The sequence below is a fragment of the Anomaloglossus baeobatrachus genome, chromosome 5 (genome assembly GCF_048569485.1).
Source record: "Anomaloglossus baeobatrachus isolate aAnoBae1 chromosome 5, aAnoBae1.hap1, whole genome shotgun sequence".
In the NCBI taxonomy this organism is placed as follows: domain Eukaryota; kingdom Metazoa; phylum Chordata; class Amphibia; order Anura; family Aromobatidae; genus Anomaloglossus; species Anomaloglossus baeobatrachus.
Window position 1 is genome coordinate 53270234 of NC_134357.1, and position 72089 is coordinate 53342322.

At 46.3% G+C, this 72089-nt stretch overlaps 1 protein-coding gene and 1 non-coding gene across 2 annotated transcripts; both read left to right on the plus strand.

Moving 5' to 3' along the window:
- The first annotated feature begins 3000 nt into the window (after window positions 1–3000).
- On the plus strand, window positions 3001–57028 carry CHST15 (carbohydrate sulfotransferase 15). Its single transcript, XM_075352264.1, has 8 exons — window positions 3001–3151; window positions 43281–43843; window positions 45175–45514; window positions 46924–47070; window positions 47145–47301; window positions 49097–49253; window positions 52656–52803; window positions 56395–57028. The coding sequence occupies exons 2-8, from the start codon at window positions 43496–43498 to the stop codon at window positions 56580–56582; spliced, it is 1485 nt and encodes a 494-aa protein (XP_075208379.1). The 5' UTR covers window positions 3001–3151; window positions 43281–43495; the 3' UTR covers window positions 56583–57028.
- Window positions 48207–48336, plus strand: LOC142313596 (small nucleolar RNA SNORA35). Its single transcript, XR_012754583.1, has one exon. It is a non-coding gene; the product is annotated as a small nucleolar RNA SNORA35 (small nucleolar RNA).
- Window positions 57029–72089: the final 15061 nt, after the last annotated feature.

The following is a 72089-nucleotide window of genomic DNA, read 5'->3' on the forward strand; positions in this document are numbered from 1 at the left end:
AAGCAAATGTTCTCAAAGGTAGATTCATCGAGAAGGATTACCGATTAATGTAGCGCCCCAGTACCACTCAGGGCACTACTAGGTACTGCATCCTCACAAGGATGCAGGGACTACCCTATGGGACCTGAAACACCAGTGCTAGTCACACCTGCACACATTAACATCCTAGTTCCCACAACACACCAGGGGGCATGGGTTAGCCAGACACTGGGGGATGGCCACCTATAGGTGGTGGAGCTAGATCAGGGGACTAGACAGCCTGGTGGGAGTGGACAGTAGTCTGTCAGAGAGAGACAGTAGTAGTGAAAGAGGAAAGACGTGCTTGAGTTGGATCTTGTTACAGTGACCCGGGGGCACAGGAGAGAGGTGGCCAGGGCAGGTACACCCGAGTACTGCTGGGACCAGAGCACACACGGGGCACAGGGCCCTAGGTCAGGCGTCAGTTTCATACGGCCTGGCAAATACCTGCACAGTGAGGGGACCTGCATGGACTTCACTGCCCCACAGATCTGGGGGCATTAGCAATAAAGGATCAGGGACCCGGGATACAGACCGGTCCTACAGGGTCCACACTGCCTGCCGTAAGGACGAGGAGACTGCTACCTAACGAGACAGACTGGGTCCCCAAACCGCTTCAAGCTACGGGGACCCAAACTACACTGAGAGTGCTGGCGACAGAGTAACCGAGTCATCAAACTGGCACTGGAATACAGGGACCTGAACCAGCCGTTCACAGGGTGAAAGTGAGTAGGGACTGTTCATTACAACCCTGGTGTGGTCTCCTTCATTATAAAGTGCAAAGCTCCCATCTCACAAGTCCCCCTGGCTCAGCCCTACCTGCGGAGGGCCTACCACCATAGCTGCCATCACCACCAGCCCAGGGGAAATCCCACTCAGCAGCAGCAGTTCCATTCTATTAACCCAACCCACACTAATGACTTTAATCTCCCCTGTAAAAACTCCCTTTTCAAAAAGCCCCCAGGGCACGGGACCGGGCAACGGCCACCAAAGTGACATTCCCCGGTAGTAAACTGCCCGGGATCGTGTACCTCATTCCCTGGGCGACACAAATATGCATCGTCACACGATCTCACTCACCTCTCAGCTGCCATTGTGACGCCCTGGGCAAGCCAGGGGTCACAGGTCATAACACCACCACACCCTACACCCCAGTTAGGAACACCAAGGCTAACCTAAAATCCTTGTTGCCTTCCTCCAGGGGCTGATGTTCACACCAGGGGGTGGACCAGGCGGTTGGCTCCGCCCACCAAGGAGTTCACAGACCTGGAGGCGGGAAAACCAGGCAGTCAAGCTAGGGAGGAGGAAGTAGAAGGAAGTGAAGTGGTAGAGGAGCTTGAGAGAAGGAGTAAAAAGTGACAGTTAGTAAAGCCTGAAGCTGGTCCGGGTGTGTGCCCCGGACTGAGACAGCAAGGTCAGCAGATGGCGGTGACTGTCCGCAGGAGCGGCTGACCGGAGGTTGCCGAAAGGACCGCGGACGGGTGGTGGCCCGGCGGTACCGGAGCGGTATACAAAGTGAAGCCAGCACCAGTGGCAGGGGCCTTTCGGATCCCGGCAAGGCTAGGAGCCGCCGTGAATTTGCCAAATCCGTTAGTGAAGGGGACCTCTGAGTCTCCCAACAACCAAGTCCTGATTGAAGGCAACAGTCCAACCGTTGGAGAGAGACACCGCCACCGCCAGGGCACCAGTTTCTCAGGGCCAGCGCCTGCGGGCAAAGTAGGGCTCCTCCGGCCCATATCCAAGCCGGGGAGCGGGTTACCGGTGGGAACCCATCGTTACCATCATCATCTCAGGTGCAGGAAAAGGGACCGTTACCGTCAACTACTGGGGAAAAGCAAGTGCAGCCGTCCGTGGGAACCGTCTTTCCAGCCGTGTGTTTTACCGAGAACTGTGTCATCGTCTCAGGCTGAGTGAGTACCACAGTGCCGCAAGGCACAGCGCTGCCCCCGCGTCCCTGCACCCCGTCAAGCCCTGCACCGGCCCCACCATCCCTCATCACCCACCTCATCACTGGGCCCCGGGACAACTACCCCCCTACCCACGGAGGGGAGAACAAACAACTTTGCTGCTCCCTACCATCACTCCCGGGATCCCCACACAGAGCAGCGGTGGTGTCAACAAATCACCACAACCGTGGGTGGCGTCACGGACAATAAACTATCCCAAAAACCAATCCCCTTTCACTCACGGGCGAGGAGCGCCGCTCGAGTCCCCGGGATCCGACCCATTGCTCGAGCCACCGAGCAGCGGCAGGCCGCAGCAGCCGCGGCAGCCGGACCCGAGCAGTGGGAGAGCGCAGCGTCCCCTCCTCCGCCCGCGACACCATCGTGTCCGACACTGGATTTCGGCTCAATGTGCATCACCCCGGAGTCAAAACTTAGCCAAAACCCAGCGTCGGTCGGCAGAGAGGTGAGTGAGATTATCCTCCGACGCTGCACATTCATTAGAATGTTAGTACACCCATAGGGGCGTGCAACATGCTAATGGCGCCGATAAGCAAGGGAAGCAACGCCCAGGGGACTAGTCCCCATGCTCATTAGCATATGATAAAAGATCTTTAGAAATACTTTCTATCTACTAAATGCTTATCTATGCTACTAAATGCTGGAAGGTTAGGCAGGGATTAGCAATATGCACCCAGAACTGCTCATGGTTCTGGGTACATATTGGGTTAAAGAGTATTTTAGGTGTTTTTTTTGCAATGGATTTTGGAGCTGAATCTGCTCTACAATGCATGTAGAAGTATCTGTGTGACATATTAGCCAGGCTGCTTGGTCAGCACTGTGGTTGTGGCTCTTCCTGCAGTTTAGCATCAGACTTTCTAAACTTCCTGCAGATAAGCAGCTTCCCCTCTGCTCGCTGCCTGCATCCCCCCTTCTGCGCGGCTACTGCGCACATTACGGTAGGACTTGCGTGCATTACGGTAGCAGTTGTAGCTGGGAGGGCCGGTTTTGATTGACGTGCGGTGGGCGTGGTCTTCTGCTTTATTCCAGGCGGCCAGGGCATCTATAGCCGGGCAGATGCCGGGGCTGCAGCTGCTGCTCTGTCCCCTGCTCTGTGCCCTCCTCTGTCCCCTCCAACAGGCTGTGCAGGCATCTATCATCCACAGGAAGCAGGGGAGATGCTCTCACAGGTAACTTGTGTGTGTGGTTGGGGGGATCAGGGGGTGGGCTGTTGTATATTCTATGCTCTCAACTTCACAGAGCATTGCTGCGGTGTAATGTGGTCAGAGCAGGGCTCTGCTACACTGTGCACTGTACAAACACAGCTCAGCTGTATGCCCAGCACCCAGCCTGCAGAATCCCCTCCAGTCCTGTCATCCGGCATCCAATAGTGCAGAATAATCTGGACCGGTCCAGCAGACTGATTCTGTCACCATTGTCTGCATGTTTTGGCAGTATTTACATGTTGCATGTTTTCTTTTGCCTGCTCCGCTTTGTTGCAATTTTTGGAAATGGCGCTAATAATGCGCCAATTACATTGTGACGGTGGCAAAAAAATTAAAATAATGCCCCGCAGCATGTGACAGTAGCCTCTATGTATGTATTTTATTAGTGTTTTTGCTGTTTTTTAGTTTTTACAGAGCCCCATCGCTCAACAAACTTCATCAATGGTGTTTTAATATGCATCGAATAATCCAGATTGTTTGATAATCTGACAGGTGTCGGGGCCTGTACATTCTAGATTAATTTGATTATAGTTGTGTAATTTTAAATGCCGTCACGGTTATGTGGGGATGGCTTTCCATTATCAGTTCTGGACCCTCGGCTCCAGCCCCGGACCCCCAGCTCCAGCCCCAGACCCTCGGCTCCAGCCCCAGACCCTCGGCTCCTGCCCTGAACCCTCGGCTCCAGCCCCAGACCCTCGGCTCCTGCCCTGAACCCTCGGCTCCAGCCCCAGACCCTCGGCTCCTGCCCTGAACCCTCGGCTCCAGCCCCAGACCCTCGGCTCCAGCTCCAGACCCTCGGCTCCTGCCCTGAACCCTCGGCTCCAGCTCCAGACCCTCGGCTCCTGCCCTGAACCCTTGGCTCCAGCCCCCAGACCCCTCGGCTCCTGCCCTGAACCCTCGGCTCCTGCCCTGAACCCTCGGCTCCAGCCCCAGACCCTCGGTTCCTGCCCTGAACCCGCGGCTCCAGCCCCAGACCCTCGGCTTCAGCCCCAGACCCTCGGCTCCTGCCCTGAACCCTCGGCTCCTGCCCTGAACCCTCGGCTCCTGCCCTGAACCCTCAGCTCCTGCCCTGAACCCTCGGCTCCAGCCCCAGACCCTCGGCTCCAGACCCAGACCCTCGGCTCCAGACCCAGACCCTCGGCTCCAGCCCCAGACCCTCGGCTCCTGCCCTGAACCCTCAGCTCCAGCCCCAGACCTTCAGCTCCTGCCCTGAACCCTCAGCTCCAGCCCCAGACCCTCGGCTCCTGCCCTGTTTCAGGGTTAGATTCCCAAATACCATGCAGTCTTACGGTATATGTGTCATGTGGTGTATGGAGGACAGCTGCGTCCGATCTCACAGAAGTCATTTTTGGGGTTGTCGGTGCCAGGTGAGTGGCAGTAGTCATCATGGCTCCCTGAGGATCAGTGCCGGCTGGAAGCTCTCGCTGCAGACTCTAATGAATTTTTACAAGATCTATTTCTATTTCCAATTATTGTGGCAGTGGTAGAAATTTTTGCAATAGACTAGATATATGAATTACCCCTTCTCTAGGGGCGACGTATTACTCCGTGCTGAACCCCTTGCAGTGAGTAGTGTTCTGCTGGGTGATTAGCGACCCCTCATTATGATGACCGTATACCTAGATCTTTTATTGAGGTTGTCAATGTCACTTTGTTATAAGCAGGTATTGGCATGTAGGGCCCTATGTTCAGTTACGACAGGGATTCGCAACCTGTGGATCGTGGCTGTCTGCCAGGTCTGGAAAACAGCTATGAAGAGGCGGTCTCCAGTTGGAGACTTTTGTGAGTAGCTCCGCAAAGAAAAGCAGCTCTGAATGGGGGTAAGATAGGAACCCCTGGATCTCGGTATACTGCCTCGTTGTGATTTCTGTGGAAAAGGTTTGTCTGTCACTATAAAAGTAATAAGGGCTCTGGTTGGCCCTACTGTGAGGAGGGTGGTAGCTGGATTTGGCTCCTAACCCTCAGAGATGGATGTGGCTCACGACCATCTCGTAGAGCTGGATGTTGCTTGCGATCCTCTCTCAGAGTTGAATGTGGCTCTCGACCCTCTCCGAGTTGATTGTTGCTTGCAACCCTCTCTTAGAGCTGGATCTAGCTTGTGACCCTCTCTCAGAGCTCGATGTGGCTCGCGACCCTCTCACAGATCTGGATGTGGCTCACGACCCTCTTTCAGAGTTGGATGTGGCTCGCAACCCTCTCTCAGAGCTGGATGTGGCTCTCGACCCTCTCTTAGAGCTGAATGTGGCTTGCGACCCTCTCTTAGAGCTGAATGTGGCTTGCGACCCTCTTAGAGCTGGATGTGGCTCGAGACCCTCTCTTAGAGCTGGATGTGGCTCGAGACCCTCTCATAGAGCTGGATGTGGCTCGAGATCCTCTCTTAGAGCTGGATGTGGCTCGAGACCCTCTCTTAGAGCCGGATGTAGCTCGAGACCCTCTCTTAGAGCCTGATGTGGCTCGAGACCCTCTCTTAGAGCTGGATGTGGCTCGAGACCCTCTCTTAGAGCTGGATGTGGCTCGAGACCCTCTCTTAGAGCTGGATGTTGCTCGAGACCCTCTCTTAGAGCTGGATGTGGCTCGAGACCCTCTCTTAGAGCTGGATGTGGCTCGAGACCCTCTCTTAGAGCTGGATGTGGCTTGCGACCCTCTCTCAGAGTTGGATGTGGCTTGCGACCCTCTCTGAGTTGAATGTTGCTTGCGACCCTCTCTTAGAGCTGGATGTAGCTCATGACCCTTTCTCAGAGTTGGATGTGGCTCGCGACCCTGTCTCAGAGCTGGAATTGGCTCACGACCCTCTCTTAGAGCTGGATGTGGCTCACAACCCTCTTTCAGAGCTGAATGTGACTCGTGACTCTCTCTAAAAGCTGAATGTGGCTCGCGGCCATCTCTCAGAGCTGAATGTGGCTTGTGACCGTCTCTCAGAGCTGGTTGTGGCTCGCGACCCTTTCTTAGAGCTGGATGTGGCTCGCGACCCTTTCTTAGAGCTGGATGTTGCTCACAACTCTCTCTTAGAGCTGAATGTGGCTCGTGTCCTGCTCTGGAAGTGGCTTAGATCTGGAAGTGGCTCTCCAGGTCAGAAAAGTTGGGGACCACTGCTCTAGAACAACGTTATATGTATCCACAGGGCTTTGTATTTTACTTTGGCATGTATCTGTTGCTATGCATTGATTTATCTTTTATGTGCTTAGGAAAGTCTGTTGTTTTGCACTTTCTTATATGCAGGGTCAGTTCCAAAAATGTTTTGTTTCTTTTTAATAATTAGAGTAATTGAGCCACATATAGCACAATCCTTCGATAGTACGCAGAAAGTCATATCACCTATCCATGGTAAAGATGAAGGTCTGACAATGACCACCAAGATCGCTCCTGGGTCCCCTATGTGAATGCAATGATGGTCGTGCACAATACCTTAGACTCAGAGGATGTGTGACTGTCAGAGATAGCGGCGTACAACAGGCAGTGGTCATATATGTGCACTACCACTCTATTCACACAGAGGACAAGGGGAGTCTAAACTGTGGTGGGACCCCACCAATCCTCCATCTGTGTAAATAGGTATTTTTGTGTGATTATTACTAGTGATGAGCGAGGACTTCCATGCTCACGTGCTCGATACTTGTTAAGAGCAGTTGGATGCTCCGTTGGGCGCTACTTGAGTATCCGAGTATAAGTCAATGGTGGACTTGAGCATTTTTTACAGAAGATTTCCCGGGAAATATGCTTGAGGTCCCCGTTGACTTCCATTATACTTGGGTACTCGAGTATCGCCCATCCGAGCATCCAACTGCTCTTAACGAGTACCAAGCACCCAAGTATGGTAGTGTTCGCTCATGTTTTTTGGGGAGTCCGGAGCTTGCAGCAATCTGAAGTGTTTGATAATTTTTAGTCTATGGCTACCTGCGGGTCTGTGGCATCACTATGCTCCGTTCTATAAGGCCTTGTTCAGATTACAGAGTACTCCTGGATTCAGATCTCCCGTCCAAACCACAACCACAGAGAGTACTGCAGAGGGTCTCATGCCTTGGCATTGGTTAATGGATAATCAGTTTGATGAAAGTAGACCCCCGCCCTGCACACTTGTACCTTCGCCACCTACATCTTCTATTTTGCAGCCCGGTGGTGGGTGATAATGTGAACAGTCCCATATGAGCCTCTAATTTGTTCCAATCTGCTCTGCTCTGATACATCTGATATGTGAATGTAATAATGTGTTCCTCCAGGTGGGACATCAATAGAATAATAAGATATTACAGCGGAAATTAACCCCTGCAGTACCAGAGCAGTAGGAACTCATCTACCATAAATAAGGCAACCTGTAGATATCCGAGTGCTGGTAGGAGAGGTAGTCAGTGCACATAGGGTCGGACTGGGGTGTCTGGGGCCCACAGGAGGAATTGACTCCAGGGGCCCACCCTACAGCAATATATAAATACCTGTTAGCCATTATCCCCGCTATAGTGGAGCATTGACTGTGAAATACAGGCGGTTCCTGCACATCTCCTGTGCACCATAACTGGGTGTACAATTACAGTAGATTGCAGTAAGGGGGATCTTAGGTGGAAACAAGTGATCACCGATCCACAGGTTAGTTAGGTGATCAGTTATTGATCAGTGGAATACTATCAGTGGATCAGTGGAAACTTGAAGAATTGGGAACTTTTATCCCCATTATAAAAGGCAGCGGCGGGTGAGATGTGTGACCTCAGCTCCATTCATTCTCTTTGGGGCTTCTAAAAAAAGCCAAGTACAGCGTTCGCAGCCATTGAGGGAATGAATGGATTAGGGGTCGAGTCGGCCACGAGCTCCAATGGGGATAAAAGTTGCTTTGCCGATCAGCGTGGGTCCCAGCAATCAGACCCCCACTGATGAGTAAGTTACCACTTATCCTTAGGCCACGTTCACACTTTCAGTATTTGGTCCGTACATTACATCAGTATTTGTAGCCAAAACCAGAGGTGGGTGATAGATAAATACAGAAGAGGGGCCCGTGTTTCTATTATACTTTTCCTCTAATTTTACCACTCCTTGTTTTGGCTGCAGATACTGATGTAAAATACTGACCAAATACTCAACGTGTGCATGTGGACTTAGAAAAGGTGATTACTTTGTTTTCAGCAGAGAATCTCTGTAAGTACATATTTGCTACAGAAAGCTCTGATTTGGACACTGTAATATATGCTGCATGTCACTGGATTGAAATTTTAAGAATTTATAACAATAAAGACAAAGGTTTTATGACAATTACAAGACTGCACTGGAATCCTTTGCATTTTTCTATATTACTGGTGACTTCAACCATCCGTGCGCTAGGCTTGGAACCTATGACGACTGCAGCAAGTTGGTGAGCTAAATGTGTATATATTTTTTCATACATATTTGCTACAGCGTAATAACTACAGGACAGGAAGCGGTTAAACGTTAAAGTATTTAATCTCTATTGTAAATGATGTCCCCTTTATTGACAGAGAAAAAGTGCGCTCCATACATAGCACAATACACTATACTAAGACTAATAATACCACATACAAGGGAGAAATACCGCTACACCATGACCAGATAACATATTACCACCACACAGTGACCGAATACAACCACATACAAGAGAGAAATACAGTCACACTCTTACCAGACCACATATTACTGCGACATAGTGACCGAATAAATACCTCCACACCGTGACCATATAACATAACATATTACCAACACATGATGATTAAATACAACCACATACAAGAGAGCAATACCACCACACCTTAATTAGACCACATAGAAACCAAATATTACCACATACAAGGGAGAAATACCACAACACTATGAGCAGACCACATAATGACCAAATAATACCACATACAAGAGACAAATACCACCAAGCCATGACCAGACCACATATTTTTACCACACAGTGACCAATAATACTAATATAATGATCATGAATAAAAACCACAATACTAATAACACTAATATTATCATCAGTGCCATTATAAATAGGAGCTCTGTATATAGTGTCTGTGTACAGGTAATACAGTGATCACCAATGCCATTATACACAAGACCTCTGAATATAGTGTCAGTGTACAGGTAATACAGTGATCACCAGTGCCATTATACACAGGAGCTCTGTATATCGTGTCAGTGTACAGGTTATACAGTGATCACCAATGTCATTATACACAGGAGCTCTGTATATAGTGTCAGTGTACAGGTTATACAGTGATCACCAATGTCATTATACACAGGAGCTCTGTATATAGTATCAGTGTACAGGTTATACAGTGATCACCAATGCCATTATACACAGAAGCTCTGTATATAGTGTCAGTGTACAGGTAATACAGTGCTCACCGGTGACTTTATAAACAGGAGATCTGTATATAGATAATGCAGTGATCACCAGTGACATTATACACAGGAGCTCTGTATATAGTGTATAGTGTGTGTACATGTAGTACACTGACTCACCAGTGATGTCTCTAGCTGAAGTTATTCATCTTCATTTTCCTCTTTATCCAGTGCTGACCGCCATCACTTCTTCCTGCCATGAAACGACTCTACAGAAAATAACACACAGTCACCTATAGCTGATCAATCCCGCAGCATATTTCCCACTATTTCCCCAATTTCTACACTACATCAGACTTTTGTTCCCCCATTTAATACAGTATCCACAAAATTAACCTATATTTAATCAGTAAGAATATATCCTAATTTGCCCCTTCAGTAATTATGCCCCACTTGCCACCAAAAACCATTAAGGTATGTCCCTCATTCTGGCCCCATATACCAATTATGTCAGCCTTCCTGAATCCTTTTATTTAATAATGTCTCCCCTTCTGGCCCCCTGTATTTAATAATGTCTCCCATCTTGGCCCCCTTATTTAATAATGTCTGGGGAAACAAGTGGTTTGGAAGGGGTTGTTAATTTCTTAATAATAACAAGTGGAAGAAGGGGTTGTTAATTTCTTCCTGCACAAAATATCCCCCCATACACTGTTCCTCTCCAAAATAGCCCCACAAAGTGCCCCTTTCCATAATGTGCCCTCAAAACTTGCCCTTTCTACAATATCTCCCTCATACTACATCTATGCATAAAGTCCCCCCCCACTCCTCATTATACTATGCTGTATTTCACAGTCCCTTCTTAATTGCCTCATAATGACCCTCATTTCCCCATAAAGTCCCCCACTGCCCCATAATGTCACTTGTAAAGTAATACCGCTCCTCCCCCATCAAAGCCTCCTCATCTCAAATTATTCTAAATGTCATCTTCTCCTCATGCTCCTCATGCAGCGCTTACCTCTTCTTCTCTGCAGCCCTGTGCGTCCTCTTTTTCTCTGCATCCGCGGCCCCGGCAGCAGTGGGATGATGGCCGCTGCATGTCGGTACAGAGCTGACTGAAGAGAAAAATCTGCACCAATAAAGTGCGTCAAAAGTGTGGCAAAAATGTGCATTTTTGCCGCTTTGTTTTTTCTTGCCAAGAGATGCAGAAATGTCTATCACAAAAACGAAACATGTGCACTTACCCATACTATACTCAAAGACACCCCGACGCACGTTTCGCCTGGCTTCAGCACAGATTTTCTTTGTGCTCTTCTTCCAAATTTTATGTAACTGTTTTATTAGGATAAGATCAGTTTGTATATATTTTTGATGACTGAATTCTTTATGGTATAATTTTTAACATGTGTAAACTCTTCCCTTCCTGGCATTTCCCACACTTGAGCCCTGCTGTGTCCCACAAATGTCACATCGAGAAGGAAGCACGAATGACACAGAATACAGTATTCAGATATTTGCCATCATTCCTTATATTAACCCTTTGTCCCCATCTAAGGGCTCTTTGACACAGGCAGACTCTCATTACATCGCACATTCCCAATCACCGCCTGTGTAAACATGTCTTGCGTTCAGCTGACAAGTAGGCACGCGGGCATGAAAGGCATTGATTGTTGGCAGCACATCCCCTTGTATAAACAGGAATATGCTGCCGGCAATAATGCAGACTGTATAGGGACCAGATACCGTAGCATTGATTGGTCACTCCATATGGATTGCACAGTCATAATGATGCATGTCTGACTGGCATCCTTCAGTCTGGATCTACTCTTGCTTAACTTTGTAAGGACCCCCGAGTCTCCGGTGAATTATAGGATGTCGCTGGTGAATAGCAGATAATGTGTGACTGATACTAAAAAATATATATGATATATAATAGTAAATAAATACAGTGCCTACAAGTAGTATTCAACCCCCTGCAGATTTAGCAGGTTTACACATTCGGAATTAACTTGGCATTGTGACATTTGGACTGTAGATCAGCCTGGAAGTGTGAAATGCAGCAAAAAAGAATGTTATTTCTTTTTTTATTTTTTTTTTAAATTGTGAAAAGTTTATTCAGAGGGTCATTTATTATTCAACCCCTCAAACCACAAGAATTCTGTTTGGTTCCCCTAAAGTATTAAGAAGTATTTCAGGCACAAAGAACAATGAGCGTCACATGTTTGGATTAATTATCTCTTTTTCCAGCCTTTTCTGACTAATTAAGACCCTCCCCAAACTTGTGAACAGCACTCATACTTGGTCAACATGGGAAAGACAAAGAAGCATTCCAAGGCCATCAGAGACAAGATCGTAGAGGGTCACAAGGCTGGCAAGGGGTACAAAACCCTTTCCAAGGAGTTGGGCCTACCTGTCTCCACTGTTGGGAGCATCATCCGGAAGTGGAAGGCTTATGGAACTACTGTTAGCCATCCACGGCCTGGACAGCCTTTGAAAGTTTCCACCCGTGCCGAGGCCAGGCTTGTCCGAAGAGTCAAGGCTAACCCAAGGACAACAAGGAAGGAGCTCCGGGAAGATCTCATGGCAGTGGGGACATTGGTTTCAGTCAATACCATAAGTAACGTACTCCACCGCAATGGTCTCTGTTCCAGACGAGCCCGTAAGGTACCTTTACTTTCAAAGCGTCATGTCAAGGCTCGTCTACAGTTTGCTCATGATCACTTGGAGGACTCTGAGACAGACTGGTTCAAGGTTCTCTGGTCTGATAAGACCAAGATCGAGATCTTTGGTGCCAACCACACACGTGACGTTTGGAGACTGGATGGCACTGCATACGACCCCAAGAATACCATCCCTACAGTCAAGCATGGTGGTGGCAGCATCATGCTGTGGGGCTGTTTCTCAGCCAAGGGGCCTGGCCATCTGGTCCGCATCCATGGGAAGATGGATAGCACGGCCTACCTGGAGATTTTGGCCAAGAACCTGCGCTCCTGCATCAAGGATCTTAATATGGGTCGTCATTTCATCTTCCAACAAGACAACGACCCAAAGCACACAGCCAAGAAAACCAAGGCCTGGTTCAAGAGGGAAAAAATCAAGGTGTTGCAGTGGCCTAGTCAGTCTCCTGACCTTAACCCAATTGAAAACTTGTGGAAGGAGCTCAAGATTAAAGTCCACATGAGACACCCAAAGAACCTAGATAACTTGGAGAAGATCTGCATGGAGGAGTGGGCCAAGATAACTCCAGAGACCTGTGCCGGCCTGATCAGGTCTTATAAAAGACGATTATTAGCTGTAATTGCAAACAAGGGTTATTCCACAAAATATTAAACCTAGGGGTTGAATAATAATTAACCCACACTTTTATGTTGAAAATTTATTAAAATTTAACTGAGCAACGTAACTTGTTGGTTTGTAAGATTTATGCATCTGTTAATAAATCCTGCTCTTGTTTGAAGTTTGCAGGCTCTAACTTATTTGCATCTTATCAAACCTGCTAAATCTGCAGGGGGTTGAATACTACTTGTAGGCACTGTATATATGTACACTGATGTATATATACACCCTTTGGGTGACAACGTGGGGCTTTGCCTTCCTAGCCCGTCACCTGCCCAGACATCTGTACCGATAACCGCAGTCACATCCTGTGGATTCTATATGTTACTCTGTTATGACCTCAGACAGATGTTGTTATTTTACGATCATGTAGCACGGTCTATTGATGCGCTCTTGTAACCGTGTAATTGATGGGAGCCTTACTAATCAAACTTTTTTACTTTCCATGCAAAGGTACCTGTCTAACTCGCCGTCACTTTCCTTCCTACGTTTGGCTTCTTGCACACTCTACACTGGAGATCAAAATTAGAGAACAATGTCTGATCACTTGCTTTTTTCAGAAATAATGTAATCTACATTGATCAACATTTGCAGGTTTATTTGTAAGGGGTGCACCATGCCACTAGAACAGGGTTTTACAGAAGATCCAAAGTTTATCAACATAAAACCTTTACTTTGCCCAAAACGTGATGATGATAATTAGAGAACAGCAATAACTGTAGCCCAGAGAAAGATTATAACTAAATGTTCAGCAGGTAACAACAATCACCAATCAGTAAGACGTGGACCGGCCGTCACTGTACATGACTTCAGCACATATGCGGCCACAGGACATCACTAGTCCCTCACACTGCTCTGGTGGGATTTTGGTCCACTCTTCTTCCAGTCTCTTCCATGGTTCTTTGACTGTTGTGGGTTTCTTGGCCATAACTTTGTCACCAAGGATTTTCCAGAGGTTTTCTATTGGGTTTAGATCAGGACTCTGGGCGGCCATTTCATTGTTTCAGTGTTTTCTGTTTCAAGGAACTGCTGTATCCGTTTTGCTGTGTGACAGGGGGCATTGTCCTGCATGAAAATTGCTGGCTGATTGAGTGATGAATGCAAGTAAGGAACCACGTGTTGTGAAGAAGGTTCTGATCCACACTTGAATTCACTCTGCCATGTAGCTGTATGAGAGGTCCAACTTCTGCTGCAGAAAACATTCCCCAAACCATGACACTTCCTCCACTTCCTTTCACTGATTTCTTAACACACTTTGGGTTCAGTCTTTCCCAGTTTGTCGACGAACATAATATTTCCCATCAGACCCAAATACATTAAACTTGCTTTTATCACTAAAATGATCTGTGGAGCACTCCTCCTCTGTCCTCACAACATGTTCCTCACCAAAGGTGAGTCTAGCCTTTTGATTCTTTCTACTAATGAGTGGTTTGGTCACTGCAGAGTGGGCTTTCAGTTCAAATGCTCTTAAACGTTGTGACAGTGTACAACGAGATAGATCTTTACCTTGTTCGTTGCTGCACTGGTGACCAATTCCAGCTGCAGTGTTGAAATGATTACCCATGGGGATTCCCCGCATTATCCTGTTCTGTCTTGCATTTGTCTTAAAAGGGTGACCAGCCTTCTTAGGGGACTTGAAAGAATTTGTGATGTTGTAAATAAGCAATAGTCTCGAAATCACAGACTTGGAACAACCAACTTCTCTTGCTATGACTGATAGGGCCACCCCTTTGGCATTCATCTGGACAACCTGCTGCCGGAGGGTTTCAGTCACTTTGGAATGACACACCATTTTTGCAAAATCAGTGGAAACTGGAAAGTTAAGCTGCCAGTTACATAGGCTTTGTAAGATAATGAAGGAAATTAGCACCAGGTGCCGGATTAACACCAATAACTTGCAGGTATCTGAAAGTGTTCTCTAATTTTGATCCGTGTTCTTTTCCATTTGTCTCATTTAAAAAATTTTATTCTGCGTTTTTGAAAAGTTCAATTTATGAAATAAGCTTGAAATACTGTGAGTTTACTCATGTTAGGATATAATTATACAGGACGACACAATGGACTTAACAATTAGGAAATTGTGTATTGTTCTATAATTTCGATCTCCAGTGTATATTCCAGATCTGGGTTATACTGGTAGTTGCATAGTTATATACATTTCAAAAAGACGACAACGGTCCATAAAGTTCTGCCTTTTTTCACCAGTTGTACATTCTCTCTCGCTAGATTATTTACACACGTGGTCAAAATTGTTGGTACCCCTCCTTTAATGAAAGAAAAACCCACAATAGTCACAGAAATAACTTGAATCTGACAAAAGTAATAATAAACAAAAAATCTATGAAAATGAACATATGAAAGTTAGACATTGCTTAATAGTTTGTTGCACAACCTTTTCAGGCAATCACTGCAATCAAACGATTCCGGTAACTGTCAATGAGACTTCTGCACCTCTCGACAGGTATTTTCGTCGCTTTTCAAGAGCAAACTGCTCCAGTTGTCTTGTGTTTGAAGGTTGCCTTTTCCAAACGACATGTTTCAGTTCTTTCCAAAAATGCTCAATCGGATTTAGGTCAGGGCTCATAGAAGCCACTTCAGAATAGACCAATGTTTTCCTCTTAGCCATTCTTGGGTGTTTTTAGCTGTGTGTTTTGGGTCATTATCCTGTTACAAGTCCTATAACCTGCAATTGAGACCAAGTTTTCTGACACTAGGCAGCACATTTCTCTGTAGAATCCCTTGATAGTCTTGAGATTTCATTGTACCCTGCACAGATTCAAGACTCCCTGTGCCAGATGCAGCAAAGCAGCCCCAGAACATAACAGAGCCTCCTCCATGTTTCACAGTAGGGACAGTGTTCTTTTCTTGATATGCTTCATTTTTCTGTCTGTGAACATATAGCTGATGTGCCTTGCTTAAAAGTTCCATTTTTGTCTCATCTGTTGATAGGGCATTCTCCCAGAAGCTATTGAGGGTTCTTCTTTTATTAAACAATCATTAAACAAGGGGTACCAACCATCTTGACCACGTGTGTAAAACATACAATGCCATCTGTTGTGTGATAAAACCCTCCAGCCCTTTTTTGAAAGCTGTTATAGTATCTGCCATTACTACCGCTTGTGGTAGGGCATTCCACAGTCTGCCCTAACTGTAAAGAACCCTTTCCTATCTTCTTCGATCCACTCGCAGTGAGTGCCCCCTGGTACTTATTTTTGGCTTTGGAAGGAATAAGTCACGTGCCAGTCCTTTGTATTGAGCACACATTTTATATATATATATATATATATATATATATATATATATATATCTCCTCTGAGACGTCTTTTTTCTAAGCTAAACAAGCTAACTTTACCAGCCTTGATTCATAGGAGGGGTCTCCATCCCCTGTAATATAGGAGAGGTCTCCATCTCTTCTAATATAGGAGCGGTCTCCATCTCTTGTAATATAGGAGAGGTCTCCATCTCTTGTAATATAGGAGAGGTCTCCATCTCTTGTAATATAGGAGAGGTCTCCATCTCTTGTAATATAGGAGAGGTCTCCATCTCTTGTAATATAGCAGAGGTCTCCATCTCTTGTAATATAGGAGAGGTCTCCATCTCTTGTAATATAGCAGAGGTCTCCATCTCTTGTAATATAGCAGAGGTCTCCATCTCTTGTAATATAGGAGAGGGCTCCATCTCTTGTAATATAGGAGAGGGCTCCATCTCTTGTAATAATCTACTTACCCAACTTAGAAGTGATTCTTTCTCCTGAATATTGCTTTAAAGGGAACCTGTCCCCAGATTTGTCCCTTATAAGCTGCGGCCACCACCAGTCAGCCCTTATATACAGTATTCTAGGATACTGTATATAAGAGTCCAGGTCGCTCGGTGTAAAGTAAAAAAACCTCTTTATTAGGCTCTGTGCGCACTAGACCGTTTTACTCGCGGATTTGCTGCGGAAATTTCTTGAGAAATGTCTGCAATCTTTGTGCAGACATTTCCCAGCAAATCCTATGAGAAAAAAAAATAGCTGTGCGCACTGTGCGGATTTTTCTCAAAAATTTCCTTGAGAAAATTTTCTCGAGAAACTTTCTTGAGAAAATGAGCATGTCCATTATTTTCCGCAGGTACCTGCGGTATACCCCCGGAATTTCACTCCATTCACTGTAATGTAATCGCGAAATTCCGGGGATATACCGCAGGTAGCAAATGATGTGCGGTATACCCCCGGTATAGCCGCGATTTACCTGCGGTAATGCTCATCGCTGCCTGCGGTTTTGCAGGAAGCGATGTCATTATGCCAGGAAGAGGAAGCGGAGGAGAGTAAAACACACGTCACACTCCCTGGACGCCGCACAGAAGCTCTTCCGTGTGACCTCCAGGTGCCCGTGCAGTCTGTGTCCTGCTCCGGCCTCGCAGCTGCCTGCACTGCAGGGTGTCAGTGTGTGCCCGCAGTGTCAGCAGCTTGTCACGCGGCAGCGCAGGCAAACACTGACACCCTGCAGTGCTGGGAGCCGCGGGGATGACGATCGCTGCTGTCAGGAGGTGAGATCATTACCTGCTGTGACGATCTCCTGCCTCCTGACGTCACCGCTGTCACTGCTGTCTATGCCCGTCTCGCGAGCGGCCCGAGACTGTCACTAGCAGTGACGTCACGGGCTCTCGCGATACTTCTGACAACGCGGCGGGCATAGAAGTCAGTGACAGCGCTGACGTCCTTAGTACAGGAGATGATCACAGAAGGTAATGATCTCATCTATGCTCCTGATGGCAGCGCTCGTCATCCCCTGCAGTGACCTGGGCTGACCTATTGATGTTAGCTCAGGTCACTGCATTGCTCTCCCAGCCAATGGTATGGATCGCCGTGCCCCCCCCCCCCTTATTGGATTACGCCGGACGTGGAATTGATTGTTCTTTTCAATAAATTGGTTAAAGAGGGAATGTTTTGGGGAGTGTTTTTTCAAATAAAACTTTTTTTGTTGTCTGTTTTTTTATTTCTTACTGACTGGGTTGGTGAAATCGGGTATCTGATAGACGCCTGACCTCACCAAACCCCAGGGCTTGATGCCAGGTGACATTACACATCTGGCATCAACCCCATATATTACCTCGTTTGCCAACGCACCAGGGCAACGGGATGAGCTGGGGCGAAGCGCCAGGATTGGCACGTCTAATGGATGCGCCACTTTTGGGGCGGCTGCGGCCTGCTATTTTTAGGCTGGGGAGTGTCCAATAACAGTGGACCTCCCTAGTCTGAGAATACAAGACCACAGCTGTCCGCTTTACCTTGGCTGGTGATCCAATTTGGGGGGGACCCAACGTTTTTTGTTTTAAATTATTTATTTAATGTAAAATAACAGCGTGGGGTGCCCTCTATTTTGGATTACCAGCTAAGGTGAAGCTGCCAGCTGTGGTTTGCAGGCTGCAGCCGTCTGCTTTACCCTAGCTGGCTACAAAAGATGGGGGGACCTCACGTGGTTTTTTTTTAAAATTATTTATTTATTTTATGGCTAAATACAAGGCTAAGCACTCTTTAGTGCCACATGAAAGTCACTAAAGGGTGCCAGCTTAGAAAATGCAGGGAGGTGGGACATTATATAGGTCTTTCTCATCTATCTATCAATCTATGGCCCGTTTCACACGTCAGTGAAAAACACGCACATGTCCCTCCGTGTGCCGTGAATTACGGCACACGTGGGTTGTCTAAGTGCAATCCGGGCTCCGTTCTCCGTGGCCCGTGATTGCACTTAGAAATCAACTCACCTGTGCCCGCTCCCGCTCTCCATGGTGCTGATCGCTCCCGCGGTGCAGCACCCGGCCGGCGCTGACCCCCGCAGCAGCTGCTTCCGGGTCGGCTGTGTTGTGCATCATTAATATGCGCGACAGTAAGGAGCCGGCTCAGAAGCAGCAAGCTGCACGGGCTGCAGAGAGCACCGCTGAAGCCGGGTGAGTAAAAATGTTTTTTATTTTAAAAGCACGTTTTTTTCTGGCACGTGTTTCACGGATCACACCACTGTGTGGTCCGTGGGACATCAGTGATGCCAGAAAAAAATGGACATGTCTCCGTGCGGCAATCACGCACACGCGGGTACGCTGCACGGAGACACGTGCAGTGACAAATCACTGACGTGTGAGCAGACCCATTCATTATAATGGGTCTGCGTATGTCAGTGATTCTGGTACGTTTAAAAAAAAAGCACAAACGTACCAGAATCACTGACGTGTGAAACAGGCCTATCTATCTATTCATCTATCCATCTTTCACTCTATCCATTATCTGTCTATCGATTATCTATATTATTTATTGCAAAACCGCAGGGAGCAACCTGCGGTAAATCCGTGGTAAATCCGCGGCAAATCCGCATGCGTTTTTCCCGCGGATTTTTTCCGCAGGTGCGGAAATCTTCAACTCCCAGAAGTTTCTCAAGAAATTTTCTTGAGAAAAATCACTTTTCTAGTGCGCACAGAGCCTTATACTCACCTGCAGGGTGGTCCGGTGAGCGGTGTCTCGGTCCTATGCCTCCTATCCTCTTGCAATCACCATCCTCATTCCTCTCTATGTTTGGATGACGTGTCCTACGTCATCCACACAGAGTCCTCCATTGCGCTCTTGTGCATGCACACATCTGTATGTTTTCCTAAGGGCAGATCAAAGTATTGTAGTGTGCATGCGCAGGCTGTCTTTGACCTTTCCTTGCTCCTGCGCGTTTCAGTACTTTGATCTGCCCTCAGCAGCGAAGAGAAAAGTACGGATGTGCAAGAGCGCAATGGGGCCTCTGTGTGGATGACGCGACATCCACACTGAGCTGGGAAGGAAGACGACGATTGAAGGAAGAGAGGAGGCACCCAACCAAGACCAGTGATGCGAATACATTATACAGATCGGCCTGGGCACTAATATACAGTATTTTAGAATGCTGTTTATAAGGGCTTACTTGTGGTGGAGACGGCTTATAGGGGACAAATCTGGTGACAGGTTCCCTTTAAACATGTGGAGCCCAAAACTGGATCCCATTTTCCAGATGTGGCCTTACAAGTGATTTATAGAGGGCTAATATATACGTTGGGATCACGGGTTCTAATTTTTATAAACCCTAAAATGTTGTTTGCTTTAGCAGCTGCTGCCTGACATTGAGTGCTGCTGCTCAGCTTATTTGCAACTAGAATACCTAAGTCCTTCTCCTGTTCTGTAGTCCCGAGTTTACTTCCATTTAATGTATACGCAGTTATAGGATTACTCCATCCTAGGTGCATTACTTTACATTTATCAACATTAAGATATATAATTAGTCTCTATCATGTGACTATTATTCAAATTTGGTGGTAAGCACCATAGAGTTATCAAGAACCTTATATCCTCAAGGGGATAGTTAGAAGATGCAAAACAACCTCATTTATTAAAATAACATATTATTGATGTATGTTAAAATCTTTTACAATTAATGCAAACTAAGTTAAAAATAAGCAAGAGGTGTGAAAACTGGAGGAGACTCTGTTACAATCAGTATATACACTACTACACAAATGTCATATCACACGTAATAATAAATACTTTCCTTTTCTACAGTATATGCTGTAAGCAAGAACTAACAATTGAGATATATATATATATATATATATATATATATATATATATATATATATATACTCGTGTGTGTGTGTGTGTGTGTGTATATATATATTACATTATATTGAAATGCAGTGGTGAGCAAAGTCTACATGCCTATCAAGTTGCTGGAATACTGTATGACATTTGTGAAGACGTGCCACAAGGGCAGAAAATACAAGGTTGCTTCATCCTTACAACAATTTGCTGTATTTATCCTGAGGATATAAGGGTCTTGATTTATCAGCAGTAAACCTCATCTTCCAAGTGTTTCACTATACAGATCGCTGTCTAATATACAGTCAAGCTCAGTTTTTATTGTCTTACAAGGCTTTGTGTTATCAGCAAAGACTGACACTTTACTATGAAACCCATCCACAAGGTCATTAATAAAAAAGATTAAATAACCGTATTTATTCGGTTTATAAGACGCATCGGAATATAAGACACACCCCAAATTTAGAGAAAAAAAAGGGGTCTGTCTTACAATCCGGTGGTGTCTTACCAGGGGGGATGGCAGTGGTGGTGGAGCGAAGTCACAGGAGGCAGGGGCGGTGGTGGAGAAGGTCGATTCTGTTAGCGGTGCGGCCAGCAGGGGTCCCAGATGCTGTGAGAGTGAGGTAGGCAACTTCCAGAAACTGTCAGTGGTGCGGGCTTCAAAGAAATGGCACCCTGAGTCGGCGCGTGCGCAGATTGAGCTATCGGCTAAATGACTAGGTAAGATCTCATCTGCGCACACGCCACCTCCAGGTGCCATTTTCCTTAAGTCACTGCTGGGAGATCAGTGGGCTGGAGGTGGTGCGTGCACAGATGAGATCTTGAGCTGATAGCTAAATCTCCAGCGCCGTTTTTGTGAAGCCCGCACCGCCTATATTTTCAGGATGCCCCTGACTCACCGCATGCAGCACAGCAGCCCACAGTACCGCAGTACAGTGCCCCTCAGGCCCCAGCACAGCACCCCACAGGCCCAAGCATTGCCCCTGCCTCTTGCGACCCCTCTCTACCACCTCCCAGGAAGGTGCATTTGGATTATAAGATACCCCCCTCATTTTCCTCCCAAATGTTTGGGAGGAAAAGTAAGTCTTATAATCCGGAAAATACGGTAATTCGAACTAGCATAGATCCTTGTGATCCCCACTCCTCCCAGGACTGATCCTTGTGGTTCCCACTCCTCCCAGGACTGATCCTTGTGGTTCCCACTCCTCCCAGGACTGATCCTTGTGGTCCCCACTCCTCCCGGGACTGATCCTTGTGGTCCCCACTCCTCCCGGGACTGATCTTTGTGGTCCCCACTCCTCCCGGGACTGATCCTTGTGGTCCCCACTCCTCCCGGGACTGATCCTTGTGGTCCCCACTCCTCCCGGTACTAATCCTTGTGGTCCCCACTCCTCCCGACACCGATCCTTGTGGTCGCCACTCCTCCCGACACCGATCCTTGTGGTCGCCACTCCTCCCGGGACTGATCCTTGTGCTCCCCACTCCTCCTGGGACTGATCCTTGTCTTCCCCACTCCTCCCGGAACTGATCCTTGTGGTCCCCACTCCTCCCGGTACTGATCCTTGTGGTCCCCACTCCTCCCGCGACTAATCCTTGTAATCCCCACTCCTCCCGCGACTGATCCTTGTGGTCCCCACTCCTCCCGGGATTGATCCTTGTGGTCCCCACTCCTCCCAGGATTGATCCTTGTGGTCCCCACTCCTCCCGGGATTGATCCTTGTGGTCCCCACTCCTCCCGGGACCGATCCTTGTGGTCCCCACTCCTCCCGGGACTGTTCCTTGTGGTCCCCACTCCTCCCTGGATTGATCCTTGTGGTCCCCACTCCTCCCGGGACTGATCCTTGTGGTCCCCACTCCTCCCGGGACTGATCCTTGTGGTCCCCACTCTTCCCGGGACTGATCCTTGTGGTCCCCACTCCACCCGGGACTGATCCTTGTGGTCCCCTCTTCTCCCGGGACTGATGCTTGTGGTCCCCACTGCTCCCGAGACCGAGCCTTGTGGTCCCCACTCCTCCCAGAACTGATCCTTGTGGTTCCGGCTTCTCCCAGGACTGATCCTTGTGGTCTCCACTTCTGACTTTATACCATTTAGAGACTGTACCATTTACATCTTTCTTTCCAGTTCAGTAACTAGTTTTTACCCTTGTGCATATAGTGTCCCCTAATCTCTGCTCCTGGAGCTTTAGTACAAGTCAGTTTCATGGTACAGTGTTAAAGGCTATAATAGAAAAGAAGAAAATTGTGGCACTCACCTGTGCATAAAATTCTGAATACTTTATTTCCAAGTAATTAACAAAAAGCAGCATGGAAGCAGCATACTACAATATTGTATATGGAGAATGGCCGTTTGGCACCGAGCAGGCGCTTTTTCCTGGTTCTGCTATTTTATATTACCTGGAAATAAAGTCTTCTGAATGTTATGTATGGGTGAGTGCCACAATATTCTTCTTTTCTATTATATTACTGGACTACAGTCCCTGACAGACGTTCTGTCGCTTATCCATTATATGTAAATAAAAGCTTATAACCTGACTTTAAATTCATCCATTGGTTTTATAAATTACTCTTTTGAAAGCTGAAACCCTCCCAAATTTGGTTTAGGTTATGAAAATAAAGTTGCTGCAAAGCTGAAATATTGATCATTTAATGAACACAGAAAGGTCAGAGTTTGGCAAGACAAAAGTTTTGTCGCCTTGTCATTTAATTGCACCCAATCCTAGTTTACATCCTCTCCTGTGCTCACTAAATGATCGGTTAATTAGTGGGTGTGTAAAAAAAGAAACCCAGCACCCCAGACCTTCAGTTGAACTGCAACTTTACCTCGGACAACATGCCAAAAATCCACCCTGCGACCAAAGCCTTGATTATCAAGAGGCTGAAGACCAGATCCACTGCAGAGGTGGCTGGCACCTTTAATGTGTCTCAGCGTCAAGTACAAAGATTTAAAAAAAGATTTGAAGAGACTGGAGATGTTTTTGACAAGCCGAGGTCCGGCAGACCCCCGCAAGACAACCTCTCAGGAGGAACGTTTGTTGGTTAGAAAATCCAAAGCCAGCCCCTCTGCAGCACAGCTCCAACAGGCCTGGTCACCTCAAGTCCCTATGTCAACTAGAACAGTTTGTAGGATTCTGTCTCGAAATGGCCTCCATGGTCGAATCAGTGCCCAGAAGCCAGCACTGAACAAAAGGCAATTAAAAAAATGAGTGGCATTTACTAGGTCCCACAGCCTGCTAAACAGATGGACGCTAGAAAAGTGGCAGAAGGTGGATTTCTCTGATGAATCTTCAGTTGAATTACACCACAGCCCCCACAAATACTGCAGGAGACCTACTGGAGCCTGTATGGATCCAGAAATCAGTTAAGTTTGGTGGTGGAAAGATCATGGTCTAGGGTTACATTCAGTAGTGGGTGTGTGAAACATTTACAGGGTGGAAGGCAATATCAATAGCCTAAAATATCAAGACGTATTAGCTTACATTCCCAATCATAAAAGGGGTTAAAATCTGCAGCAGGATGGTGCTATATCTCATACATCCATCTCTACAACAAAGTTCCTCCTGGCAAAGAAGATCAAGGTGCTCAAGGACTAGCCAGCCCAGTCACCAGACATGAACATCATTGAGCATGTTTGGGGTAGGGTGAAAGAGGAAGCTTGGAAAACAAAACCAAAGAATCTAGATGAACTCTGGGAGGCATGTAAGACTGCATTCTTTGTTATTCCTGATGACTTCATCAATACATTGTAGGAATCATTGTTGAACCGCATGGATGCAGTCCATCAAGCTCATGGAAGTCACACAAAATATTAAATAGGGCTCTAATAGCACCACAACTTCATTCACCAATGTTATGCAACATATCTTTGTATTAGAAGTGAATTATTTGTTTGAATTTCACATTACTTTCTGTGGGAGACAAAACTTTTGTCTTGCCAAAATCTGACCTTTCTGTGTTCATTAAATGATCAATATTTCAGTTTTGCATCAACTTTATTTTCATAACCTAAACCAAATTTGGGAGGGTTTCAGATTTCAAAAGAGTAATTTATAAAACCAATGGATGAATTTAAAGTCAGGTTATAAGCTTTTATTTCCATAACATGGATAAGTGACAGAAATTCTGTCAGGGAGTGTACTCTCTGGACACCGGGGAATATACTGTAACATATCATTCCCTTTAGATACCAGGGATTGTAATATACTCCATCCCAACATACATATATATACTCACTGTACATAGAGGGAATACAACAAGCTTACATCCTTGTACTCTATAAAACCAATGGATGAATTTAAAGTCAGGTTATAAGCTTTTATTTACATAACATGGATAAGTGACAGAACTTTTGTCAGGGACTGTATCAACACAGTTATTGCTGAGCACCATTGAAGTGATTGGGATAATATGGTTTTGTGGAGTGTCAATACTGTTTCTGTACAGTATCAAATGTCTTTGCAAAGTTCAGATAAATCACATCAGCTGCATTACCAATATCCAGATTAGCACTTACCTCCTCATAGAACCCCAACAGGTTGGTTAGACACGTCTTATCTGTCATTAAGCCGTGCTGGTTGTCAGTTATGATATTATGCTCAGCAATATATCACTGCATGTCATTTCTTATAATTCCCTAAATATTTTTGCACACCACTGATGTCAAACTTACCTGATTGAAGTTGCCTGGATCCTTCTTCTTACCTGACTTAAAACACTACTCAAGTATTTTTGTTTTTACTTCAGCGCTGGTGCTTTAAATGAAAGTCCTCTGCCTCTAGTCTTATATTTACCCTCTAGCATCTTCACCTTCTATCGTTAGCCCCTGTGGAGACCTGCCGAAAGCCTGCCAGAGGCCGCAGATCAATACATCTCTATGAGAGCCTCATTCTGGCCCTCATAGACTTGCATTGAGCACTTGTGACCTAACCTCTAACTTCCGAACAGTCAGAAGCTATGGGCACAAGATGGCGCCACGAGACCGGAGCAGTGCTGAAAAGGGATGAAAACGGGGTAGGGGACATGGGTTTTAAGCACCACACCAGCGCTGAAAATAAACAACGCTGAAGTGGTGCTTTAAACATTGGTACTATGTCAGCCATCCTCCAATCTTGTGGTATCTACTCTGTTACAATAAAGTTTAAGAAGATGAGATACAGTGGTCTTGGAGTTACTGAGATCAACTCCCTCTATATCCATGGATGAATGCCATCTGGCCCAGTGAATTTGCCAGTGTTTAATTTGCTCATGCACAGCTGTACTTCTACTTGTGTTAATTTAGTTATATTGGATAGTGGACCTTGATTTACGCCCTGCTGAATGATACCTGGCACATGCATCTTATTGGCGAACATCGATGAAAAGTGCAGGTTTAATATCTCAGCCTTCTCTTTGTCTTCTATAATTATTTTGCTATAATCATCTTTTAAGGGCTCATTGCCAACAGATTGTTTTTTATTTTTGGCGTTAATGTATTATTTTGTTTTAATATTATTGGCAATTTGTGTCTCTGGAAATTTTGTAACCTGAATTCTTTTTTTTACATTTCTTATTGAGATCTTTATACTCCTGGATCGTATGGCTAACTTCTTGGCCTTCAAGGTTTTGTATGGCCCCATTTAACCAAAATGTTTTTTTTTATAACTGGACTTTTTAATACCAGAGGTTATAAGCTTTATACTGTGTTCTGTTAGTATATCTTTAAACATGCCCCATTTATGATGCCAGTCTACAAAACTAAGAACTGCCTCTAACTGATTGATTTTTGCTTTTCTAAAGTTCCAGGTTTTTGTATTTTCCCTATTTAAAAGTTTTATTGAATATTGCTTTGAAAATAACTATTGTGATTGCTGCTTGCCCAAATTCTCCCTCATCTGTAGATCTGATATTGTATCTGGTCTATATGGTACTAAGTACTATGTGCCTTTGATTTTATATGGAGTCACAAAATAGTCTTTTTGGCACTTTATTTTTTTTTAATAAGTGCATGTAGCTTAGGTTAAAATGATTTTTTCCCCCAAAATTTACATTTATCACTTATCCATATGATTTGGCTACATCTCTTAGCTCCATAGATTTTCAATGAAACGGCCGTGTGCGTGCAAGGAAGAATTGTAGACATAGGACCCTGTTTTTGTAATCAGAAACCTAACCCCTGTTCTGGGGATATGTGATAAATGTAGGTTTTGGGAAAACTCCTGTAAGGAAATTCCAATTGTCAGCACACGGAGCGCCTATGCATCCATAATAATGAGCTATAGTGCGTTCTTAAGGGGGCTTTACACGCAGCGATATCGCTAGTGAAAGCACCCGCCCCAGTCGTTCGTGCGTCACGGGCAAATCGCTGCCCGTGGCGCACAATATCGTTAGTCCCCATCACACTACTTACCTGCCTAGCGACGTCGCTGTTGCCGGCAAACCGCCTCCTTTCTAAGGGGGCGGTTCGTGCGGCGTCACAGCGGCGTCACTAAGCGGCCGCCCAATAGAAGCGGAGGGGCGGAGATGAGCGGCCATAACATCCCGCCCACCTCCTTCCTTCTGCATTGCTGGCGGCCGCAGGTAAGCTGTAGTTCGTCGTTCCCGAGGTGTCACACGTAGCGATGTGTGCTGCCTCGGGAACGACGAACAACCTGCGTCCTGAACCAGCAACAATTTTTTGAAAATGAACGACGTGTCAATGATCAATGATAAGGTGAGTATTTTTGATCGTTAACGGCCGTCCGTTGGTGTCACACGCAGCGACGTCGCTAACGATGCTGGATGTGCGTCACAGAATCCGGGACCCGGGCGATATAGCGTTAGATACGTCGTTGCGTGTAACGGGGCCTTTAGGTCACATGAAAGAGTTGGACAAATTTATTTTCTGAAAGGGATTTTCTACTTCTTTAACATTAACACTAATCAACCAATGCAAGCCAGAAAATATGAAAATATCAATAAATCTTTATCACAGGCAAATATATAAGTTAATAAAAACGAATGGACCGACCCAAGTGATGGATGGAATTGATACAGGGGACCCAGCACCAACACTATAATAGAAAGGACATACAATACATAGGCTGTTTGGATGTTAAAGGCTAACTAAGTGCAACATAAAATAACCTGCATCACTGTAATCGATAGAGCGTATATAATACATTCACTGGTGTGAGAGCCTATATGGGCAACTCTAAGGTATCATTCAAAACACAAATAGTAATACTGTATTATTACCAGCATACAATGGTCCAAGCAAAGTGATGGTGCGGCGTCCCCACGCACTGACGCGCATTTCGCAACAACCGTGCTTCGTCCAGGAGGGATTGTCTACTTCTTTAACATTGATGGCCCATCGTTAGGATAGGTGTCACGTCCCCACCGGAGTCTGCCCCTGCAACGTCCGCTTCAATCACTAGGCGACGCCGTGTTCCTGCTGTGGATAGTGCTGGTGATGGGAGAGGAGTCGTTGCCAGTGACTCTGGTGGACACAGGCTCCGCTCATCCACTAATCTGAGTTTCCCTGGGATCTGCAGTACCACTGGGTGACTGTAGGTGGCATGTGTCTTCTAGCTGAAGTTACCATCATTCAGCCTCAGCCGATGGGAAGACACAACACCCTTTTAATTCCCCCTCCTGTCTGCTGGCTACTGCCAGAGATAGTTCTGTTTTCCTGTCTCCTGGCTCCCTCTCTGTTTTGCTTAGTGATTCCTGTGTTTGGACTTCTGCTTGTTTTCTGACTACCCTTCTGCCTGCCGCTTCTGTACCTTACCGCCAGTCCCGGATTTGACCTCTGCTTGGTTTCCTGATTACGTCCTTGCCTGCCTGATTCTGTCCCTGTTCTGCAATTCCTGGTTTGACCCTGCCTGACTACTACTCTCATCGAACTGCAGCCTTCCACAGGTAGTGATCACCGGGGCTCTGTGTAATTCCAAATCCCTGTATAGGGGTTAAAGGGTTTCAGGGTTCTCGGGGTCCTGCTTGGTGAGTGGCTTCCCTCTAGCCTGCCCATTATAGCCAGTCTGATTCTGTGGTTCCAGGCAGGCGTTACAATAGGTCATCAATGTCTGATCAGGTCAACATCCGACATCAATGCTGATATATCTGTTCTCGGTTCCTGTGAAAATGCTCAGTTCCGGAGCTGCTCCGTCTTCTGATGATGGCCACGGCCTGGTACTGCACTTCCGCCTCCTATTCAAGTCAATACGAGGAGGATGTGCAGTACCAGGCCGTGGCCGCTATCAGAAGATGGAGCAGCTCCGGAACTGAGCATTTCTGGCGAGTTGCTACCAGCATCAAGACTAGGTGATTGGCAGGGGTGTCAGGGGTCCTGGGCGATTAGACATTGATGACCTAACCTAAAGATAGGCCATCAATGTAATAGAATTGGGCAACCCAAGAATGGGGGGGTTCTTATCACTGGGGACATTTTTCATTTGGTATGTGTACAGAGAAACCGTGGTATGAGTCTATTAGTCTGTGAGAGATACTAGAATAAGCCTCATGCAATATGGTCCCTATTGTCCTTAACAGACCTCTTGGAATACCCCCCTCAAATGCAAAGTGCAAGGAGATTGGCACTCATAACTTGACGACAGTCTCTTGGGCACCGGTGCACTCGGCCGCTCTCTTCTTCCAAGGTGTGACTCCTTCACATGGAACACATGGAACAATTTCCTATACATGGAAATTCCATAAAGCAATTACCAGCAGCTCTGAAAGGCGTTTTTGTAGCGTTCTGAATGTTTTTCCTGCCGCCGGTTCCAGCTATGTTATTTTATTTCATAGGTTTGTGCTCACAAGACGTGAGAGGGTTCTTTGTATTCTCCGTTTATCTTCGCGATTGAAGTGTTTTCACAGTCGTCTTCTTCTTTGTCATGTGTAACTGAGCGGCTGCGTAGAAAGGTAGAAATCCAGTGTCCTGATCTCACCTCGGCACATGTCGTCTACTACCGAGCAGTAAGCGACATAAAAGAGAGAGCATACTGATGGGCATCGTCCTTCCGATTGATCTATAAATCTCCAAAATATTGTATACAGCCACTCCATGGTCATCCCAGTTTCTAGGGAAGGTGACCAGCATTGATGTTTCCATTATTGGACCCATGTGGGTAGTTTTGTTCTTAGATTCCTCAGCAAATAATCCTACTACCTGAGTATTGTATGTGTCCTTATACAATTGGGTATTTCTGATGGATAACCTCTCTGTGATACACCACATCCCCCTTAATCATAGATAAACGTAAGAAATTATATACCGTAACTACTGGTAAAAAGATTCATCAGAGAAAGTAACTTAACCCCAGTCTTCCGCAGTGTACATTTTGCAGAAAGTCAGTCTGTCCTTGAGAGACGTGGCTTCTTTGCTGCAATTCTTGAGATCAGGCCAGTCTCCATAAGTCTACGCTGCACCGTGCATTCAGATGCACTGGTGTTGATCCCGTACCTAAATACTCTTTAGGGGATGGTCCTGGCACTTGTTGGACTTTCTTGGTTCCCCTGAAACCCTCCCTCACAGCAATTGAACCTTTGAAGTTCTTGATTATCTGATAAATAGTAGATTTAGGGGCAATCTTTCAAGCAACAATGTCCTTTCCTGTAAAGCCCTATTGATGCAAAGCAATGATGACTGCCCTTGTTTACTTGGAAGTGGACATTGTTAAAAGTGTTGTCCACTTCTTTGACATTGATGGCCTATCCTTAGGATAGGTTTTCAATGTCTGACTGACCGAGGTCCCGGCGGCGGCAGCAGGTAGCAAAGGTAGAAATGTTCAGTTCCGGCCCTGCTCCATCTTCTGATAGCGTTCGGATGTGCAGTACCCAGCCACGACCGCTATCAGAACATGGAGCAGTGCTGCAGCTAAGTATTTCCGGCTGCCGCCTCTGGGACCAGAACAGCTGATGGATGGGGGTGTGGAGTGTTGTACCCCAGTCAATCAGACATTGATGACCTCTCCGAAGGATAGGCCGTCAAAGTAGCGGACAACCCCTTTAACAATGGTTACTTCCAAGGAAACAAGGGCAGTCATCATTGCTTTGCATCAACAGGGCTTTACAGGCAAGAAGATTGCCAATCAGACATCAATGACCTCTTCTAAGAATAGGCCATCAATATGAAAGTAGTGGACAACCACTTTAACAGCAACAGGCAATGATTTCAAGCACCACACCCCTTTTCGAGCAACCAGTCTGCTTTTATAACTCAATTAACATGACAGAGTGATATCAGCTGCCTTGTTCTTGTTAACCCCTTTTGTATCAGCGAATGAGAAGATTACAGAAATAATGGAATCGGGTCATTTTGTAGAAGAGCTGAAATTCAGTGGAAATATTTTTTTTTTTTTGTGATTAAAGGGAACCTGTCATCAGAAATTTCGCCCAAAAGCTAAAAGATTCCCCCTCTGCAGCTCCTGGGCTGCATTCTAGGAAGGTCCCTGTTATTATTGTGCCCCATGTGAGACCAAAATAAAGCCTTTATAAAGTTCTACCTTTTTGTATGCAGCTTCTGTAAATGTGTCACGGGGGCGGGCTCTCTGCCGTCCGTTATTCTGCCTCCTGGTCCTGTATGCCGCCCCCATCGCTCCTTTCCATATCTGATGCACCGCCCACTGCTCCAGCCATCCCCACGCATGCCCAGTGCCAGTCTCACAGGACTGAGCAGTGTGACCGCTGGTGACATGTGCGCAGGCAAGTGATTATGGGCGGGACTGTGACTGTTATCAGCAAGTACCCGCCCATAATCTCGTGAGCGCGCAAACCTCTCCAGCATTCACACTGAGCTCAGTGTAGATGCTAGACTGTATGGGCTGCTTCCAGGGATGACGTCCCTTTGTCATGTGATAGTATTTTGAACACGCCCCTATCACATGACAAAGGGACGTCATCCCTGGAAGCAGCCCATACAGTCTAGCATCTACACTGAGCTCAGTGTGAATGCTGGAGAGGTTTGCGCGCTCACGAGATTATGGCCGGGTACTTGCTGATAACAGTCACAGTCCCGCCCATAATCACTTGTCTGCGCACATGTCACCAGCGGTCACACTGCTCAGTCCTGTGAGACTGGCACTGGGCATGCGCGGGGATGGCTGGAGCAGTGGGCGGTGCATCAGATATGGAAAGGAGCGATGGGGGCGGCATACAGGACCAGGAGGCAGAATAACGGACGGCAGAGAGCCCGCCCCCGTGACACATTTACAGAAGCTGCATACAAAAAGGTAGAACTTTATAAAGGCTTTATTTTGGTCTCACATGGGGCACAATAATAACAGGGACCTTCCTAGAATGCAGCCCAGGAGCTGCAGAGGGGGAATCTTTTAGCTTTTGGGCGAAATTTCTGATGACAGGTTCCCTTTAAATACACTTTTATGGCAATGAATGACTATGATTGTTTGCAATTCATGTGATCACTCGTCATAACAATCTATAGTTAATCGAATTGGCACTATAAATCCTGTGTGTAAACCAAAATATGTCCAATTGCTTTTGACCATGACTGTATTGTGTCAGAGTGACTGTTGTAAAAGCTAAAGTCGCTTGGTGAACGTTAATAAATCGCAGTGGTCTTGTCATATAATAATGTCATGTGACTACTGGAGACAGGCTTGATATTGTAGGAATGACGCTGGTCCAGGCGTAAGGATATTTTTTATTTTTTGATGATAGTTTAACAGTAAGGCTGGAAACACACCTATGCGTGTAAAATCGGTCCGACTAGGCTGGAAAAAACTCGGCCAATTTTAGTTCACGTTAGGACCGATTGCAACGCAAGTGCAATGCTATTTTTGAATAATTTAATGATTTGGCTAGCGTGTGTAATGCGTGTGTAATGCGTGTGTAATGCGTGTGTGTTCCTTTTTTTTTCAGCAGCTGTCATCTGCCATTGAGCTCTGCTACATGGCCGCTGACAGCAGCCACAGACAGACCCATGTAGCAGAGCTGAATGGCCGCTGACAGCAGCCACAGACAGATCCATGTAGCAGAGCTGAATGGCCGCTGACAGCAGCCACAGACAGACCCATGTAGCAGAGCTGAATGGCCGCTGACAGCAGCCACAGACAGAGCCGCACGATCAGAATGAAGTCGGATGAACGTCACCCAACTTAATTGTCATCCCGCGGCTCTCTCTGTGTGACATGCCCTGATTTCGGTCACCGGTGAAGATCTCACCGGTGACCGCAAATCCCCTGAGTGACCGCAGTGAGCCGCGGGATCAGCGGTGCCGTCACTTTGGTTACCCGCGGCCATAGCAGAAGTCCTCCTGCTGAGAGCAGTGGCCGCGGGTAACCTGAGTGACGTCATCGCTGATAGCGCGACTCACTTCAGTCGCTGCGGGGAGCTCACAGAGAGTGGTCGTGGTCTGTGACCGCTCTCTGTCAGCTTCTGATGTAGTAGAGCTGACAGCGTCGAGGGACCTCTGTGGATTACGTCGGACATGGAAGGGTATTTGTGGACTTGAATAAAGTGGTGAAAGAGGTTGTTTCTTTTGTTATTTATTTCAAATAAAGAATTTTTTTGGTGTATGTCTTCATTTACTTTATCTTACAGGTTAATCATGGAAGGTATCTCGGGGAGACGCCTGCCATGATTAATCTAGGACTTAGTGGCAGCTATGGGCTGCTGCCATTAACTCCTTATTACCTCGATTGCCAACGCACCAGGGCAATTCAGGATGGCCGGGTGCAGTCCCGGGACTGTCGCATCTCATGGATGCGGCTATTCCGGCCGACTGCTGGCTGATATTGTTAGGGTGGGGGGCTCCCCATAACGTGGGGCTCCCCATCCTGAGAATACCAGCCTGCAGCCGTGTGGCGTTACCCTGGCTGGTATTAAAATTGGGGGGGACCGCACGTCGTTTTTTTTTTAATTATTTATTTATTTTTTTAACTGCATGATATAGACCCGCCCACCGGCAGCTGTGATTGGTTGCAGTGAGACAGCTGTCACTCATCGTGGGGGCGTGTCTGACTGCAACCAATCATAGGCGCCGGTGGGCGGGTAAAGCAGGGAATACGAGATTGAATAATGAGCGGCCGGCTTTTTCAAAAGAGGAGAAGCCGCCGAAGCAGTGTGAACGCCGTGCAGCGCCGCGCCAGTGATCGGGGATCAGTGAGTATGAGAGAGGTGGGGGGGGGATAGACCGACATGGAAAGAGAGAGAGAGAGAGAAACCGACAGAGAGAGAGACCGACCGACAGACCAACCTACAGAGAGAGAATAGAGACCGAGAGGGAGAGACCGACTGACATTAATCGCATGTTTCTCAAAACACTGGAAATGAGTGAGGTCTCACAATGTCATTCAATCTCTATAATTGACCGACATTGTGAGACCTCACTCATTTCCAGTGTGTTGAGAAACATGCGACTAATGTATTTAGAAAAACGAATGTCACTAGGATGGTGTGAGCGCCGGTCCGTGTCACATGCATTTTTTTCACGCTCCCATAGAGTTGCATTGGAGAGACTCTGCGAGAAACTTGCCAAAAAGAAGCTTGCTGCGATTTTTTCCTCAGTCCGATTTGGACTAAGAAAAAAAAAATCGCAGATGAGAGCTGATTCATTGAATAACATGTGTCCGAGTGCAATGTGAGAATTTCTCTCATTGCACTACTGCGAGAAACTCGCAAGTGAGAACCCGGCCTTAAAGGGGTTATCCACTACTACGACAACCCCTTCTGATTCCACATGTTTCCGTCAGGTTAAATGATAAAGCCTATACTCACCTCCGGTGCTGTTCAGGCTCGCAGTGCCAGGGCTCACGTTGGGCTGTGACGTCACGTGTGCCCCGTGACCAATCAGCATCGGCTTCTGTCTCCCCGCCTTCGGACCAAACGAGCAATCAATAGGAAGTGAACTCACTTCCTATTGATTAACTCTTTTGGTCCCAAGATGGGGAGACAGAAGTCGGTATTGATTGGATACGGGACTCACCTGATGTCACAACCTCAAGTGAGCCCCGACACCGTGAGCCTGGAGGTGAGTATAGGCTTTATTAAGTTACTTGAAGGAAACGTGGAATCAGAAGAAAAAGCCTTTTAGTGGACAGCCCCTTTAAGAATGGGGTGTGGAGTAGTGGGTAATTCCTTTTAAAGAGGTCCAATCATCCATTATTTTTATTTTTTTTATTTTTTTTTATATTGAACCGGACTCAGAATGTAATAGTGGTTGCAGAGCGAAATAAAACTTTTTTTTTTTTATTCACTTCTTTGCAAAGATATTACCGATCAAAATATTTGGCACCCTAGTACCCAAACAGAAAACAATGCACACCATAGAGCCAAAAAAGGCAACAAAAGGTAAAAAAAAGTTGTTTTTTACATAACATCAGGCTGCAGTGTTTTTAGTCAGAAGTAAAGAGAAGTTCAGGAAAAAAAGTGACAAAAACCTCTTAGAATTCGACTATGGAATATTGCAAAAAGTGATGGGTTGGGGAAGGGGTCCAGGCGTGGTGTGGATGAAAGCCGCCCCACTCACTGACCTCTCGACTCCGCACTGGTTCCCTCCTGTCTGAGAGTTTACGCAGTTGAATGGGGGCTTAGCAGAGACCCCCACCCTCAGCCCTATCACACAGAGGTGGTACATTTACCTTTGACTACAAGTATTTTTCTTGTATATACAAGTGCGCTCTTTACTACTGAGCCGCTCCGAGGGGAGTAGTAGTACTTTGTTCCCACCGCAGTCCACACAGTTTATTTTTGCTTTCTCACCCTGTGATTTCTGCAGTTAGTCTAAACACTTCCAACTTTTACCCACTTCTCAGCTATGTGTACATAGGAGGAGTGAGGTTATGACAGTTGTCACCATTAGTGTCTTCGCGGTTTTAGAAAGAGTGTCGTAATAGTGTTATAATGTACAAATCTAAGAACGTATATTACACGTCTTATTTGCCTTAAACATTTGTTCGCTCACCCTTTTTGTTTTAATCATTATTATGGTATTCCTCTTGTAAACACACAGTCTGAACTCTCAGCACTGATTGCCGTTACATGTTATTTATCAAAAATAATGGAAACACCCAGTTGTTGACACGGGGGTGTACGGATGGAACAGGGGCTCCTAGGCTGACCCTAAGACTGGGACCCCTGGGATGTCCCTTATCTTAAAAGTAGACTTGATGGTAGTCAGGATCGAGACTCCAACTTTGCCCTGTCTCCTGTTCAAACCCAGATATTACTTCCCCTGTTGTGAATGTCGTCTGTGTGGGTGCTGTTTTGGAGCTCCCTCTGGTGGCCAGGAATGGTAGTGGAGCTGAGTCTGAGCCTGTGACTCAGACAGGTGTCGGCGTTAATTGGGAATTAGGGAAGTCCTATTGCAGACAAGTCTGGTCTATATAGGAGATCACTTTTTGCCTTCCTGGTGCCGTTTATAATTGTATATTCCTCTGTCTCTGTTCCTGGCTTGGAGTTCTGTCCTTCCCTGTTTCCCTGAGCAAGACTTCTGCAGATAAGTTCTCAGTTTTTCCCTTGCTTCCTGGTTTACACCTTAGGGTGTTTGTTTTTCTTTGTATCTGTTTTCTTGCAGGTGAAGTTTGGTTTCTCTTGTGTTGTGAGCATGGAGGTTCCCCCTTTGCTAGCTCTCCTGCAGGAAAAGGGATTTTCTCCCTGTTTAACTTGATTATTTGCTCTTTTGTATTTTTGTGTTCTTTTTGGTATTTTGTTCTCCCATTATATACAGGAGTAGCTAATATAGTGGGGGTGAGGTCATTCGACCTCCAGGGCCATTTTTACTATCAGGATATTGGTATTTTTCCATAGGGATTTTGTACTGACTACAATCAGTTTCCTTTCCTTTACTTTGTATCAAGTTAGTTGGGCCTCACCTTTGCTAAATCTATTTTTCCTATCTGTGTATTGTGTTTTTCTACATCACCGTAATCTTTATATGTCGGGGGCTATCTACTCTCTTGGGGACTTCTCTGAGGCTAGGTAGATTTCCTCATTTCTTTCTGTGAGGCGTCGCTAGTTTCTCAGGCTGTGACGAAGCGCGAGGTTTTTAGGAACGCTACATGGCTACTTCTAGTGTGGTCTGATAGTTAGGGGATTGCGGTCAGCCCAGGTTCCAACTACTCCTGTTTTCTTGGTGTTTTTTCACCAATGGGAGTTTTTTGTAATCTTCCACGGTTACCGGATCATAACATCACCCCTCATCGGGCCGGAATCCCAGTAACCAAAATTCCACAAATTATCACAGACAAGGGTAAACGAAAACTGATGTACACTGTACTCAAACACAACAAAGGGACAGTACGTGAACTGGGGAGTAACGCAAAAGGGGTAGGAAATAAATACATAACTGGAGAACTCGCACACCACACTGAACCGCAACTTGAAGATCACCAGATAACTGGATAGCCACAAGACCAGGAAGCAAAAAGCTATATCCGGCAAACAGTCCCAAAATCCATAACCTTATAAAGGCTGGAGATGGTGATCAGCAACCTGAGCTCCTCCCAGCAGCTAATCACAGGCCAGCAGAAATTGACTCCCGCTGTACTGGAGAGCAGTGAAGCCAGAACCAGCTGACGACCATGACAGGCTGTGCAACTAAAGAATCCCAGGCAGCTTGTCGGACATTGCAGTGTGAACAGAGTCTGACGCTGCCATGACATCCAGCGAGTCCAGTGCAGAACACCGCACGACAGTTTATTCATACATTTCCAGGAGGAATAAAAAAGTAAATAATTATTTAGAAGGCAAATATTCTAAAACAGATATGTAAGTACAGTGTCCCAAGGAGATTTTCACTAACTTCGCCGACTGTCAAGGCGGCGTCAGGTACTGTTAATATTGCGGATTCTACCTCTCCACCTGAGAGATTCTCCGGTGTCTGGAAGCAACACAGGCAGACTCGGGCGTCAACCTGCTGTGTGCTGATTCATAGACAGGCTAGCAAGAGTTAATCTCTTGTCTGTTCTCTTTGGTCACATCTTGTGAAGAAGCCTATCACATCTGCTCCCTGTGTATGTATGTGTATATATATATATATATATATATATATATATATATATATATATAATATATATATAAATAATTATATATATATATATATATATATATATATATATATATTTATTTATTAGCTGAGGAGTTCTTCCTCCTATGCCAGCTATAGCTTCTCTTAGTTGGTCTGGTGTGGTGTGGTGTCCCAGACCTGTTGCTTTGTGCGGTTGTGGAGTTTATCCCAGTTGTCTTTTGTAGTTTCCTTCCTGCTCTTGTTTTCCTCCTGAATCTCTTATTGTCCTATCCCGTGTGTGTGTGTGTGTGTGTGTGTGTGTGTGTACAGTGTGTCAGAGTTTTGGTCTCCCTTGTCTGTCTTCGTCTGTGTTTAACATCACACCCTGGGCCTGTTCATCCCTGGGTGGAGGGAGAGGGGGGAAATCAGACTACGTTTGGTCAAGAGCAGGGCCAAGAACTTGATTCGGGCATTTCCACCATTAGGAGTATCCCTGAGATTAAAGACTATCTCTCGTTGTCTGACAAGTCCCATCTTGGCATAGAGATGAGCATTACATTTTATATGACTGCATGATTAGGCCAATTTGCCGTTGGCGTTTGCAGGAAAGATGGGAGACTCTGCTTCTAAGACCTGTACTGCTGCCGTACTATCACCCCACTTTTTTTAGTTTCGTCTTTTTTTCAGTTCTTTGCATATTTTTATTTAAAGATTAATTTAAGAAAATAGGAAAATAATTTCAATTATTTATGACTTAATCTGTAAATGCTAATTGATGATGACAGTAAACTTAATGCGTATGAGTTTTCAGCAGCAATATTCATAATTAATCGGTGCTGTGTGCTCATAGATTTACTCATCTTGTAAAAGACGTTCACCCCCCCCCCCCCAACACAAGAATTAAACGCCTCTCTTACAGCAATTGCTGGAAAGTTTTGCCCTCCTCCCTCTCGCAGAGTCCTGCGGGAGCACAAGAGCTGCGCTGTTGCAGTAATGACATGTATAGGCCGCTCCTTGGCTTCCTCACAGGGTGGGTTTGTTTTGCTCTCTGCGGCTGGAGACATATCTGAGGTTCACTTTCTTAGTGCAAGTGAATGTGTGCCAAGGAGTTAACTGTGGGAGTCAGTGACCTAATGCGAGCGCCCAGTCCTTCTCCAGGATGTGATGATCGGCTGACATTGACTCAACACTTTCTCCTCTATTCTCTCGCTGTGCTTGGAACAACTTGTACTGAACGTTTCGGGGCGCAAGTCGTTCTTTCCCCCATTAAAACCCGAATATCGGGCCAGAGGCGCTTACATACTTTGATCCTTTTAACAAGTTGTTGCTCTTGAGAAGAACTCAAACTTGACAACTCTCCCAGGTCATCAAGCGGTCTCTCGAGAAAGGAGGAGAAATTCCGGAAGGAGTCTCCACAGTAAAGGGAAGAGTGTATTTGGCAGAAGTAATTAGTCACTGACCGCTCTGTGGCGAGGAACACTTCCCTACTGCTGCTTCTGTTATTTTTTTTTTTTCCTTCTATCAAAATAACTTGCAAGTTCGTTTTACTTTACTCATTAGGGTGACTTGATACATTGAAGAAGGGGTAGAGAAACAACTAAAATATTTTAGGTATAAAAATATATACCCCCATCAGGATTCTCTAACTCCTTACCATCCAATGTCCACTTTTTATTCCATTATTAATTCAGTAGACAAGGGTTATCATTCTGTCCAGCTGCTACACCGGTGACTCTACCCAGTGCCAGTCATTGCACTGGTTGTTCATTCACTGAACTGCCCCACATCTTATCTTTGTGTAGCACCTTGTCTGCTCGCTACACTTTGCTAATCATTTTCTGTGTTTTAGTCCCTGCAGTTTTTTACCATTATCTATGGCAAAAGCGCAGGTACCTGCGGAAAATAAGTGACATGCTACTTCTTTTTTTGCTGCAGAAATTCTGCAGCAAAAGCTGTAGGAAAAAAAATGCAGTATGCGCACAGCATTTTGGATTTCCCATAGATTTATCTGGGGAAGGACTGCAGAAAGGTTAGGAATAAAAAACGCACCTTTTCTGCAGCAAAAACCGCGGCAAAAACTGCAGTGTGCGCACAAGGCCTAATGGACGCTAATCACGTTGTGCGGACTTTTATTATTGACTTCCATTAATACCATCCAACCAGATCTTACTCCTCTCCTTCTTCCTAATGTACATTTGCAGGACTAGAAAGAAATAAACTCACTGTTGAGTTCATTTGAGGAATAAACGGATTACAAAAAGGCACCTTCCCTAAGTCATATTGATTTGTGGGAAATGAAAAGCTCAACTACATCTCGCAGGCTCTGTTCAGCTACATCTCACAGGCTCTGCTCAGCTACACCTCGCAGTCTCAGCTCAGCTACATCTCGCAGTCTCAGCTCAGCTACATCTCGCAGTCTCAGCTCAGCTACATCTCGCAGTCTCAGCTCAGCTACATCATGCAGTCTCAGCTCAGCTACATCATGCAGTCTCAGCTCAGCTACATCATGCAGTCTCAGCTCTGCTACATCTTGCAGGCTCTGCTCACTTACATCTCGCAGTCTCTGCTCAGCTACATCTTGCAGGCTCTGCTCAGCTACATCTTGCAGGCTCTGCTCAGCTACATCTTGCAGGCTCTGCTCAGCTACATCTCGCAGGCTCTGCTCAGCTACATCTCGCAGGCTCTGCTGAGCTACATCTCGCAGGCTCTGCTCAGCTACATCTCGCAGTCTCAGCTGAGCTACATCTCGCAGGCGCTGCTCAGCTACATCACGCAGTCTCAGCTCTGCTAAATCTCGCAGGCTCTGCTCACTTACATCTCGCAGTCTCAGCTCAGCTACATCACGCAGTCTCTGCTCAGCTACATCACGCAGTCTCTGCTCAGCTACATCTTGCAGGCTCTGCTCAGCTACATCTTGCAGGCTCTGCTCAGCTACATCTTGCAGGCTCTGCTCAGCTACATCTTGCAGTCTCTGCTCAGCTACATCTCGCAGGCTCTGCTCAGCTACATCTCGCAGGCTCTGCTCAGCTACATCTCGCAGCCTCTGCTCAGCTACATCTCGCAGGCTCTGCTCAGCTACATCTCGCAGGCTCTGCTCAGCTACATCTCGCAGTCTCTGCTCAGCTACATCTTGCAGGCTCTGCTCAGCTACATCTCGCAGGCTCTGCTCAGCTACATCTCGCAGTGTCAGCTCGGCTACATCTCGCAGTCTCAGCTCAGCTACATCTCGCAGTCTCAGCTCAGCTACATCTTGCAGGCTCGGCTCTGCTACATCAGTACGAGCAAGGTGAATGGAAACTGATCTCTGGTAATTGTGAGCACGTCTGTCTGATTTCCCATTCTCTCTCTCCTCAGCGTAATTGGCATTGCTTTACTCCGTCTTACAACATTTCAGTCACTCCTTGCTGGGAGACATTTAATTAACTGGAATGGCACCTATTAAATAGCAGCAGGGCTAGTTAAATGATGAAAGGAGGAAAATTAAATAAGATTATGGCATTATTCTCGCCCCCCTGAGTAATGGGTTTCTGTAAATTACACAACTCCCAAAACACGTACCGTTGTTTGCCAACCGAGGAGGAATTAAGCCTTCGGAGCGGCGTGCGTGCGCTGGGAGCGTCACACGTGTGAGCGGGGATCGGGGACTGACAGCTCGGATTCCTTCTGGCTGACGAACCGTCTGTGAGCGGATCTCTTAAATACAGCTTTTCATTGTGATTTCATGCATGCTGCCAGCACTCTGAAATATTCATGCGCTCCGTGCTGCCGGAGTCTCACCCCCAGTCAGAGCCGGGCCTGGATCTGCTTTCTGTCCTACTGTGAGGAGCTTCATCCTTTTTGTTTTTCATCCTTTTACTACAGTGCTGTAAAGCAAGGCATCGTATGATGTGTTAAGGCAAATAAATAATGCAAAAATATCAAAACCGATGATGTGATGATATCAACAGTTACGCTTTATCGGATGATGATCTGCATTAATCAACTTCTTTTTTTTTTTCTACCACACATGACTTTACTTTTCAGATCTATATTACAGCAATAAAGGGGCTGTCCACCTCTAGGGACTTTGTTTCCCACTTAAAGGGTTATTCCCATCTCCAAGATCCTATCCCAATATGTAGTAGGTATAATAATAATAATAATAACAGCAAATTCCATCAGTTAGAAATGTTCTGATTCACTGTGTCACTTACCTCATGTGCAGGGCATTGCAGGCCCTTGGGTATCCATGGTTATGACCACGAGCAACTAACTATGGCTGGAGTCACACGAGTAGCATCTGATGCAATATACTAATGACCCTCAGCTCAGGCTCTGCTCCGAGTGTGGGCCGAGTGTCATGTGACTTTGATCCGATCCTGCGATATGGTCACAGCTGCGGAGGAGAGGGCAGGAGTGATCTCTCCATCTCCTCCATTGTCAGCCTGTGCGAATATCGCATTGCCATCGGAGGTCATCTGATTGCAGTCCGGTGTTTAACACTAGAACTACTGGACTCGTGACACCTATATAGAAATACATAGTGCAAAGTAGTCAAAATGACTACCTCAGTAGTTCTAGTGTTAACTCGCACCCATAGACTTGTATGGGTGCAAGTGATAAGAGACTCGCAGACAATCGTAGCATGCTGCAATTTTTTCCTCAGTCCGATTACAGCTGAGGAAAAACTCGCAGATGTGAAGTGCAGCATTGTCTTACATAGGGCCGAGTGCAATGCGAGATTGTCTCTCATATTGCACTTGTGCGAGTCATACGCGAGTGTGACTATCTGCATACCATGCTGTAACCATGGCTACGTAAGGTCCTGCAATGCCCTGCACATGAGATAAACGACATAGTGAATTAGAACTATACTACATTACTAATTGGAGGTATTTGCTAATATTAATAATAATAATAATAATATCATACCTACTACATATTAGAATAGGATCTTGGAGATTGGATCATATATTTGGGCTAAAAATAGTTTTTACATTTGGGTTTCTTTAAAAAGTGGACAACACCTTTTGAAGGTGCAATTATCAATTCATACCATGAATCTGGTCCATGGACACCCATTTCCACCAAAGTGATGACTGCGCATGTGCAGCTGTGCAATATTATAGATGAGAAGTGCTGAAAACCTACCAAGATCATGAAGTTAACACTGTACTGATCACATGGGATATCTAGGATCGGAGGATCTAACTGGGTTTTAAAAAAAAAACCCAAAAAACAAAAACCCCGGTCCGGGATCGGAATTGATCTTGAATATATGGCCAAACGCCGGTCCCCATATAAGTCTATGGGGACCCAAATCAGGCGCTTAAAAATTGTGGTAGAAGGGATAGGGGCATTAGAGCAAGCGCGCTATACTTACCGAGTCTCCGATGCGGCTGTAACTGCTTGCGGGACCGCTACCGCAGCCGCTCATTAGCTTCATGCATATGCACTGCTTCCCCTGCCCATCGGCAGTCCCGCGTCTCTGTTTAGAGTCAGATGCTCCCCCAGCCTGTGTGACAGCCTGTCTGACTGCAATCCATCAGAGGCACTGTCTGGCATAGGTTCCTCCCTATTTTATGATACCCAGCACAGATAAAGCATACAGTTACAGGCTGCAGCCCCCAGCCGTGCACTTATCTTGGCTGTGTATCAAAATAAGTGGAAATGCGTGCGGCTATTTAAAATTGGGGTGCAGTCCCTCTAAATTTTGATACCTATCCATGATAAATCCATAAAAAACGAAGCAAAAACACAAGTTTTTTTTAAACTGCCAAGAGATCAGGTATGGCTGCAGAAAAAAAAAACAAAAAAACGCAGCGTGTGAACATAGCCATAGGCCCTGATTCCTGAAAGTGTTTTTCGGGCATAAAACATTTAGAAAAGTCACAACTTAACGGGTCTGATCTGCAAAAGGGAGAAGTACAGTATGTGCCCAAATTCCCTGACACCCTGACACCACTGACCACCGTATTTTTTTTCCCTCCTCATTTTAGGGCATTTAAACATTGGGAATGATGAAGAGCCCTGGGACGTCTAATCACGTCTATCGTCCTCCGTCCTTCTGCACAGATGACCGGCCTGAAGATACCTGCCATGTCCTCACATTGTCATCACTGATTTCAGGAGCCGCCGCCATGTCAGGAGAGGTTCATGCAGCAATGTGGACTTGGCAGTGACTTATGCTACGTCCTAACGCTCCACCAGAGGGATGCCACCGCCCAGGAGCAGCACATGGAGCTTCTGGAGGAGATTTGGGAGAAGAACCTTGTGCAGTTTGCTTGTGGCGTTCATTATCACCGTATTGGTGGTTGCGTCGTATACGCTTTCCGGAGGCCGGTCAGACCTGATCCATGCGCTCTCTGCTTCCTTCTCAAGAGACATTGCTTTCACTGCCAACCAATCTGGAACCGAAAGACCAAAGGAGACCATGCAATCCATTAAGGGCTGTAACTACAGAAGCCCTCAGGTGGAGAACTCCTATCTGGATAAAGGGGAAATCCAACTGACATCACGGCGAATCCCAACCATAACGGAGCTGGAGCAATATGAGCCTCATGTAAGTGTCATGGAGGAGTCCTCCAACCAGAGCGGCCACATGTTGCTCTGCTGCCCGACGCCACGTGTTGCTCTGCTGCCAGACGCCCCGTGTTGCTCTGCTGCCAGACGCCCCGTGTTGCTCTGCTGCCAGACGCCCCGTGTTGCTCTGCTGCCAGACGCCCCGTGTTGCTCTGCTGCCAGACGCCCCGTGTTGCTCTGCGGCCAGACGCCCCGTGTTGCTCTGCTGCCAGACGCCCCGTGTTGCTCTGCTGCCAGACGCCCCGTGTTGCTCTGCTGCCAGACGCCCCGTGTTGCTCTGCTGCCAGAAGCCGCGTGTTGCTCTCTGCCAGACGCCCCGTGTTGCTCTGCTGCCAGACGCCCCGTGTTGCTCTGCTGCCAGACGCCCCGTGTTGCTCTCTGCCAGACGCCCCGTGTTGCTCTCTGCCAGACGCCCCGTGTTGCTCTGCTGCCAGACGCCCCGTGTTGCTCTGCTGCCAGACGCCCCGTGTTGCTCTGCTGCCAGACGCCCCGTGTTGCTCTGCTGCCAGACGCCCCGTGTTGCTCTGCTGCCAGACGCCCCGTGTTGCTCTGCTGCCAGACGCCCCGTGTTGCTCTGCTGCCAGACGCCCCGTGTTGCTCTGCTGCCAGACGCCCCGTGTTGCTCTGCTGCCAGACGCCCCGTGTTGCTCTGCTGCCAGACGCCCCGTGTTGCTCTGCTGCCAGACGCCCCGTGTTGCTCTGCTGCCAGACGCCCCGTGTTGCTCTGCTGCCAGACGCCCCGTGTTGCTCTGCTGCCAGACGCCCCGTGTTGCTCTGCTGCCAGACGCCCCGTGTTGCTCTGCTGCCAGACGCCCCGTGTTGCTCTGCTGCCAGACGCCCCGTGTTGCTCTGCTGCCAGACGCCCCGTGTTGCTCTGCTGCCAGACGCCCCGTGTTGCTCTGCTGCCAGACGCCCCGTGTTGCTCTGCTGCCAGACGCCGCTTGGTGCTCGGCTTCCAGACGCCCCGTGTTGCGCGGCTGCCAGACGCCGCGTGGTGCTCGGCTTCCAGACGCCGCGTGTTGCTCTGCTGCCAGACGGCGCGTGGTGCTCGGCTTCCAGACGCCGCGTGTTGCTCGGCTTCCAGACGCCGCGTGTTGCTCTGCTGCCAGACGCCGCGTGGTGCTCGGCTGCCAGACGCTACACGTAATCTAGCGGAGTTCTTAGTCAGATATGTTTATTGCTACATTAATAGTTAGATTTTGATGTGAGGATTTTAGAAAAGTTGTAGAAGTGTAATGGTGACCACAACTTTAGAAACTTTTAGAATTGGTTAGATATTCGTGATCATGTTTTTTTGCTTTCTCCCTTCAGCTGTTCTCAGTGATCCCGCATCAGTTCCTCCGCTCGTGCCGCAGTCCTTGCTGGTATCAAAGCCACAGTGGAAATGCCAGCAGCGATCCCTATGGGACCAACGCCTATTCTTTATACGCCAAACGCTTGCACAACATATTTGAGGACATGAAGCGGAGGTTCTGGTTGCAGCTTACAGTAAAGCAAGGACGTTACTACAGGCTGCGGTGTTTGCCTCACTTTTACATTATCGGGCAGCCCAAGTGCGGCACCACTGACCTGTACGACCGCCTGCGCCTCCACCCGAACGTCCACTTCTCCGTCATCAAGGAGCCGCACTGGTGGACACGAAAACGCTTCGGTGAGATAAATATATTGAGAAAATGTGTCACCATCTCATAACAGATAAGTTTCCTGACACAAAGGTTGTGAACTTGCGCTCAGTTTTCCTAGAAGACTAAAGAGGAAGAAAAAGTTATGTCATATTTTCACTGTTGACAACAAGTGATGGGTAAATGCTTGATTGCTCGTTCCTCAATTTGAGCCGGTCAGACACTCGGACAACCTCATCACAAGTAACGATAATTATGGATAGTCAATAATTGGGCAGTTCTGGTCTGCGTCAAGAGACAGTCAGCCATAAACAGAGCATTTCTTGTTGGAGAGAGAATATATTTTTGTCACACTATGTCCGAGAACGTTGTTCTGTCCCTCAGGAGAACGGAGAGAGAAGGAGACTGGCTCTCCTTGGGGTGCCTGAACACATCAGTAGCGCCGGCATCTCTGCGGAGATGCCGACTTACCATCCTGGCTGGGTCGCGTCCTCCCCCGCTGCCGCGTGGCCATCCACATGCTCTACTGCCACCTTCCCATCCCGGGCCCTGTACATGCTACACAGGGTTCCCAAGAGTGCACCTAAGATGCGCGCGCTCACACACCGACCCTCCTCGTAAAGGGACGATGTTCCATTTCCAGGAAATGCCTCTCAGGCTATGGCTGAGAGGCACTGTATATTTAAGGCTGCCTCCCATTAGGGGAGGTGCCTGTGCTGTGCCTCTAGTTAATTAGTTAGTCAGTCTCTAGTCTGCTAGCTAGTTGTCTTGTTAACCCTATGTCCCTCCAGGACCTGCCAACCCATACTTGTGCACCCTTGCAGCGCCCACCATTCCTGCCTGTCTAGCTTGCTTCAGTCACCCCACCTGTACCCGTCTATTTCTGAATACGTCACCTGTCCTGGGGGTTAGCTGCCACAGTGGTTCCTGGTGTCCACCTCACGGTGTGCGCTTAGTCAAGCCCCTTCCACTAAGGGGTAAGTCCGGGGTCCCCCTGTGGCCCAGTGGGTACACTAATCCTGCTCGCTGCCCCTACACTGGCCGTGAGCGTCACGACATCATGCAGTGAAGCAAGCCTGTGTTTTGTGGTGGTCACTTCACAGACAAAACATCCGAGCACTTGCAATACTCGGCCTAGCTCTGCGAGTACTCGAGCGGTGGGAGTTCCTCTGAGACCCTTGTACTTTGGGAGATGGAGGTTCCCAGAAGGTAGAGACTTGTGTGACATTAAGAATATATTTTCCACTTACCATCCATATTGTAAATGAGATTACACTTTTTATTATGTCCTTCAGGAATGGACCCATCTGACATGGTGACTATGTTCTCCGTGTAGATCCAGAGGAGACGTCTCACTCATTGTTGATAGGACCCCATATGTTTAATTCTCTGGCTGTATATAATAGCAATGACTTATCACATATTTTCTGTTTTTAAGGAATTGTGAGATTAAAGGAGCCTTTCCACAAACCATACCCAGTAGAAGATTACCTGGACCTTTTTGATATGGCAGCCCAAAAAATCCAGGATTTTCACAGTGAAGATATGCTGTCCGAGTCGGGTCCAATGGATCAGATCCTCACAGGTAGGGAAGGGGCTGCAGAAGAGCCGGCACAATGTGATACCTCAATAATGATATTTACATCCTTCTACATAAAGGAGAAGCCAGCGCGTCCACCATGTGGGACAACAGTGCCTGGTCTTACTTCTATGACAACGTCACCAACACGGAGCCCCCGGTGCTCATCCAGGACTTCATCCACGCCTTCCAGCCAAGGGCCAAGTTCATCGTCATCCTGCGGGACCCTGTGGAGAGGTATCTAGTCCAGAGTGTGACATTGTGCTATCATACGAGCGATTCTTCTTCATAAACCTCTCGGCAACACTGGTGCCTTCATGACGGGCACCGCTATGTTCATGGCCACCATGAGATATTTCTGTGTTCACCCAATTGTAGGATGTTTGTGTGTTAAAGGGTAGGTGATAAATGGATTGATTTTTGGACAACCCTTTTAACTCACAACTATCTGATGCTTATTAAAGGGATATTCTGGTCTAAGGTAGGCAAATTACCACCTGTGAAAATAGGTGGGTCTGACTTCTGGGACCCCATGGATTTGAGACCTTGTTCTCCTGTGACTATAAACCTGTTGCCAGGAGGAGTTGTATTGGACGGCCCATCACACATGCGCCCGGCCCAGCGGTGGGACCCAGATTGATCTGACAGTTCTAAGTTGTTTAGACCGGAATAAACCTTTAATACCTGAGGTATTCTCTCATACAAAGGAATTAAGACCTGTCAGCACCAGACAACAATCTGCTCGCTGATGGTTTCCACATTGCAATCGCATTGATTGAACAGAAATATAAACATGTTTGTATTACAGATCTGTTTTCCTTTATTTTTTTTCCATATCTGAATGCATATATATTTATATTAATTTCTTTACATTCTCGATATCACCTCTCACTAGTTAAAGCGAATCTGTCAGTAGGTTTTTGCTATGTAATCTGAAAGCAGCATGATGTAGGAGCAGAAACCCTGATTCCAGCGATGTGTCACTTACTGAGCTGTGTCCTGTTTCAATAAATCAGTGTTTTATCAGCAGGAGATTATCACTACAGGACTAGGTGTCTCGTGCCTCCTGGTCAACTTGTCCTGTGTGCCTCACCTCTACACTGATTAGCAGATTTCTGCCTATATACAGTATACATAGAAAGCTGCCATTGCACTGTCTCCTTAGTCTTTACCTTTGCTTTGGGGGTCTCATTCCAATGCTAGAACAAATCCCTTCCTGCAGAAAGGCAGGGCCCTGCAGTGACTTGTCCTTGCCGATGGTTGGGTACAAATGTGTGATCAGTGCTCTGTATGTGGATGACGCAAACCTCAGCCTGCAGTGAAAAAAAAAAAAGTTGCCAATCAGTGGTGTGTGTGGGATAATACACAGCTCAGCATTCCGAGCTCTGCTAGATCTGCATCAGAGAAAACTGTGATTGTATCACAATGTCTAGACCCAGTAATTTAAGTGACACATCACTGGAATCAGGATCTCTGCCCCTGCATCATGCTGCTGAGAGATTCCTTTTAATTTGAAAGACAGAAATCTAAATTCTGCTTAGATGAATAATCGTTGCCAAACAATAAACGTCCATGTTTGTTTCTAAACACAACTGACTGCCAAACTTTATCCTTTTCTTCTGAGGTCATCACACTGCAGTTATCAGTGCTGCAAATCATTAGTTGTTTTTGTTTTTTTGCTTAATTTTACCTTTTTTTGTTGTTTTCTGGTCATAAACCTTTGTATAGATAAAGCTATTTAGTCCTTATGTGCCGTATCCAAGGTCTCCGCTGCTTCTTCTAAACTTGGGCAGATGCGTATAAAAAAAAAATCCAAATTTTATCCCAAAAAAAAAAAGGTCAATTTTCCATCTATACGATCATCCTTTTTATATAAGGTCCAATGCTGTTTGCTTTCTCAGTGCATATATAAAATATACGGCTGATCCGGATGTTTTTTCTGCACCGCCATGCTTAGATTGTGTGAACGTAGCCTTATAGCAAGGTGCGAATGTTTCTCTGATTGCCGTTGATTGGGACTCTCTCCTCGCAGGCTTTATTCTGATTATTTGTACTTCGCTATTGCAAACAAGTCGGCGGAGGATTTCAATGACAAAGTGAACGAGTCTCTGCAGATGTTGGAGAGCTGCCTGCAAGCGTCCTCCCTGCGCTCCTGTGCCTACAATACCACCTTCAGCAACACGCTGCCGGTATGTGCTGCCCCCCCCGGGGACCCTCTGTGTACACAGCCAAGGCCAGCGACATCTGTTGTAATCAGTCCCCGGGGAACATGACACATCTGCCACTGCTGCCAGCCACACAGCGGAGCAGGGATATTCCCTGGCTGGGTATACAATGGTTAATTATGATATTTCATTAGTATGAGAACTGATCTCTGCAGTTTGAGAATGTTTGGAGATTAGACTGTTCTCACCAGCATTGTTGTAATGGATCCAGTTCTGCTTTTGCTGGATCCGGCCGAGCTATTTGCCACGTATTGGGGGCAGCCACAGGGTGCTGGTTGGCCACGTGAGAGGCCAAGGGGGTCTAAACCTCTCATCCAGTACCTTGCTCTGTGCCAGAAAAAGACAAAGCCCAAATCAGATGCGGACGTTACTTTTCCTCTTGGAGAAGACTCCTCTTTGGCAAAATATCCTAATGCTAAATTCATCTGGAAAGCGCCCAGATGCGGCACCGATGGCATTATTATACAGTTTTTCATGTTTTATCCATTCAAATTTATTCGTTTGGATTGAATCATTGAATTAAACCAAAATCGAAAATGTCTCCATTTTTTTTTTGCAGAACTGGGTATATTAAAAGGGCCATTTATCAGTACGGATAGGACATGTGCATGAAAGACTGATTTGTGGATGAGGCCTAAGTCATGTGGTATTGGATCATTGCAATCACAAAATAACCTTTCCTTTAGGCCCCCTTCACACGTCCATGAAAAACGTTTGTGTTTTGCACGGCCGTATTGAAGGTGCATATGGCCCTCCGTGTGCCATGATTTTGGCACATTAGTGTTCACCGTGTGCTATCCATGATAGCACACAGAGAGCAGGTAGTTTTTACTCACCTGTCTCCGCTGCTGTCTCCGTCTCTGCTGCTTTTGGGTCCACGGTACAGTGAATATTCATGAGCATAATGAGTGGGCTCGGAAGCAAGTGACAGCAGCGCTGGAGACAGGTGAGTATAGAAAATCATTATATTTCAAACACACGTGTTTTCTCTGGTACATGTCATATTGATGTCACACGGAGCACATCAGTGTGCGGGCCGTGTGACATCAGTGCTGAACACAGGGACACGGGTGTGCTCCATCCGGACACACGATCCTTGTGAAAACACTCAAATGTGCGCAGACCCATTGATTGTCCATGTTTCCGGTATGTATGAAAAAGAACGTCATATGTAACGGAATCACTGATGTTTGAAGGGCACCTTAAAGGGAACCTGTCAGGTCCCCTCTTTCCTCCAACCCAGCAGCATTCACATCTGCATGTCCAAATTCCCTTCCTAACCAGCCTTATATAACATCATTCTCTAAAATCAAACTTTAAAAAAAAGCATGTAGTACCTCCATTTTTCGTATACTAATCAGGCCTGTGACTAGTCGCAGGGGTGTTAGTTCCCCAGACTAGTCGTCCCTTTTTCTGTGTTATCACACCCCTGTGGGAGTGATCCTTGATTTCCAAGAGGCGGTGTCATCAAAGCTTTTGGAAATCTTGCGCATGTGCACGGGTCATGTTTTCAGCGTCAGTTCACCTGAGAAGCCGGGTATACATGTCTGGCTTCAGAGAGGTGCACTGTACATAATCAGAAACACAGAAGGTGGACGCCTCGCTTAAGCCAGGATGTGTTCCCCCGGGTTCTCAGGTGCTGACGCTACTGAAATGAGCTACGCGTATGCACAAGATTTCCAGAAACTGCGATGATGCTAGCTCCTGGAAATCATTATATCACCCCCACAGGGGCATGATAACATGGAAAGAGGGCCAACTAGTCTAGGGAAACCACGCCCCTATGACTAGTTAAGTTCAGTGCGCCTCGCTGAAGCCAGACATGTACCCCCTGGCTTCTAAGGTGCTCATACGCTACTGAAATGAGCCGTGTGCATGCACAAGATTTCCAGAAACTGTAATGACGCCAGCTCCTGCAAATCATGATATCACGTCTAAAGGGGTGTGATAACATGGAAAGAGGGCCGACTAGTCTAGGGAAATAACACCCCTGCAACTACTCATACACAGTGCGCCTCTCTGAAGCCAGATGTGTATACCCAGCAGAGGTGCACTGACGCTACTGAAATGAGCTGCGCGCATGCAGATGACGCCGGCTCCTGGAAATCATGATATCACGCTCACAGAGGTGTGATAACATGGAAAGAGGGCCGGTTAGTCTGGGGAAACAACACTCCTGCAATTAGTCAAGTACAGTGCGCCTCTCTGAAGTCAGACGTGTACACTCGGACTCTGAGGCGCACTGACTCTGCCAATATGAACGCCACACATGCGCAAGATGTTCAGGAGCTTTGATAACACTGGCTCCTGGAAATCATGATATCACGCACACAGGGGTATGATAACATGGAAAGAGGGCTGGCTAGTCTGGGGCAACAATGCCCTTGCGACTAGTCAAAGCCCTAATGAGCATACGAGAAACTGAGGTAATAAATGCTTTTTTAAAGCTTGATATTAGAGAATGATGTTATACAGGGCTGGTTAGGGAGGGAATTTGGACATGCAGATGTGAATGCGGCTGGGTTGGAGGACATAAGACACCTGGCAGGTTCCCTTTAAGGAGGACTTGTTACCTAATTTTTCATGTTGAACTCCACACACAATGTAATAGTGGCTGCAGAGCGGAAAAAAACTGTTAGATTGCTAATTTTTCAACAACGAATTGAAGAAATAAAAAACAAAGTATTGGCATATAATGGGTTTGTAGCGCTGGTGGGCACCAAGCCACGGGCCAGGCTCATCCCCGAGGGGCGTAACCACTAACTGGTTTTCGCTAGAGCCTCTGATGGTGAGGATAGACTGGGCCACACGTAGCCACCAGGTGCCACTCCAGGGCAGTCCCTGGGTCTGCAGCAGCTGACCGGATCAAGGCAGGAATACAAAGTACAAAGGGCACCGGCAGAGATGTAGTCAGAGAGTCCGGGGTCAGGGCAGGCAGCACGGGGGTCAGTATACGTAGCCGAGGTCAGGAGCAGAGGGGTCGGGGTAAACGAAAGAGCAAGCTGGGACAGAAAACAGGAGATACAACACTAGACACACCTTGCAAAAAAAAAAAAATTAAATAAATCTTCACACTGGTGTTTAAAGGGGCTTTCTGGTTTTGAAATACCCCTGTATCCTGGCTGCAGTTTGTTATAAAGAAAACAAAAAACAAATTTCGCCTTTCTCACCCCCCCCCCCTGTCCGGCCATTGCACCCGTGTCTTTTATTGTCTGCAGCGCTGCAGCCATTCAGCGGGCTCAGCGGCTCTGCCTGCGTTGATGACATGAGCCACTCAGAGTCTCTGAGTTTATTGATTGCAGCAATCACCGATTAAAAAAATGATTTTACTAACTATTTTATACTAATCTTGTGCTGTTTTCCCAGGTCCGTCTTCAGGTTGGGCTCTATGTGGTTTATTTATGGGACTGGTTGTCTGTGTTTGATCTGGATCAGTTTCTCATACTCCGTCTGGAAGATCACGCAGCAAATATCACGCAGAGCATGAGGCTGGTGTACAGGTTCCTAAATCTGGGTGAGTTTTGTGGAAGTGATCATATTCGGGGGCCCTGCTATATGTGTGACCCGTGCAGCCGGAGAGGGGACCGCTTACAAGCTGCGACCAATGCAATTTTCAAAAGCAAAGTCATAATGGCATTAGAACTAGGGACCAGGATATGAATACAATGGCCGGCAGTCAGCCCGTGGATTGTCATAAAGACATATCGGGCACTGTGATGCACACTGTGACAGGTACTGTGACGGGCACTATGACGCACACTGTGACGGGCACTATGAAACACTGTGATGGGCACTGTGACGGGCAATATGACGCACACTGTCACGGGCACTATGACGTGCATTATGAAACACACTGTGATGGGCACTGTGATGGGTACTGTGACGGGTACTGTGGCGGGCAATATGACGCACACTGTGATGGGTACTGTGACGGGTACTGTGGCGGGCAATATGACACACACTGTGATGGGTACTGTGACGGGTACTGTGGCGGGCAATATGACGCACACTGTGACGGGCACTATGAAACACTGTGATGGGCACTGTGACGGGCAATATGACGCACACTGTGACGGGCACTATGAAACACTGTGATGGGCACTGTGACGGGCAATATGACGCACACTGTGACGGGCACTATGAAACACTGTGATGGGCACTGTGACGGGCAATATGACGCACACTGTCACGGGCACTATGACGTGCATTATGAAACACACTGTGATGGGCACTGTGATGGGTACTGTGACGGGTACTGTGGCGGGCAATATGACGCACACTGTGATGGGTACTGTGACGGGTACTGTGGCGGGCAATATGACACACACTGTGATGGGTACTGTGACGGGTACTGTGGCGGGCAATATGACGCACACTGTGACGGGCACTATGAAACACTGTGATGGGCACTGTGACGGGCAATATGATGCACACTGTCACGGGCACTATGACGCTCACTGTGACGGGCAATATGACACACTGTGATGGGTACTGTGACGGGTACTGTGGCGGGCAATATGACACACACTGTGATGGGCATTATGACACACACTGTGATGGGCCCTGTGACAGGCACTCAGCTATTTTCAACATTTATTATTTGTCATCCAGGAAACCAGAGCAGCACCCTAAATTAATTCAGACGAGACCCCAAATTTAAGACCCTAAAGCCACTAAACTAAATTGGGGGTCAAATCTAAAATCTACATTAATTGAGAATAGAACCTAATGTGAATTTCAGACCCCAGACCATATCCTAAAACTAATTCAGACTTTAGCCCAGCTTCTAAGCTTAATTTAGACGTGTGATCAGTTCTTTCAATGAATTCAAGACAGTTTCAACAACTATCTCAGACCCCACACCATGTCCTACAACTAGCTCAGACCCCAGACCATGTCCTACAACTAGCTCAGACCCCAAACCATCTCCTACAACTATCTCAGACCCCAGACCATCTCCTACAACTATCTCAGACCCCAGACCATCTCCTACAACTATCTCAAACCCAGACCATCTCCTACAACTATCTCAAACCCAGACCATCTCCTACAACTATCTCAGACCCCAGACCATCTCCTACAACTAGCTAAGAACCCAGACCATATCCTACAACTAGCTCAGACCCCAGACCATTTCCTACAACTAGCTCAGACCCCAGACCATCTCCTACAACTAGCTGAAACCCCAAACCATCTCCTACAACTAGCTGAGACCCCAACCCATCTTCTGCAACTAGCTCAGACCCCAGACCATCTCCCTCAACTAACTGAGACCCCAGACCATCTCCTACAACTATCTGAGACCCCCAGATCATCGCCTACAACTAGTTCAGACCCCAGATCAGTGCCTACAACTAGCTCAGACCCCAGGACCATCTCCTTTAACTAGCTCAGACCCCAGGACCATCTCCTTCAACTAGCTCAGACCCCAGACCATCTCTTACAACTAGCTGAGACCCCAGACCATCTCCTACAATTAGCTGAGACCCCAACCTATCTTCTACAACTAGCTCAGACCCGAGACCATTTCCTACGACTATCTGAGACCCCAGACCATCTCCTACAACTAGCTCAGACCCCACACCATCTCCTACAACGAGCTCAGACCCCAGACCATTTCCTACAACTAGCTCAGACCCCAGACCATCTCCTACAATTAGCTCAGACCCCAAACCATCTCCTACAACTAACTGAGACTCCAGACCATCTCCTACAACTATCAGAGACCCCAGACCATTTCCTACGACTATCTGAGACCCCAGACCATCTCCTACAACTAGCTCAGACCCCACACCATCTCCTACAACGAGCTCAGACCCCAGACCATTTCCTACAACTAGCTCAGACCCCAGACCATCTCCTACAATTAGCTCAGACCCCAAACCATCTCCTACAACTAACTGAGACTCCAGACCATCTCCTACAACTATCAGAGACCCCAGATCATCACCTACAACTAGCTCAGACCCCAGACCATCTCCTACAACTATCTCAGATCTCAGCCATCTCCTACAACTAGCTGAGACCCCAGACCATCTCCTACAACTAGCTCAGACCCCAGACCATCTCCTACAATTAGCTCAGACCCCAGACCATCTCCTACAACTAGCTCAGACCCCAGACCATCTCCTACAATTAGCTCAGACCCCAGACCATCTCCTACAATTAGCTCAGACCCCAAACCATCTCCTACAACTAGCTCAGACCCCTGACCATTGCCTACAACTAGCTCAGACCCCAAACCATCTCCTACAATTAGCTCAGACCCCAGACCATCTCCTACAACTAACTGAGAATCCAGACCATCTCCTACAACTAGCTCAGACCCCAGACCATCTCCTACAATTAGCTCAGACCCCAAACCATCTCCTACAACTAGCTCAGACCCCAGACCATCTCCTACAACTATCTCAGACCCCAAACCATCTCCTACAACTAACTGAGACTCCAGACCATCTCCTACAACTATCAGAGACCCCAGATCATCACCTACAACTAGCTCAGACCCCAGACCATCTCCTACAACTATCTCAGATCTCAAACCATCTCCTACAACTAGCTGAGACCCCAGACCATCTCCTACAACTATCTCAGACCCCAGACCATCTCCTACAACTATCTCAGAACCCAGACCATCTCCTACAACTATCTCAGACCCCAGACCATCGCCAACAATTAGCTCAGACCTCAGACCATCGCATACAAGTAGCTCAGACCCCAAACCATCTCCTACAACTAGTGCAGACCCCAAACCATTTCCTACTACTAGCTCAGACCATCGCTTACAACTAGCTCAAACCCCAGACCATCTCCTACAAGTAGCTCGGACCTCAGACCAGCTCCTACATATAATTCAGACCCAAGGCTAGCTATAACAACCATTTCAGAGTTTGGACAAGTTCCCGCACTTCTCTCTCTCTCTTGAAAGTAACCTTACACCCCTCTCCATTGCTCAGAAACTTGAGATTAAGATAGACATTAATGCGGAATGTTATTTTCTTCTGCTCCGGCTATGTTTATTCCTGCAAGATGAGCGGACGGACAGTGCTGGATGACAATGTAGAAGGTCTGTAAATTGCATTAAACAATATCTTCATTCTTGCAGGGCCCTTGAGTGGAGAACAGGAGGCCTCGGTCACGCACAAGCAAGCCTCAAACAGCCGTCGCCCTCAAGACTGTAGCTTGGGTCCAATGCTTCCTCAAACGAGACAGATTCTGATTGATTTCTATCGGCCCTACAACCAGAAGTTGTCTCAGGTGCTTGCAGACAGAGCTTACTTGTGGGAGACGTAGCCGGACCATTCCATCAGTAACTGCTGGATTGATTTTTTTTCTCTGCTGCATGACCGGTTGCACCTATAGGGAAGCTCTGCCATCTAGTGGTCTGATGTGGGAATTGCGTGCATCAGACGCCAAGGAGCGGCAGCCCTCTAGTGTTAACATGCTGGAATTGCAGTCATCAAATTGTGCCAAAAATTGCCTATGTGGACTATATACACCAGCTCATCTGCATCATCAGTCTCCTCGTAAAAGTGTCACTACTTATTTAATTAACTTGGAAATGTATGTTTTACATAAATGGACTGTTGTGAAATAAAGTGCACTGAATACAAGGATTAAAGGAATAAAACCGCATTTGTTAGAAAGGGCTCATCTCCTGGAAGGATGAAGCTATTCTTAACGCACAGAAACTTATTTTTTCATGCTTCACATGCGATTAAATTAATATTTAACTCGTTTATCGTGTTTGTTTTATAATGAGCAGCTGAGTTTGTGAGCATTATTGCTTGTCTCTGGCAGTGACACAACTGGCTGCAGCAGAAATTCTTCACAACTGTTCTATCTGCTGTAATGGAAGAACAGACACAATGGGCATAAGTCCCCTCTAAAGCGGGATTTACACGCTGCAACATCGCTAACGAGGCCGAATGTGCATCACGAATTCCGTGACCCCAACGACATCTCATTAGTGATGTTGTTGCGTGTCAAGCCTGCTTTAGAGAAACCTCATTGCCACCTGCAGTCTATCGGATAACAATGGAAGGCGTAGGAGGAAATTAATGTCTGTGTGTCATGATGTTCAAAAAGACTGCTGGAACACCATTGTATATGTGAACAGGGTGCTAGCCAAAATATACACAATCTATATGAAGTGAAAGCTGCACACCAAATTCAGAGAAATATGGACAAGCATAACTGCTTTATAATACATAAGGAATGAAAAATACAATTATCCATATCAAAAATTGAAAAAAATGAAATGTGACATTGCGTGACTGCTGAGGATTATTTGAAAAAAAGAGATATTTAGCTAATGTATTGAGCAATTCATTACTGCCCCATTACCACTTCACGGTAATCTCTTATTTATGGGGTCCCTAACCAAATGTTACCTCTATATTTCAGCAGTGTTTTTGATTGTTATTTCCTATATAGCCAGGTCACTGTCTTCCCATACACAAGCAGGTTGTAACTGCATATAGAGGTAACATTTGGTTAGGAACCCATACACACAAGCAGGTTGTAACCGCATATAGAGGTAACATTTGGTTAGGAACCCATACACACAAGCAGGTTGTAACTGCATATAGAGGTAACATTTGGTTAGGGACCCCATAAATAAGAGATTACCGTGAAGTGGTCATGGGGCAGTAATGAATTGATCAATACATTAGCTAAATATCTCTTTTTTTTTCAAATAATCCTCAGCAGTCATGCAATGTCCCATTTCAATTTTTTCAATTTTTCAGATGGCTTATTGTATTTTTCATTCCTTATGTATTATAAAGCAGTTATGCTTGTTCATATTTCTCTGAATTTGGTGTGCAGCTTTCACACACACACACACACACACACACACATATATATATATATATATATATATATATATATATATATATATATATATATATATATAGTGTGTGTGTGTCATAATGTGTCTGCAGGTGTTACTCCAGGTACCAGAGGACTCCTGGTGAGCGGCATAACACAGATGGAACACCAGGGTGGCAATACAACGGAAGGCCCTGGTACTATATAGAGGGGTCACCTCCTAACACTCCCTAACGCCCCAAGACGGGTCCTCCCCCGTGAGCCGTCACATGCCTATGACCTTGCTGGCCATGAACACACCTTGACTAGTGAAAGCCAGTGAAACACTAGTCTCGAGCCTCCAAAAAGACAACACAAGGAAGGTAAGACAAACAGGTGGGGAGAGACACAACAAATAGCATTCCACAGCTTCTCCAGCAAGAAACTTCTCAGCTGCAACAGAAGCGACACCTCAGCTTCTCCTCAGAGACTGGTTCCTTCAAAGTAGACAGCATAGATATGAGCTTATAGCTGGAATACGGAGGAGTGAGGAGCAGATGTTAATATCAAAAGGGAGCGGCTGCAGCTGAGGTTATAACTACCTGTTAGATCACAGCATGATAGAAAGGAACCTTAACCTGTTCAGTACCGGATGAAATGAAATAAGCTCCAAATCAGGGTAATCAACAAGTGGGCAATAAAGCTGATCTCCGATCAATAATGCGCTGTGACCTTCTGATCCCAGATTCCCCTAAGATCACATCAGGCCGTGACACTGTGCTCTCGCCAAGATTTTTAAAAAAATGATTTTTGGATCTCCTATCAATCCTACAGACTGACAAACATTGTTATTCAATTTTCAGATTATTTGTTTTAGGCTTGGTATTTATTTAACCCATTGGCAAAATCTGTTGCGTGGTTACAGCTCTGCAGGTCTACACACTCAATATGCCATGTACTATAGCTAAACAGGGGCCAGAATTGGAGATAACTCTGATCATGGCTGTTTAGTTTGCAGGATTCCGCCATGAATAGTACGGCAAGTGGGAGGAGCTCGTTTTATCACCCTATTGATGCCCCTACACTGTAGTCGCGAGTGGCAAACAGGGGCTTAATGTACTTTAAAGGGGCTTTTTACTCCTGGTAGACCTTGCCAGAAGTGTTGATACAAGTATACTACAGACGTCCAGTCCTATAAAGCAAATAAAACTTATCCTAACCCTCATCCTGCTTCCAAAAAGTTGCATGTAGCCCAAAACATCACCAATAATATCTACTGCTCGTCCTACAAAAAAACAAGCGTTCATATGGCTTTATCGACTGAAAACTAAACTGGCCATGAGTTTTGGAGTATAGAGATGCAAGCCAGATTTTAATTTTACTCTGCAATAGTAATAAAACATAAAGTCCCCGATTGCTTAATTTGTCAGTGTACATGCCAATCTTAAAGGGGTTGTCCAGGTTTGCCTTGAAAGTCTGCAGTCACTTCTCTGGTTCTAGAGGCGAAAGCGGGCAGTCATGTGACCATAAATATGTGATAGTAGACATATAAACGTGCGCGGTCTCGCACAATTCACTTGTGGACTTTCACGATAAACCTGGACAACCCCTTTAATGATGGATGTGTTGGAATGAGGTGCACTAATTTAATTCAGGAACACAAGCCACTAAATGAATTTGGTGCAACATATTAGTGGCATTCACCTCCGTGCACCTCGGCAGAAATCTTCAGTCAGGGACTGGAGTAAACTTTTTGGCATAAGGAACACCGTCACTACCCATCAATCTGGTGGACAGGTGTAGTCACGGCTCCTCCCATTTTGCTACAGCTGCTTGAAAATACTGCGAAAATATATATAAAAAAATAATTTTAAGTTGTCTCCCTGTAAAATACCGGTCTATCCAATAATGGATACTTGTGATCTCACCTGCATCTGCGACATTAAGACCAATTTGACTGAATTTTCCTTTAAAGAGGCTTCCCGTATTTTAAAACTCATGGATAGGTGGTAACTGTAATATCGTTGGGGGGTCCCATCATTCACAAGAACAGGGGTCTGGTGTTCCCCATTAAAATGGAGTCATGGTGGTGTATGTACGTGGCGCTCCATCCAATGGGAGTGACAGAGGAAGCCGATTACAGCGCTCAGCTCTATGTCACTCCCATATGCTATAGTGTGAATGCTCTACTGCTGCTCTGGAGGACACGGGACCCCCACTAATCTAACATTTTTTGGTGAATAGATCATATACAGATCCTTCATTTTCCATAAGCAAGAGAGTAATTTTTTGCGAAAACCTTTCAAAGTCAATTGTAAATTTTGACTTGCAGTACCCTGAATGACCACTAGATGCTGCACAGACACTTTCCACTGAAGTCTCCGTTGTAGGCTGTAACTTCTGCCTCACAATGAAAGAAGTAAATGGTGGTTATTTTGCTTGTGTTATACCTTAAAGAAGTTATCCACTGCCCTAACTCATTTCATTTTAAATTCATCAATCATGCTATTATGTGCCACTAATGGTATCCATACTCTTATAGTATATATATATATATCACTTGGTGTCTGCAGCTCTGATGTTTATATCCATCACTTCTTCTCCCCAGGATTACTGTGTGCTATTACTACAAGTTCATCATGCATTGCAGTGACCTGTGAGCCAGTACTTAGCATGCCCCCTCCATTTTCCATCCTGCACTGCTGAACATATTGGGAGATACCAAGTGTCAGAGCAGCCTAGGTTATGTATGAGCACATCTGGCAATTTCCACATGGCCAGGAAGGCGCTACTACTGTGTTTGTTATGCAAATGTATGCGTTTTTCAGCTATCCACATAAGGGACTGGATAACCTAAACCCTTTACTTTTGAAATGCAGATCGCATCACTTCACTAGCAAAGGTGTCGGCCCCTGCTGTTTCTGCTGAATGAAACTGTCAGCTCATCTTGTGTCTTCAGAAGACATGCTCAGGCAGTTGTCATTCTTCCAGAATGTCTACACCCACCATCAAGAGCCCAGTGATAACTTCCTTTCATTTAGTCTGATTTCTGTGTCGGATTAGGAAGTATCAGAGGAGTAAGAAGAAGTATCAGAGGAGTAAGAAGAATCTGCATAATAATTAGGGATGATCGAATACCTCAAATATTCGGCTTCACGAATATTTGCCGAATAGGTCGCCGCTATTCGACTATTCGCAAATATTCGATGTGCAATGTAAGTCTATGGGAAACCCAAATAACTATTCGGAACTATTCGAGCTTCCCATAGACTAACATTGCACATCGAATATTCGCATATCGGCGACCTATTCGTCGGATATTCGCGAAGCCGAATATTTGAGGTTTTCGATCATCCCTAATAATAATCCAGTACTATGTGATCCCTGAGATGTGCTCATAGAAGCTATACATCCAATACAAGTATATTACAAAAGGTATTGTTTTGAAGAGCTATAGTATATGGCAAAAGGGAGAAAAAGTAGTGGAAAACCCCTTTTAATACATGATTTGTTCCAAGTTAGTAAATGCTTGCATAACCATGGATGGGGAAACGTTCTTCTTCATTCACTTCTGTTGGATTATGGCTGATCTGGATTAGGATTATATAGGAGAAAAATGCACAGCTTTGAGTTGCAAGTATGGCCGTGTCCTAGTCCAGGGCTGACCTACCTGCTGAAGGTAGAAATGACTGTATTCTTATTTTTTAAAAAGGACACCTTTGTATGAAAATATTATAAAACCAAATGGGGTTAATCTGCAGGCTAATAGCATTCTGATCCTGCTCGGCATCTGCACATTAAACCCCGCTGCCGGGGGCAAAAGAACCTTAAAGGGAACCTGTCACCAATTTTTTGAATTATAAACTAAAACTAGCAGCTAAAGCAGCGTCTGTGCTGCATTATATAAAGGTGCATGATATCCCCTCACTCGCCCTGTACACCCCACAAATACCTTTTGAAAATCTCCTGCGCTGTATGTAATTCTTTTGATCCAGTCCAATGGACGTCCTTTGTTGCAGCTCCTGTCCCTCCTCTCCGCACTGATTGGCGTCTTCTGCTGATGATTGACGTGCATGATGCCTTTTGCCCCATCCACTGCGCCGGACAAAATCTCACTCCTCCACAGGCTCGTGCAGGCAGGTGCACTTCGCTTTGCCCTACTGCGGACAGTGCCGAATACATAGGTGCACATGTGCGAAACAATGAAGTATCTGCACAGGCGTGAGATTCAGCCTAGGTATATGGATAACGCAGGAGACATCATCCAAATCTTGCACATGCGCAGAGACATTGCCGGCTCGCGTAGATGCGCAAGCTCTGCCCTACTGCGGACAGTGCCAATTACATAGGTGCACATGCGTGAAATGGCAAGTCTCTGTGCAGGTGAAAGATTTAGGAGACATCATCCACATTGCTGGGGAAAATTTTGCGCCTGTACAGAGATATTGCCGACTTGTGCAGGTACACTCCGCTCTGCCCTACTAAGGGTAGACATGACTACATAGGTGCGCATGCGCGAAACGGCAAAGTTTCTGTGCAGGCGCGATATTTAGCTTAGGTTTGTGGATAACGCAGGAGACATCATCCACAACGCCGGGTAATATATTGCGCCTCTGCAGAGGCATTGCCAGCTTGCGCAGGCGCACTTATCTCTGACCTACTGTGACCAGAGCCGAATTTATAGGTGCGCATGTGCGAAATGGCGAACTCTCTTCGCATGCGTGTGTTTTAGCCTAGGTATATGGATGACACAGGAGACATCATCCACATCACCCGGCAAAAGACTTTGCTGGTTTGCGCATGCACCCCTATGTATTCTGCACTACCAGTAGGTCAGAGTGAAGTGCGCCTGCGCAAGCCGACAATGTCTCTGCACTGGTGTGAGACTTAGCTCGGGAATGTGGATGACGCAGGAGGCATCATCCACGTCAATCATTGGCAGAGAATGGTGATCAGCGCGGAGAGAAGGGACAGGAGCAGCAACCAAGGATGTCCATTGGACCTGACCCAAAGATTACCATACAGCGCATTTTTGTGGGGTGTACAGGGGGAGTCAGGGGATAACATGCTCCTTTATAGAATGCAACACAGGCGCTGCTTAAGGTGCTAGTTTTAGTTTACAACTCAAGAAATTGGTGACAGGTTCCCTTTAATTCTCCCGGCAGCATTCGGATTTCAGTCACCGCTCAGTATATGGAGAGCAGCAGCTATAACTACCTCCCAGCCACTGATTGACAGCCGGGTCTTGCTTGTAATTTTAAGTGTGTTTTGTGCAAAATCTATATATATATAGTTAAAAGTACACGTCTTTTTTAAATCAGGGCATAAGAGAACATGTTATTGGATTTGAAAAAATTTTCATTAACCCAAGGATTGTATAATGATACATGTGAATGATACCTTCAATATACAGTATATAGTCGAGTTGTATAGATCTCTATGATAAGACTGATGAGAATCCAGTAATCCAATGGATCCCCTGCCTGTGATCTGTGATCTGTCGCTGCCTCTGAGGATACAAATTCCTCCAGAAATCTCCTCTTATTCGTGGTTGCTGCATACTTGTGTTACGTCAGTGTTTGCAGTCCTTTCAGCTGTTCAGGGTGAGGCCATGACTCCTTGTCCTGCGCTCACACTCCCTGCATTTGTTGATTATCATATTCTGGCATCTGTTTAAAGGGATTTTTCGAGATCTCATCTGTGTCTCAGAAGGATGTCCCCCCTGGCTCTGAGCTGCGCTTTCATCTTCCTTCTACTTTCAAAGAATGTGCAGGAAAGTCATCCAAGTCTTCTGAGAACTTGTCAGTGCGCAGAAAAGGCTCCTTGTGCTTTCAGTATGTTTCAGGATTTTTCATCCCAAAACCTGGGTCACACAATACGTCTTAAAGATGACCCGTCACATCTCCTGTCACTTCTGTTGTTTGAAAATAGTTATATTTGTTATAAAAAAACCCCCCCAAAATAATCCGAAACCATCTTTCTTAAAATAAAGGGCTTAGATATTGATGACCAAATCATAGGATAGGTTCGTCAATATTATATTTGTGGTCCAACACCTGGACCCGGCAGCCCCATTTTTCAGCTGTATGCTGCTCCGGCAGAGGCCAGAAGTAAACGGTGTACAGATCCGAAACATCACAGCTACGCGCAGTGGCGTAACTTCGAATTTGATGGGCCCCGGTGCAAAGTTTGGACCTAGCCCCCCCCAAGCCATGTACATTGACACTTGGGGTACGGGATAATGACACTGACACTTGGGGTACGGGATACTGACACTGACACTTGGGGTACGGGATACTGACACTGACACTTGGGGTACGGGATAATGACACTGACACTTGGGGTACGGGATACTGACACTGACACTTGGCTCTTACCCTGAGCACCCAGGTTTCCCATGATCTGAAATCCCTCTGTCAACACCCAGCTTTCCTATGTTCTGATATCCATCTCATCCTCGACACCCAGCTCACCCATGCTCTGCTATACATCTTTCCCTCAGCACTCAGTATTATCATAGCAGAACATGGGAAATCTGGGTGCTGAGAGAAGATATATAGCAGAACATGGGAAAGCTGGGTGCTGAGAAGATATATAGCAGAACATAGGAAAGCTGGGTGCTGAGGGAAGATATATAGCAGAACATGGGAAAGCTGGGTGCTGAGGGAAGATATATAGCAGAACATGGGAAAGCTGGGTGCTGAGAGAAGATATATAGCAGAACATGGGAAAGCTGGGTGCTGAGAGAAGATATATAGCAGAACATGGGAAAGCTGGGTGCTGAGGGAAAGAGCCTTTTCCCCTCAGCACAAAACGTTCCCATCCCATGCTTGTATCTTTGTCCCCCCTCGTATATAGTTCTCCAAATACAATAATGACCCCCACATAGCCTTCAATATAGTATAACGGGTCCCACATAATTCTTCATACATTAGAATGCACCCCCATAGTCCGCCTTGTATTATAATGCGTTTCCCATGGTTCTCCATGTATTATAATTCACCCCATAGTTCTACATTTATTATAATGCAGCTCATAGTACTCCATATATTATACTGCACCACATAGTCCTCCTTATATTATATGCACCCCCATAGTCATCCATATATTATAATGCATTTCCCATAGTCCTCCATGTATAAAGTAGCCCTCATAGCCCTCCAATTATTTTAATGCATTTCCCATAGTTCTCCATATATTATAATGCACCCCCATAGTCCTCCATGTTTTATAATGCACTCCCATAGTCCATGTATAAGGTAGCCCCCATAGTCCTCCATATATTATAATGTAGCCTCCATAGGCCTATATGTATTATAATGCAGCCCCATAAACCTTCATATTGTATTATGCAGCCCCATACTCCTCCATGTATAGTGCACCCCTATAGTCCATGTATAAGGTGTCCTTCATGTTGTATAATGCATCCCCCTAGGCCTCTGTGTATAATGCAGCCAGCCCACCAGGCCTCAGTGCATAATGAAGCCAGCCCCCCCAGGCCTCCATGGTATAATGCAGCCCCTTAGGCCTCCATGGTATAATGCAGCCCCCTAGGCCTCCATGTATAATGCAGCCAGCCCCCCCAGGCCTCCATTTACAGTCATATGAAAAAGTTTGGGCACCCCTGTTAATGTTAACCTTTTTCTTTATAAAAATTTGGGTTTTTTCAACAGCTATTTCAGTTTCATATATCTAATAACTGATTGCCTGAGTAATATTTCTGGATTAAAATGAGGTTTATTGTACTAACAGAAACTGTGCAATCCGCATTTAAACAAAATTTGACCGGTGCAAAAGTATGGGCATCCTTATCAATTTCTTGATTTGAACACTCCTAAGTACTTTTTACTGACTTCCTGAAGCACTAAATTGGTTTTGTAACCTCATTGAGTTTTGAACTTCATAGGCAGGTATCCAATCATGAGAAAAGGTATTTAAGGTGGCCACTTGCAAGTTGTTCTCCTATTTGAATCTCCTATGAAGAGTGGCATCATGGGCTCCTCAAAACAACTCTCAAATGATCTGAAAACAAAGATTATTCAACATAGTTGTTCAGGGCAAGGTACAAAAGTTGTCTCAGAGATTTAAACTGTCAGTTTCCACTGTGAGGAACATAGTAAGGAAATGGAAGAACACAGGTACAGTTCTTGTTAAGCCCAGAAGTGGCAGGCCAAGAAAAATATCAGAAAGGCAGAGAAGAAGAATGGTGAGAACCATCAAGGACAATCCACAGACAACCTCCAAAGACCTGCAGCATCGTCTTGCTGCAGATGGAGTCAATGTGCATCGGTCAACAATACAGCGCACATTGCACAAGGAGAAGCTGTATGGGAGAGTGATGTGAAAGAAGCTGTTTCTGCAAACACGCCAAAAACAGAGTTGCCTGAGGTCTGCAAAAGCACATTTGGACAAGCCAGTTACATTTTGGAAGAAGGTCCTGTGGACTGATGAAACAAAGATTGAGTTGTTTGGTCATACAAAAAGGCGTTATGCATGGAGGCAAAAAAACACGTCATTCCAAGAAAAGCACTTGCTACCCACAGTAAAATTTGGTCTAGGTTCCATCATGCTTTGGGGCTGTGTGGCCAATGCCGGCACCGCGGGAATCTTGTTAAAGTTGAGGGTCGCATGGATTCAACTCAGTATCAGCAGATTCTTGACGATAATGTGCAAGAATCAGTGACGAAGTTGAAGTTCCGCAGGGGATGGATATTTCAGCAAGACAATGATCCAAAACACCGCTCCAAATCTACTCAGGCATTCATGCAGAGGAAGAATTACAATGTTCTTGAATGGCCATCCCAGTCCCCAGACCTGAATATCATTGAACATCTGTGGAATGATTTGAAGCGGGCTGTCCATGCTCGGTGACCATCAAACGTAACTGACCTGGAATTGTTTTGTAAACAGGAATGGTCAAATATACCTTTATCCAGGATCCAGGAACTCATTAAAAGCTACAGGAGGCGACTAGAGGCTGTGATTTTTGCAAAAGGAAAATCTACAAAATATTAATGTCACTTTTATGTTGAGGTGCCCATACTTTTGCACCGGTCAAATTTTGTTTAAATGCGGATTGCACATTTTCTGTTAGTACAATAAACCTCATTTCAATCCAGAAATATTACTCAGTCCATCAGTTATTAGATATATGAAACTGAAATAGCTGTTGCAAAAACCCAAATTGTTATAAAGAAAAAAGGTTAACATTAATAGGGGCGCCCAAACTTTTTCATATGACTGTATAATGCAGCTAGCCCCCAAGGCCTCCATGTATAATGCAACCAGCCTCCCAGGCCTCCATCTATAATGCAGCCAGCCTCCCAGGCCTCCATGTATAATGCAGCCCCCTAGGCCTACATGTATAATGCAGCCAGTCCCCAGGCCTCCATGTATAATGCAGCCCCCTAGGCCTCCATGTATAATGCAAACAGCACCCCCGGCCTCCATATATAATGCAGCTCCCTAGGCCTCTGGCCACCGTGTGCTCACTGATTTAAAAAAACAAAAAACAAAAAAAACCAAGTACTCACCTCTCCTCATTTCACCGCTGCTCTGTCCTCACCTTTCTTCCAAGGTTGCTCCGGTCAGCGTCCTCCCATCCTGTGCTCTGTGTTCTGCACTTCTCAGCACAGCAGTCACACAGGAGTTACGTCACCGCGCAGGCACAGGGGGTGAATGATGGAACGGCACTGGCCGCTCCATGCTTCATCAATGCTGTGTGTGATGACTGGCGAGGGGGGCCTGGTGCCACTGCCGCTCACACCAGGCCTACCTGACTTTTGTAGTCTGCCACAGAACAGTGCAGCTCCTCTCTCACAGAGAGGAGTCGGCTGCTTATCTGCAGGGTGGGCCCCTAACCTGCCGGGCCCGGTTGCAATGGCGACCTCTGCGACCCCGGTCGTTATGCCCCTGAAGCTGAGTGTAATGTAGGTATGTGTGTATGTTTGTGTTATGTCTGCTAAAGGGATCCACATAGTCGCAGTTACAATCACAAAATTTTGCACAGACGCCTCAAGTGACTCGCGGAACGTCATAGACTATATTTTGAGGGGAAGATTTATCCCCGCGCTTTACAGTTAGGGTACTTTCCCACTTGCGTTGTTTTCCTTCAGTTGCAATCCGCCGTTTTGGAAAACAGCGGAATCCGTTAACGGATTCCGCTGCTTCTCATAGACTTGTATGGACGACGGATTGCAAGTGATGGACCTGCGTTGCTTCCGCTGGGCGATGCTGCGTGTAATGTTTTTTGAGCAGCGCAATCCGTAGGATTTCACTGCGCATGCTCTCTCTGGCTCCATGCACACGTAACCAGGGTACACATTGGGTTACTAAGCAATGCGCTTTGCCTAGTTACCTGATATTTACCCTGGCTACGTGTGCAAGGAGCCAGCGCTAAGCGGTGTACGCTGGTAACCAAGGTAAATATCGGGTAACCAAGCAAAGTGCTTTGCTTAATTACCCGATATTTATCCTGGCTACGTGTGCTCGGCTCCAATCGGCTCCCCGGTTCGGTACCGGCGGGCCACCGCCTGACCCCGGTCCTACAGTTCCGCTGACCTTCACCAACTCCTGCAGACGGCCACCACCGTCTGCCTACCTTGCTGGAAGTGCCGGGGCTCCAACCCAGACACCAACAGTTTTCACTCCTCACACTCCACTGCCCACAACTGGACTCTCTGACTGACTACTGTGTTTTCCCGCCTCCAGGCCTGTGAACTCCTCGGTGGGCGGGGTCAACCGCCTGGCTCCGCCCCACCTGGTGTGGACATCAACCCTGGAGGGTGGCAACAAGGGTTTAATGTGTGACTGGTGTGACCTGTCCAGGGAAGGGGGGGTGTATGGTGTTGTGTCTGTGACTACCTGGCTAGGCCAGGGCGTCACAAAAGCATGACCCCAGGACCAAAATCACCAAAAGGAGACTTGTTGTGAGACACTACGCCCATGATATAGTTTATTGGAGCGTACAATTTATATATTTTATGTTTTTCGTACAAGGCTGTATAACACAAGACGCGGCCCCCATTACATCTCCAGGGGTCTCTCCCGGATTTCTAAAAATTCAGAGTTTTTATTTACTTTAACATCTGTCACTCAACTTTCCCAGAATCCTTAGTGGCTGCTCCTCCGGCTCCAGAGCTGTGAATTCAGGGGACCATTGATCGCACATTTGCTTTTTATAGCACTAAGTCCTCTGCTTTGTAACTAGACAAGAAAACTGAACCCCGACATCAGCGCCGCAGTCATGAATGGTTCAGATGATGGTGAAGGCCGGGCCCGGGATGGAATGTTCATGTCTGTCCTCATTGTAGTGACATCAGAGGTTTATGACATCATGAAATATGCAAATTCCATCCAACTTCATAGAATATGCAAATTATATCTGACCACAGCCGATGACTAATAAAGATGCCCCGCCCACTTGCCTATGTCATCACTTTGTGATGTCACAACGATCAAAGGCTGTAAACAAACTGCTCCTGGGAGCTTTACAGCCATTTGCCACTTCTGTACTATAGAAGAAGGACGATAGAGCCGAACTATGGCAGCCAGAAAGACGTAAGTGGGGCTCTGGGAATATAAACCTGGGGCCCTGCAACAATGTTTCTTTCTTATATAGGACAAAGGACAAGACCGAGCCTTTGGATTATAAACCGTGGAGCGCTGAACCCTTATTGCCATTTTGGAGAGAAACAGGATAAGAATGAAGAAAGAACCGATGGAGGACGACCCAGGACCATGATGGTGACGTATACCCCTCCCCTGCGCTGTATCTGCTAATGTCATGTAACCCTTTGGTGGCTTTAATCAAGGCTGGTGTTTTTCTATACCAACCTTCATGAAGCGCCCGGTGGAGTAAGATGCATCAAACTCATTTCCTCTTAATGAATTTGACTCATCTTTTAAAGGGAATCTGTCAGGAGGTTTTTGCCACCTAATCTGCATAACGTACGGGCAGAGATCCTGATTCCAGTGATGTGTCACTTATTGGGCTGCTTGGTGTAGTTTTAATAAAATCACAGTATAATTAGCAGGAGATTATCATTACAGGACTACTTGGCGTGCTGCCAGTTAGTCCAGCATATTAATGACCTCTGTATAACTGCTAGATCTGCAGCAGAGAAAGCAATGTTTTATCAAAATGACAGCAAACAGCTCAGTAAGTGACACATCACTGGATTCAGGGTCTTTTGTGATTTCTCCCTGTATCTTCAGCTCCTTGGGAGACTCATGTACAGGGTGCAGTGTAAAATATATAAAACAATTACCGATTTTTTTATGAGCTTTCTGGTTATAAGTACTGTGAAAAATCTATGGGTAAATATTTTTTTTTCAGAATTTTTATTCAGGTTTGTTAAAGGGGTTTTCTAGGCTTGAGGTAACAGTCTGCAGTTACTTTCGGTGTCTGCACCTGAACGCATGTTTGCAAGTCACATACTTGTGGTCACGACTGCCCGCTACCGGCACAGGCGAATCCTCACAGCGCACAGTGCAGATCCTGTTAGGATTCAAAAGTCTGTCTTTAACCTCAAGCCTGGACATCCCCTTTAAGACAAAAATTACATTTTATTATGTATAAAATATATTAAAATGATTGTCCAGGACGGGAAATCCCTTTTAAAGTAAATAGCTCCCCTTGTAAAATTTCTGGTGGAAACTGCTTGAGGAGTGAACTCTTAAGGCCCCGTTACACGCAATGACGTATCTACCGATATGTCGCCGGGGTAACGGATTCTGTGACGTACATCCAGCCTTTTTAGCGACGTCGTTGCGTGTGACACCAACGAACGGCCGTTAATGATCAAAAATACTCACCTTATCGTTGATACGTCGTTCATTTTCATAAAATTGTTGATTGTTGAGGATGTAGGTTGTTCGTTGTTCCCGAAGCAGCACACATCGCTACGTGTGACACCTCGGGAACGACGAACTACAGCTTACCTGCGGCCGCCGTCAATGAGGAAGGAAGGAGATGTTACAGCCGCTCATCTCCGTCCCTCAGCTTCGCTAGGCAGGTAAGTCCGTGTGACGGCTCCTAACGATTTTGTGCGCCCCGGGCAGCGATTTGCCCGTGACGCACAAACGACGGGAGCGGGTACGCTCGCTAGCGATATCGTTGCGTGTGATGGGGCCTTTAGGCTGCGTGCCCACGATCAGTGTTAGTGGCGTTTTTGGATGCAACATGTTCCAAAACGTTGCGATGTACAGTACAAGCACAGTGGATGGGATTTCTAGAACTCCCAAGCCCACTGTGCGTCCCGCTTCAAAAACTGACCTGCAGTGTGGCTTTCCTGAGCCGCAGCATGTCAGTTGTTTGCTGCGGAGTGACAAGTGTCCTCCGTAGGGAGAACACAAGCGAGAGACCGCAGCGCCCTGAACCCTGATTGTGGGCACGGGCCGCTGCGGTCTTCTGCATTCTCCTACAGAGGAGACTGCCCCACAGATCAGGACACGCTGAGTCCAGGACGCAGCTGGTCCTGATCGGGGGCATGTACCCTTATGTTATTACAGTACAACAGGTGTATATATTATATAACCTGAAGACTAATAATGGGGGATGTCACCTATGTAAACCAAGAAAACATAATACTGATTAAGAAACCCAAAATTAAATGAATATTTGTATATTTTATTCCGGTACCTTGTTGGATTTCGTCTTCTGTACTTAATTGGATTTTGTCTCCTGGTAATTTGTATCATTTCCATTTGTCCATCTTTTAAAATTGTAAAACTGAAAACGGCATAAAATATCTGTGTTATGTTACAATGAGGCTCCTTGAATGGAAACTTGAGTGAATGTATACGGATTACATATAAAATCCTGAATGTGTATAAGGGAGTCCAACTAGGTATGGTCAACAGTCATTTGTGGACTGAAGACAAATGATAGGGTATTATACACTACACCCCAGGTACACGCCCCCTGATCCCATAGAGATAATATTTCTTGTTGTCTTATATACCTATATAGGTATTGTTATATGTGAA

Bases quoted from the DNA above. Each gene is read 5' to 3' on its own strand.
- CHST15 (XM_075352264.1), top strand. From the start codon at position 43,496: ATGCCACCGCCCAGGAGCAGCACATGGAGCTTCTGGAGGAGATTTGGG. The intron at 49,254-52,655 runs GTATGTGCTGCC...CTGTTTTCCCAG, and splicing joins CCTTCAGCAACACGCTGCCG to GTCCGTCTTCAGGTTGGGCT. The intron at 52,804-56,394 runs GTGAGTTTTGTG...TCATTCTTGCAG, and splicing joins GTACAGGTTCCTAAATCTGG to GGCCCTTGAGTGGAGAACAG.